The 68,531-nt window shown below is 50.8% G+C and overlaps 4 protein-coding genes, 1 long non-coding RNA gene and 1 other non-coding gene across 11 annotated transcripts in view; 4 read left to right on the forward strand and 2 right to left on the reverse strand.

The window, feature by feature from the left end:
• The window catches only part of SEPTIN12 (septin 12), a 19,413-nt gene extending 15,550 nt beyond the window's left edge, over positions 1 to 3,863 (forward strand). The window contains exons 10-12 of the mRNA XM_074381634.1: positions 2,064 to 2,160; positions 3,405 to 3,456; positions 3,544 to 3,863. Coding sequence (XP_074237735.1) covers positions 2,064 to 2,160; positions 3,405 to 3,456; positions 3,544 to 3,745 — 351 coding nt within the window. The 3' untranslated portion in view covers positions 3,746 to 3,863. The remainder of the gene's footprint in view (positions 1 to 2,063; positions 2,161 to 3,404; positions 3,457 to 3,543) is intronic.
• A 6,782-nt stretch (positions 3,864 to 10,645) lies between these two features.
• ZNF500 (zinc finger protein 500) lies at positions 10,646 to 27,276 on the forward strand. Of its 2 annotated transcripts, none has more exons than XM_010339156.3 (6): positions 10,646 to 10,814; positions 11,765 to 12,276; positions 16,891 to 17,074; positions 17,309 to 17,373; positions 20,059 to 20,158; positions 25,919 to 27,276. In XM_010339156.3, the coding sequence occupies exons 2-6, from the start codon at positions 11,863 to 11,865 to the stop codon at positions 26,599 to 26,601; spliced, it is 1,446 nt and encodes a 481-aa protein (XP_010337458.1). In that variant the 5' UTR covers positions 10,646 to 10,814; positions 11,765 to 11,862; the 3' UTR covers positions 26,602 to 27,276. The 2 variants fall into 2 exon arrangements, with proteins under 2 accessions (XP_010337458.1, XP_003928539.1); XM_003928490.3 differs by having other exon boundaries at positions 20,062 to 20,158.
• Positions 27,277 to 29,460: 2,184 nt separating this feature from the next.
• DNAAF8 (dynein axonemal assembly factor 8) lies at positions 29,461 to 45,455 on the reverse strand. The gene is made up of 9 exons (XM_010339151.3): positions 45,327 to 45,455; positions 44,092 to 44,229; positions 39,594 to 40,100; positions 35,070 to 35,187; positions 32,510 to 32,651; positions 31,333 to 31,470; positions 30,811 to 30,900; positions 30,206 to 30,497; positions 29,461 to 29,547 (listed from the first exon to the last, which is right to left on the reverse strand). The coding sequence occupies exons 1-8, from the start codon at positions 45,453 to 45,455 to the stop codon at positions 30,215 to 30,217; spliced, it is 1,545 nt and encodes a 514-aa protein (XP_010337453.1). The 3' UTR covers positions 29,461 to 29,547; positions 30,206 to 30,214.
• Positions 31,464 to 44,167, forward strand: LOC141580528 (uncharacterized). Its single transcript, XR_012512683.1, has 4 exons — positions 31,464 to 31,684; positions 39,270 to 39,333; positions 42,560 to 42,654; positions 44,090 to 44,167. It is a non-coding gene; the product is annotated as an uncharacterized LOC141580528 (long non-coding RNA).
• A 1,939-nt stretch (positions 45,456 to 47,394) lies between the features above and the next one.
• Positions 47,395 to 68,531, forward strand: part of ANKS3 (ankyrin repeat and sterile alpha motif domain containing 3) — a 40,954-nt gene continuing 19,817 nt past the window's right edge. Inside the window, exons 1-5 of one of the 5 annotated variants that reach the window (XM_074381639.1) lie at positions 47,395 to 48,030; positions 50,373 to 50,544; positions 54,415 to 54,613; positions 54,812 to 54,933; positions 55,984 to 56,065. In XM_074381639.1, the coding sequence (XP_074237740.1) occupies positions 47,451 to 48,030; positions 50,373 to 50,544; positions 54,415 to 54,613; positions 54,812 to 54,933; positions 55,984 to 56,065 (1,155 nt within the window). In that variant the 5' untranslated portion in view covers positions 47,395 to 47,450. Of the gene's footprint in view, positions 48,031 to 50,372; positions 50,545 to 54,414; positions 54,614 to 54,811; positions 54,934 to 55,983; positions 56,066 to 68,531 lie in introns of those variants that run through there. The other 4 variants (XM_010339149.3, XM_010339145.3, XM_010339147.3 and 1 more) reach the window with 4 other exon arrangements.
• Positions 67,062 to 67,168, reverse strand: LOC120367526 (U6 spliceosomal RNA). The gene has a single exon (XR_005581894.1). It is a non-coding gene; the product is annotated as a U6 spliceosomal RNA (small nuclear RNA).

Below are 68,531 nucleotides of genomic sequence, written 5' to 3' on the forward strand. Positions count from 1 at the left end.
TCCCAGAACTTTGGGAGGCTGAGGCGGGCGGATCACGAGGTCAAGAGATCGAGACCATCCTGGTCAACATGGTGATAACCCTGTCTCTACTAAAAATACAAAAAATTAGCTGGGCATGGTGGTGCGTGCCTGTAATCCCAGCTACTCAGGAGGCTGAGGCAGGAGAATTGCCTGAACCCAGGAGGCGGAGGTTGCGGTGAGCCGAGATCGCGTCATTGCACTCCAGCCTGGGTAACAAGAGCGAAACTCCGTCTCAAAAAAAAAAAAAAAAAAGAGTGACTAATGGGCCTGACTGTGTGCCCACAAAACTACATACAGGACCAGATGAGGTGGCTCACACCTGTAATCCCAGCACTTTTGAAGTCCAAGGCTGGCAGACCACCTGAGGTCGGGTGTTCAAGACCAGCCTGACCAACGTGGAGAAACCCAATCTCTACTAAAAATACAAAATTAGGCTGGGCGCGGTGGCTCACGCCTGTAATCCCAGCACTTTGGGAGGCCGAGGCGGGTGGATCACGAGGTCAAGAGATCAAGACCATCCTGGTCAACATGGTGAAACCCCGTCTCTACTAAAAATACAAAAATTAGCTGGGCATGGTGGCCCGTGCCTGTAATCCCAGCTGCTCAGGAGGCTGAGGCAGGAGAATTGCCTGAACCCAGGAGGCAGAGGTTGCAGTGAGCCGAGATCGCGCCATTGCACTCCAGCCTGGGTAACAAGAGCGAAACTCTGTCTCAAAAAAAAAAAAAAAATACAAAATTAGCCAGGTGTGGTGGCGCATAACTGTAATCCCAGCTAATGGGGAGGCTGAGGCAGGAGAATCACTTGAACCCAAGAGGTGGAAGTTGTGGTTAGCCAATATCAAACCATTCTGCTCCAGCCTGGGCAACAAAAGCAAAACTCCTTCACAGACACACACACACACACACACGGGAAAGAGGAAGGTGGAGGAAGAGGAGGAAGGAGGAGGAAAAGGAGAAAAGGAAGAGGAGAAGGGAAGGGGAGGAGGAGGGGGAGGAGGGAGAGGAGGGGGGGAGGGGGGAGGGGGGAGGGAGAGGAAGGGGAGGAGGGGAGGGGGAGGAGGAGGAGGGGGAGGGAGAGGAGGAGGGAGATGGGGAGGAGGGGGAGGCAGAGAAGATGATGATGATTCAGGCTGTGCATAGTAGCTCACTCCTGTTATCCCAGCACTTTGGAAGGCAGAGGCAGGAAGATTACTTGAGCCCAGGAGTTAGACACCAGCCTGGGCAACAAAGAGAGAACTCATCTCTACGAAAAATTTAAAAACAGTAGCCAGAAAAAAAAAACATACACACACAAAACAGTAGCCAGGCATGGTGGTGTACACCTGTGGTCCACAGTCCTCAGGGGACTGAGGCGGGGGTTATCACTTGAGCCCAAGAGTTCAAGGCTGCAGTCAGCTATGATTACGCCTGTCTAAATTTTTACTTTTTGCAGAGATGGGGTCTTACCATGTTCCATAGGCTGGTCTCATACTCCTGGGGCTCAAGTGATTCTCCCACCTTGGCCTCCTAAAGTGCTGGGATTACAGGCATGAGCTACCTCACCCAGCCAGAGGCACCAATTAGACTTGATGTCTTTTTTTTTTTTTTTTTTTTTTTGAGATGGAGTTTCACTCTTCTTTCCCAGGCTGGAGTGCAATGGCACAATCTCCGCTCACCGCAACCTCAGCCTCCCAGGTTAAAGCAATTCTCCTGCCTCTGCCTCCTGGCTAGCTGCGATTACAGGCGTGCGCCACCAGGCCCAGCTAATTTTGTATTTTTAGTAAAAACAAGATTTCTCCTTGTTGGTCAGGCACGTCTCGAACTCCTGACCTCAGGTGATCCGGCCACCTTGGCCTTCCAAAGTGCTGGGATTACAAGCGTGAACCACCGCGCCCCACCCTCTGACTTTATGTCTTTGAACTTGGAAATTCTATGCACGTTCTACCATGTTCCCTCCCCGAAAAAGACAGGGCTCTCCTCTCCTGCCTGGGTGCCCTGATTTTTCTTCTCATCTCCCCAGCAAAGTCAATATCCTCCTGTCTCCGTCTCCTCTCCTCTCCCAGGACCGAATCCCCTTTGCTGTGGTAGGAGCTGATCGAGAGCACCTGGTGAATGGGAGGTGTGTCCTGGGCCGGAAGACCAAGTGGGGCATCATCGAAGGTCAGTGCGGGGCCCCTGGGTAGGATTCGGGTGAGGACAAGTTGGACGCCAGAGTAGCGCTGTGCCTCTGGCACCCTTAGCCCCCATCACAGGCCCCTGAAATGTTAAGCCCATGGGACAAACAGGCCTGGGGAATGGTCCTTCTTTCCAGTGGGGGGGACATGGGCAAGTTTCTGGACTCTCCGGGCCTCAGTTTCCTCCCAGTAGAATGGGCATCACAGTGGCATCAACTTTCTAGGGTGCTAGCGTGGAGACTGGCACCATTTGGCACAACGCCCGGTACCCAAAGGTGCCCTAGAGGCTGGCCAGAACTTACAATGGGCCTACTGTGTATCGGGCACCGCTATGTGCAGTTCCTGCGGTCCACGGTAAAGGCAGGACTGACAAGGTCCCTGTCCCCATAGAGCTGGCGAGACAAGGACAGGTCGGGGAAGCACAGTGAAGGGGATTGTGGAGGGAGGGAGAGGAGACCGCCTCAGGGAGCTGGAGAAAGTGAGACAGGAGAGGCAGCCAGGACATAACCCCTGATGCATTATTATAATTATTAGAAGTATACTATACTTTTTTTTTTTTTTTTGAGACAGAGTCTTTCTCTGTTGTCCAGGCTAGAGTGCAGTGGCGTGATCTTGGCTCACTGCAACCTCTGTCTCTAGGTTTAAGCGATTCTCCTGTCTCAGCCTCCCAAGTACCTGGGACTACAGATGTGCACCACCACACCCGGCTAATTTTTGTATTTTTAGTAGAGACGGGGTTTCATCATGTTGGCCAGGCTGGTCTCAAACTCCTGACATCAGGTGATTCACCCACCTTGGCCTCCCAAAGTGCTGGAATTACAGGCATGAACCACTGCACCCGGCCAGAAATATACTATACTATTATTCATAATATAGCACATAGTCATTCCACTCTATTTGCAGGGGGTGGTTCCAGGACCCCCAGGGATACCAAAATCTGCAGATGCTCAAGTCCCACAGTGGGCACCCATGGATACAGAGGCCGACTGTATATATAATACAATAATGATTTGTGGATTCATTCATTCAACGAATACTTGCAGGAGCCCCCTGTACCAGGCTCTGGGGACATAACAGTGAATGAATGAATGAACCAACAAAGAGAAGGTGGGATAGGATAAAGAGAAATGTGGGGAAAGGGCTAAGGGAAATGGTGTCAGGTCATGCATACAGTAGATGCTTACTCGGTGCACAGTAAGCAGAGCCCATACTGAGTCCTGTGTCTTGCAGTGGAGAACATGGCGCACTGTGAGTTTCCTCTCCTGAGAGACCTGCTCATCCGGTGAGGGTGTGGGGAGCCCGGGGCTGGAGGGCTGGTGAGGGGCCCTGGGGACACCATGGTTGAGGCTGACTGCCTCCGGTCTCCCAGCTCCCACCTCCAAGATCTGAAGGACATAACCCACAACGTGCACTACGAGAATTACCGTGTCATCAGACTCAATGAAAGCCACCTGCTGCCCCGAGGGCCAGGCTGGGTGAACCTGGCTCCGGCCTCCCCAGGACAGCTGACCTCCCCCCGGCCCTTGAAGGTCTGCAGGGGGGCCCACGATGATTCTGAGGATGAGTTCTGAGCACCAGCTGATCCTGGGCCCGCAGGGCTTCCTGAGTCCCCAGCGGCCCTCAACACACATCCGTGTATCCGAGCATCTATTAAATGTGGACCTTGCTTTTTATGAAAAGCTGGGCTTTGAAAACAAAAGGCATTTTGTAAATGACTTATTTGAGCTATCCACAAATAAAAGGCCGGGTCTCGCCGAGCACGGTGGCTCAAGCCTGTAATCCCAGCACTTTGGGAGGCCGAGGCGGGTGGATCACGAGGTCAAGAGATCGAGACCATCCTGGTCAACATAGTGAAACCCCATCTCTACTAAAAATACAAAAAATTAGCTGGGCATGGTGGTGCGTGACTGTAATCCCAGCTACTCAGGAGGCTGAGGCAGGAGAATTGCCTTAACCCAGGAGGCGGAGGTTGTGGTGAGCTGAGATCGCGCCATTGCACTCCAGCCTGGGTAACAAGAGGGAAACTCTGTCTCAAAAAAAAAAAAAAAAAAAAAAAAAGGCCGGGTCTCACTCTGTTACCCAGGCTGGAGTGGACTGCCGCGATCATAACTCATTGCAGCCTCGAATTCCTGGACTCAAGCAATCCTTCTCCCTTAGCCTCTGGAGTAGCCAAGACTACAGGCATGACACCATCTTGATTGGCTGATTTTTAAAATTTTTTGTAGCAAGCCGGGCACGGTGGCTCACGCCTGTAATCCCAGCACTTTGGGAGGCCAAGGCGGGTGGATCACAAGGTCAAGAGATCAAGACCATCCTGGTCAACATGTTGAAACCCCGTCTCTACTAAAAATACAAAAAATTAGCTGGGCATGGTGGTGCATGCCTGTAATCCCAGCTACTCAGGAGGCTGAGGCAGGAGAATTCCCTGAACCCAGGAAGCGGAGGTTGCAGTGAGCCGAGATCTCACCATTGCACTCCAGCCTGGGTAACGAGAGTGAAACTCCGTCTCAAAAAAAAAAAACAACTTTTTTTCACGAGGTCGAGAGATCGAGACCATCCTGGTCAACATGGTGAAACCCCGTCTCTACTAAAAGTGCAAAAAATTAGCTGGGCCTGGTGGCACGTGCCTGTAATCCCAGCAACTCAGGAGGCTGAGGCAGGAGAATTGCCTGAGCCCAGGAGGCGGAGGTTGCCGTGAGCCGAGATCGCCCATTGCACTCCAGCCTGGGTAACAAGGGCGAAACTCCGTCTCAAAAAAACAAAAAAAACAAAAAAAAACTTTTTTTTTGTAGCAATAAATCCTTGCTAGGTTGCCCAGGCTGATCGTTAACCAACCTCAAGCGATCCTTCCACCTGAGCCTCCCAAAAAACTGGGATTACCACTGCTCCCAACCAAGTATGTTTTTGTTGTTATTTTCGTTGTTGTTTCTGAGATGGAGTCTTTTTTTTTTTTAGATGCAGTCTCACTGTGTTGCCGGGCTGGAGTGCAATGGCGCAATCTCGGCTCAAGGCAGCCTCCACCTTCCAGGTTCAAGCAATTCTCCTGCCTCAGCCTCCAGAGTAGCTGGGACTACAGGCATGGGCCACCATGCCCAGCTAATTTTTGTATTTTTAGTAGAGATGGGGTTTTACCATGCTGGCCAGCATGGGCTCGATCTCTTGACCTCATGATCCATCCACCTCAGCCTCCAAAGTGCTGGGATTACAGACGTGAGTCACCACACCCAACCTCTGAGACAGATTTTCATTCTGTCACATCAGCTGTAGTGCAAGGATGCGATCTGGGCTCACTGCAACCTCTCTCTCTCAGGTTTAAGCAAATCTCCTGCCTCAGCCTCCCTATAGCTGGGATTATAGGTGCCTGCCACCAGGCCCAGCTAATATGTGTTTTTAGTGAAGACAGGGTTTGACCATGCTGGCCAGGCTAGTCTTGAACTCCTGACCTCAAGTGATCTATCTGCCTCAGCCTCCCGAAGTGCTGGGATTACAGGTGTGAGCCACAGCACTCAGCCTTCTTTTTCAAGTAATAATGTGAGACTCGTGGGGCATGGTGGTTCAGCCCTGTAATCCCAGTATTTTGGGAGGCCAAGGTGAGGTCAGGAGTTCAAGACCAGCCTGACCAACATGGTGAAACCCTGTCTGTACTAAAAATGCCAAAAAAAAAAAAAAATTAGAAGGGCATGGTGGTGTGTAATCCCAGCTACTCGGGAGGCTGAGGCAGGAGAATCACTTGAACCTGGGAGGTGGAGGTTGCAGTGAGCCGAGATGGTGCCACTGCACTCCAGCCTGGGCAACAGAGCAAGCCTCCATCTCTAAATAAATAAATAACTAATAATAATGTGAGACCCAAGGCCCTAGGAGTCTTGAAGGCCTGAGAAGGCATGCCTTGGACAACCAGCCTCCTGTGCCTGAGAGCCAGACCCAAGTTACAAATCCAGCTCTCTCGTCTGTCCCAGCCCCTTACTCCTGGCCCAGCGCTAGGCCCACAGGCCACCAAGAACACTTTCAAAATCCCCAGCTTTGTGGCCTGATCGCTGGCTGTCTTACCTGATCTCCGTGTTCCACCGTCCCCCACCTTCCTTATTTCCCTGCCCCAAGGACCAGCATGGCCGGATGACAGCTCCCACTGTGGAGCCTGGCAACGCCGATGTGAAAATCCCAGCAGGCAAGTCAGTTACTTATGCTTCCCTTGCTTCACTTTTCTCATCTGTAAAATGGGGATCATGGTACCAACCACATGGCACAGTTGTTCAGACAAAATGAAGTACTCCCTAGGATGTGCCGACCTCAACCTGGAGAAATGGCATGAAGACAGAAGCAGCCTGAACAAGACGGAGGAGCAGTCCAGGGCAGAGGACCTGCTGCAGAATGGGTGAGCTCCATGGCCCAGGAACTCTCCAGAAAGCTTGAAAAAACACTGGGAGCGGTGCTCATGCTTGAAATCGCAGCACTCTGGGAGGCTAAAGCAGGCGAATCACTTGAAGTCAGGAGTTTGAGACCACCCTGGCCAACATGGAGAAACTCTACTAAAAATACACAAATTAGCCGGGTGTGGTGGCAGGCCCCTATAATCCCAGCTACTTGGGAGGCCTAGGTAGGAGAATCCCTTGAACGTGGGAGGCTTGAATGCAAGAAGTTACAGTGAGCTGAGATCACACCATTGCACTCCAGCCTGGGCGACAAAGTGAGGCTCCATCTAAAAAAAAAAAAAGAAAAAAAAGAAAAAAAAAAGCTAGAAAATAAATGGACTTCACAGAATCCCACACTGTGGGGGCCAAAGCTATGTTAGTTTGGTAACAAAACAAAGGGTGGCACCTATAATCTAGGAAGCTGGGTACAAGGTGAGCCTTCAACAAATGACAACAGTAACAATTTGGTCCCAACTAAAAGTCACCTACTCCATGAAGCCCTCCTTGACTTCCCCAGGCAACCCACTCCCTGCCTTCTCTGGGTGTGTGTCACCTGGTTTGTTTTCTGGTCAGTTACCCCCATTACACTGGAAATTTAGGGAAGGACACAACTGCTGACTGAACAGACCCTGCATTATCTGCTCCATAGCAATCCGCTGGTCGAATTCACAAACCTACTTTTCCATCCACACCCCAGGCTGACTTCAGGACTGGGAAGGTTCCAGAGCCTGTGGGCATGCAAACCACCCGAGACCAACATCTCAGTTGGCTGAGATACTGGCCCAGGTCACAGCACATTCCCAGGTTTAAGATTAGCCCTGGGCAATATGGCAACATCTACGCATTTCAAAAGGACACACCCAGACCCACAGGGTGGCTCACGCCTGTAATCCCAGCACCTTGGGAAGCCAAGGTGGACGTATCGAAAGGTCAGGAGTTCAAGACCAGCCTGGCCAATGGTGAAACCCTGTCTCTGCTAAAGAAATACAAAAATTAGGCCGGATGTGGTGGCTCACACCTGTAATCCCAGCACTTTAGGAGGCCAAGGTGGGTGGATCACAAAGTTAGGAGTTCGAGACCAGCCTGGCCAATATGGTGAAACCCATCTCTACTAAAGATACAAAAATTAGCTGGGCATGGTGGTGCACACCTGTAATCCCAGCTAGTGGGGAGGCTGAGGCAGGAGAATCTCTTGAACTAGGGGAGCAGAGGTTGAAGTGAGCCGAGATCACGCCATTGCACTCCAGCCTGGGTAACAGAGCTAGACTTTGTCTCAAACACACACACACACCCCACAAACTCTAGCTTGGGCAACAGAGCTAGACTGTGTCTCAAATACACACACACACACACTCACACCCCGAACTCTAGCCTGGGCAACAGAGCTAGGCTGTGTCATGCACACACACACACACACACCCCCCAAACTCTAGCCTAGGCAACAGAGCTAGACTCTGCCTCAAACACACACACACACACCCGAAACTCTACTGACTCCTAGGATAAAATCCTTAATCTTCACCAGAGTCTCCAAGTATGATCGGGTCCTGCCCATCCCTCCAGCCACATCTCCCAATTTCTGGTTTCGGAGAATCTCAAAGGAGATTCTTTCTGTCTCTCAAACGCAGCATGTTCTCTCTGGCCCCAGGACCTTTGCACCTGCCACTCCATCAGTCTGGAATCCTCTCCCTCAATCCCCCAGGTTAACCCAACGCTGCTCAACCGTCATTTCCACCCTGAAGGTATCAGGTCCCCTCTTTTACATCCCTTGGTAACATTTGCCTAAGATGTGATTAAACAATTCTTCGTGCAATTATTTTGTCAACTGTATGCCTCTCTTAGTAGAATGCAAGCTTCGTGAAAGCAGCACCTGCCAGCACTCGGTCACCAGAGCGCCTAGTAATGAAGGCAGATGAGAGGACTCAACAAGCATTTAATATGCCTGGATGAATGGTTTTAAATGAGTTACAACCTTGAGAGTTAACCTTCTGCATTAACAGATGTGGAAACTGAGGCTCAAAGCGCGCAAGGGAGTGGCCCGCCATCTCGACAAGGACGGTGCCGCGGGGAGACTGCAGCCGCTTCCTCCAAGCCCCTGGCATTGCGGCAGCTGGGGAGAACCTCCAGGCCGCCAATGCACTGCAATGGGGCTCGCAGGAAACGGCCTCCGGGGAGGGCGCGGGGCGCTCTGGGAAATGTAGTCCCACCAGCTCCCCGAATCCAGCGTCCCCAACTTTCGCTTCCGGAGGACTCAGTTCTCGCGCGATGCTTTGGGAAAGACGCGCGGAATTCCAGGAGGTCTCTATGTCTCCCCACAGTTCGGGAGGCCAAGGCAGGCGGATTGCTTGAGCTCAGGAGTTCAAGACCAGCATGACCAAAACCCCTTCTCTACGAAAAGTGCAAAAATTAGCCAGGTGGGCCAGGCGCAGGGGCTCACACCTGTAATCCCAGTACTTTGGGAGGCCGAGGCAGGCGGATCACGAGGTCAGGAGTTTGAGACCAGCCTGGCCAACATGGTGAAACCCAATACAAAAAATAGCCGGGCGTGGTGGTGCGTGCCAGTTTTCCCAGCTACTTGGGAGGCTGAGGCAGGAGAATAACTTGAACCTGGGAGATGGAGGTTTGCAATGAGCCAAGATCTCATCATTGCACTCCAGTCTGGGCAATAGAGTGAGACTCTGTCTCAAAAAAAAAAAAAAAAAAAAAAAATTAGCCGGGTGTGGTGGTGTAGGCCTGTAGTTCCAGCTACTCAGGAAGCTGAGGTGGGAGGATCGATTGAGCCCAGCAGGTGGAGGCTACAGTGAACTGTGACTGTACCGCTGCCCTCCAGCCTAGGCAACAGAGCAAAACACTGTCTCAGAAGAAAATAAATTTAAAAAGCCACTTCATTCCAACAGTGATATTCACGCAGGATCGTCTGTGTGGCGTCTGTTAATTTAATCCAGTGTTGCTCATGCTGTGCAGTGCTCGAGGCCATCCCTTTCTGTTTTTTTTTTTTGTTTTTTTTTTTTTTTTTTGTGACAGGGTCTTGCTCTGTTGCCCAGGTTGGAGTGCAGTGGCGTGATCTCGGCTCACTGCAACCTTTGCCTCCTGGGTTCAAGCGATTCTCTTGCCTCAGTCTCCCAAGTAGCTGGGATTACAAGGTGCATGCCGCCACACCAGGCTATTTTTTATATTTTTAGTAGAGACGGGGGTTTCAGCATCTTGGCTAGGCTGGCCTTGAACTCCTGACCTCCTGATCCACCTCTCTCAGCTTTCCAAAGTGTTGGGATTACAGAACCACCGTGCCTGGCCGGCCCTCTTTTCGATCTTAAGAAAAATTGCAGCCGGGCGCGGTGGCTCAAGCCTGTAATCCCAGCACTTTGGGAGGCCGAGGCGGGTGGATCACGAGGTCAAGAGATCGAGACCATCCAGGTCAACATAGTAAAACGCCATCTCTACTAAAATACAAAAAATTAGCTGGGCATGGTGGCGCGTGCCTGTAATCCCAGCTACTCAGGAGGCTGAGGCAGGAGAATTGCCTGAACCCAGGAGGCGGAGGTTGCGGTGAGCCGAGATTGCGCCATTGCACTCCAGCCTGGGTAACAAGAGCGAAACTCCGTCTCAAAAAAAAAAAAGAAAAAGAAAAATTGCTTCTCCTGAATTTGAGCCTTAGTGGTTAGCAGCCTGGACTGAGACACGGACTCAAGTTTTGTTACGATGCGGATCCTCGCCTCAAGCTATCCTCCCCGCCTTGGCCTGCCAAAGTGCTGGGATTACAGGCATGAGCCACCGTGCCCGACCGAGTTTGCTGGCTTTGAACAGGGAAGAGGCGGACTTTATCTGTGAACTTTTTCACAACAGAGGAGGGCAGGTGTGGAATAGTAACTGGAAGAGTAGCCCAGAGACTCCGAGGGCTGCACGCTCGCGCATGTTTACTGAGATGCTGGACTACGTTACCCACAATGCATCCCTTTGAGGACCACATTAACCACAATGCGCATCGCGGACCCGCCCACGCGGGCTTGTTGCCACGCCCAAACAGCCGGCTCAGCCAATGATTCGAAGGCTGTGTTACCCACAATGCCGCCCGCTGGCCTGGCCACACGGCCTGGTTCCCATGCCTCGTTTGGGGGTCTTCGGCCTGGCTCTGGCGTCCGGGGCTGCGAAACTTGCGGTCCGCGGTCTCACTCCGGCTCATATCCGCCGCTCCGACTCTGGCCCGAACTTTCCACGGCCCGCAGCGCTGCCAGTGAGTGCGGGGGGCGCAGGGACGCGGGTCCCGGCCGCGGGTCCCGGCGAAGCTTCGATGCCGGGGTCTGTGCTGCGGCCTCGGGCAGCGCTCAACCTCCACCTGAGGGGTGAGACGGGAAAGCAGCCCGGCCTGGGGGTCGCAGCCCTCCCAGGACCCTGGAATTGGGGGGCCGTTGTGACCACCCACTTGGGGGTGTCTGACGGGGTCTCGTTGGACTTCACGGTTTGCCAGACCCGGATACCGAGGGTCAAGTTGAGGCAGAGTCTGTACCTTGCTTGGCAGAAGGGCTCCAGTTTTCATCAGATTTCCAAAGGAACCCTTTCCATATAGGACCCTCTGTAGTCATGGAAAATGACGATTCTCGAGCTCTGACAGCAAACATCCGTTTTAGGTTGTTTTTGTTTTTGTTTTGGGACGGAGTTTATCGCCCAGGCTGGAGTGCGGTGGCGTGGTCTCAGCTCGCTGCAACTTTCGCTTCCCGGGTTCAAGCGATTCTTCTGTCTCAGCTTCCCGAGTTGCTGGGATTACAGATGTGCTACCACCATGTCGGGCTAATTTTTGAATTTTTAGTAGAGACGGGGTCTCACCACGTTGACCAGGCTGGTCTCAAACTCCTGACCTCACGCGATCTACCCGCCTCAGCCTCCCAAAATGCTGAGATTACAGGCGTGAGCCACTGCACCTGGCCCATCCCTTTTCTTTCTGTCAGCAACCTATGTGTGTAGGCCCTGTTATCTCTGTTTGCCCATTGAGGAAGCAAAGCCCTTCAGTAAATGACGTCAGAATTAGCAGGGGTTTAGTAGCAAAGATGGCATTGATCTACTTCATCCTTTTCCTTTTTTCAGGGCGAGTGAGCTGGTCTTGGAACCAGGGCAAGGGCTTCCTAGTACAGAGGGCTTATCCAGCCCCAACGCTGCCCTTCAAATGGTTTTATTGTCTCTCCACAGGGCCCTGAAAAAAACTCTTCCTGTGTCTGTCCAGAGGTATACAGAGAGAGACAGGTTCAATTCTAAGGCCTAAAAAGGAACAAGTCCCACTGGGAACAATGGCCACCATCCCTGGCCTCCAGCCCCTGACATCCTTGGAGCAGGATCTGGAACAGGATGAGATCCTGATTGTGAAGGTGGAGGAGGACTTCGGCTGGGAAGAGGAGCCCTCCGTGGAGACGGAGGACCCCAGCCCCGAGACTTTCCGCCAGCTCTTCCGGCTCTTCTGCTACCAGGAGGTGGCTGGGCCCCGGGAGGCCCTGAGCCGCCTATGGGAGCTGTGCTGCCGCTGGCTGCGGCCAGAGCTGCGCACTAAGGAGCAGATCCTGGAGCTGCTGGTGCTCGAGCAGTTCCTGACGGTGCTGCCGGGGGAGATCCAGGCTCGAGTGCGCGAGCAGCAGCCGGAGAGCGGTGAGGAGGCCGTGGTCCTCGTGGAAGGGCTGCAGCGGGAGCCCAGGAAACACAGGCAGCGGGTGAGGTGGGGGGCATTTTGACCCTCAGGTGAGAAAACGGGGCCCTGCTGCTGGGGTTTGCAGCTGGAGATTCCTTGGTCATTGGGTGACCAAGGGTGGCTTCCTGGACACTGTGAATTGAAGAAGGCACCTGCAAAAGGTTTCTCAGCCGTGGCCAATGGGTGTCCACCCTTTGATTAACCACATCCTACCCTGATAGCCCTTTATTAGCTGCAGCAGATGGTTTGTGAACACTGTCCTAGGATAGGCCGAACAGGTTTTTGGGTTGTTTTTTTTTTTTTTGAGACGGAGTTTCGCTCTTGTTAAGCAGGCTGGAGTGCAATGGCGCGATCTCGGCTCACCGCAACCTCCGCCTCCTGGTCTCAGGCAATTCTCCTGCCTCAGCCTCCTGAGTAGCTGGGATTACAGGCACGTGCCACCATGCCCAGCTAATTTTTTGTATTTTTAGTAGAGACGGGGTTTCACCATGTTGACCAGGATGGTCTCGATCTCTCGACCTTGTGATCCACCCGCCTCGGCCTCCCAAAGTGCTGGGATTACAGGCTTGAGCCACCGCGCCCGGCTGGGTTGTTTTTTTTTAAGACATGGTCTCGCTCTGTTGCCCAGGCTGTAGTACAGGGGTATGATCACGGCTCATTGCAGCCTCAACCTCCTGGCTTCAAGTGATTCTCCCACCTCAACCTACTAAGTAGCTGAGACTACGCATGCACCACCACACCTGTCTAATTTTGTGTTTTTTTTGTAGAGACAAGGTTTCGCCATGTTCCCCAGACTAGCCTCAAACTCCTGGCCTCAAGTGATTCTCCCACCTTGACCTCCCAAAGTGCTGGGATTACAGGCATGAACCACTGCGCCTGGCCCAAACACAGGTTTTGGTGGGAGAGATGTCCGGCATACCTTCGAAGACAAAGAGTTGAAACTACCCCCAAAGTGGGAGAACACTGGGAGGAAAGACCAGGGGCATGGGGGGCACTTGGGTTAGAGTCCCCAGAGGTTCTAGAGTTGTGCCATGCAAAACAGTAGCTGCTAGCTACATGTACCTCTTTTTTTTTTTTTTTTTGAGACGGAGTTTCGCTCTTGTTACCCAGGCTGGAGTGCAATGGCGCGATCTCGGCTCACCGCAACCTCCGCCTCCTGGGTTCAGGCAATTCTCCTGCCTCAGCCTCCTGAGTAGCTGGGATTACAGGCACATGCCACCATGCCCAGTTAATTTTTTTGTATTTTTTTAGTAGAGACGGGGTTTCACCATGTTGACCAGGATGGTCTCGATCTCTTGACCTCGTGATCCACCCACCTCAGCCTCCCAAAGTGCTGGGATTACAGGCTTGAGCCACCGAGCCCGGCCACATGTAGCTTTTAAAATTATAGTTATATACTTTTGTGTGTGTGCGTGTGAGACAGAGTCTGTTTCTCTCTCACCCTGACAGGAGTGCAGTGGTGCGATCTCAGCTCACTGCAACCTCCACTTCCCAGGTTCAAGTGATTTTCATGCCTCGGCCTCCCAAGTAGCTGGCATTACAGGCATGTGCCATCATGCCAGGCTGATTTTTGTATTTTTGGTAGAGAAAGGGTTTTTGCTGTGTTGGCTAGGCTGGTCTCAAACTCCTGGCCTCAAGTGAACTGCCTGCCTTGGCCTCCCAAAGTGCTGGAGTTACAGGTGTGAGCCACCACACCTGGCCACTATGTGGAATGTTAAATTAATTCCTCAGTCATACTGGTCACCTCTCAAGGGCTTAGTCCTCGCACATGACCAGTGGCTCCTGTACTGGATGGCACCGACAGGACCCTTCTGATGGCCTGAAATCTCTAAAGACTGTCCCTCTCCACCTCTTAGCCACATTTGGAGGAGCAGGGGAAGCCTCTTACTCATTCCTCCTGCTTCAGTTTCAGTCACTGAACTTCTTGAGATTAAAATAGAAAAGTCCTGCCACCTGCTGTTTCAGTGCTTTTTTCAGGGCCTTTCATGGATGGGGCACATGGACGGTGCTTACCAGCTGCCTTTCTCCCTATGGCAGTGCCACTGGCTGCACACTGCTGGTCTTTTACAGCCAACAGAGGAGACATATCCCCTAACGCTTGACCAGATGGTGAGCTGACTGCAGTCAGAAAATCCTCCCATAGGCCAACGTGGTGGCTCACGGCTATAATCCCAGCACTTTGAGAGGCTAAGGGGGGAGGATCATGAGGTCAGGAGATCAGGACCATCCTGGGTAACACGGTGAAACTCTGTCTCTACTAAAATACAAATTAGCCGGGAATGGTGGTGGGCACCTGCAGTCCCAGCTACTCCGGAGGCTAAGGCAGGAGAATCGTTTGAACCTGGGAGGCGGACGTTGCAGTGAGCCGAGATTATGCCACTGCACTCCAGCCTGGTAACAAGAGAGTCTGTCTCAGAAAAAAAAAAAAAAAAAAAAAAAAAAGCCAGGCGTAGTTGCTCGTGCCTGTAATCCCAGCACTTTGGGAGTCTGAGGCAGGTGGATTACCTGAGGTCAGGAGTTTGAGACCAGCCTGGCCAACTACTGAGAATACAAACATTAGCCGGACGTCATGGTAAGTGCCTGTAATCTCAGCTACTCGGAAGGCTGAGGCAGGAGAATCGCTTGAACTCGGGAGGCGGAGGTTGCAGTGAGCCAAGACTGCGCCATCGCACTCCAGCTTGGGCAACAGAGCGAGACTTTGTTTCAAAAGAAAAAAAAAGAAAAAATTGGGCCGGGCGCGGTGGCTCAAGCCTGTAATCCCAGCACTTTGGGAGGCCGAGGCGGGTGGATCACGAGGTCAAGAGATCGAGACCATCCTGGTCAACATGGTGAAACCCCGTCTCTACTAAAAATACTAAAAATTAGCTGGGCATGGTGGTGTGTGCCTGTAATCCCAGCTACTCAGGAGGCTGAGGCAGGAGAATTGCCTGAACCCAGGCGGCGGAGGTTGCGGTGAGCCGAGATTGCGCCATTGCACTCCAGCCTGGGCAACAAGAGCGAAACTCCGTCTCAAAAAAAAAAAAAAAAAAAAGAAAAGAAAAATTGTGCCGTCGTGGTGGCCAAGAACTCAGGACTTCTTCCTGGCCGGCCAGCCTCTTTCCTGGCCCCTGCAGCTTCAGTGTTTGGGGTTCCTAGCATGGCTTCCGTTACTGCCCCGGCATCTCTGCACACATGCCACAGCGCCATCATTGAGCAGAGAGGGGCAGGCTCTGCTCCCCAAGGGGACTACCCTCCTTAGAGGTGTGGAGTGTTGGACAAGAGGAAGCCCAAGATGGGGTCCCTGACACTGACTTTGCAGTTGTCTGGGGATGTCTCTTGTCCAACTGCTATTGCAGAGCTCAATTCTAAGATCCAATTTCATCCAAGTCACCTTTTCTGGAATTAGGAAATAGAGTATCTGAGAGCACCTGTTGATAATTTCTTCCCCCTCTCACCACCCTGAGACAGAGTCTTGCTCTGTCACCCAGGCTGGAATATAATGGCATGATCTCTGCCCACTGCAACCTGCACCTCCTGGGTTCAAACGATTCTCCTGCCTCAGCCTCCCAAGTACTGGGATTACAGGCATGTGCTACCATGCCCAGCTAACTTTTTTTTTTTTTTTTTTTTTTTGAGATGGAGTTTCGCTCTTGTTACCCAGGCTGGAGTGCAATGGCGCGATCTCGGCTCACCGCAACCTCCGCCTCCTGGGTTCAGGCAATTCTCCTGCCTCAGCCTCCTGAGTAGCTGGGATTACAGGCACGTGCCACCATGCCCAGCTAATTTTTTGTATTTTTAGTAGAGACGAGGTTTCACCATGTTGACCAGGATGGTCTCGATCTCTCGACCTCGTGATCCACCCGCCTCGGCCTCCCAAAGTGCTGGGATTACAGGTGTGAGCCACTGTGCTTGGCCAGGTAATTTCCAAAAAATCCAGCAAATGCAGTAATGTGAAGTTCTGAAATGAGGCCAGGGCTGACTCAGGGCCCTTCTGGCCCAGGGTCTATCAGGAGGACCAAGGAATGGAGGGTAAGCATGTGAAGGGGGTTGGTGTGATGGCTCACGCCTGTAATCCCAGCACTTTGGGAGGATCGGGCAGGCAGATCATGAGATCAAGAGATCGAGACCATCCTGGCCAACATGGTGAAACCCCGTCTCTATTAAAAATACAAAAATTAGGCCAGGTGCAGTAGCTGACACCTGTAATCCCAGCACTTTGGGAGGCCAAGGCGAGTAGATTATGAGGTCAGGAGTTTGAAACTAACCTGACTAAGATGGTGAAACCCCGTCTCTATTAAAAATGCAAAAATTAGCCGGGCGCAGTGGTGGGCGCCTGTAATCACAGGTACTCAGGAGGCTGAGGCAGGAGAATCACTTGAACCCAGGAGTCAGAGGTTTCGGTTAGCCAAGATCGGGCCACTGCACTCCAGCCTGGTGACAGAGCAAGACTCCATCTCAAAAAAAAAAAAAAAAAGAATGTGATGGAACACAATTGCAGTGACAGGAGAGACCCTGAAGTAGAGCAGACTGGGAGTTGGCTGCAGGGAGCCCAAGGGTGGGCAGCAGCTGGGGTGCCTGAGATAAGGGTGTGGGGCCCTGCGGGGATTTTCCTTTTACCCTTCTGGGAGCCGGTGGGCAGATCTCTGTCTGTGTGCAGGGCTCAGAGCTGCTTTCTGATGATGAGATGCCCCTCGGGATAGGGGGACAGTCCTTAAAATGCCAGGCGGAGGCTCAGACGGAGGAGCTGTTTCTGGAGGAAGAGGCTCGATGCTCCAGCCAGCAGCCCCCAGCCCAGCTAAGCCACAGGCCACAGAGGGGTCCGCTGCTGTGGCCAGAGAGGGGTGAGCAGCACCCCTTTGGAGGAATGGGAAGTGGTGCAGGGAAGGAAGGTGAAGGTGAATGGGGCATGGGGTGTGGCCAGAACAGGGCCTGCCTGGCTGTGGGGTGCACAGACTCTCCAGCAAGGAGTGGGTCTTGGGTGGGCAACCACCGGACTGCTGGGGCCTTTGACTGCAGGGGCGGTGGGGTGGTGCTGGATGAGCTGTGTGACTGGTGGTGACTCTGCTCCTTTCCAGGCGCTCCGGCCCCCCAGCAGCAGGAGATGGCGTCAGCCTCACCCCTCCTTTCGGCCTGGTCCCAGGTGAGTAGGGTGCTCCTGGTCTGCAGCGTCCCCGGGTCTGGCCCGACCTCCTGTGTGTTACACTTCCTTGTTGAGGGGAGACTTCTCTTCCGGTGGCCAGGGTTTTGGATGTCAGAGGAGCTCCTTCCTAGAGTATCCTCCCTTCGGTCCAACCCTGGAGTTGCTTCCTCTGGCCTCCCTGAGAGTCTTTTCTTCTCTCCAGGGGCCATTTAAGTACTCGGTGATGCCCAGAAGATTCTGGGGTCCAACAGTGAGACAGAGTGGTGACTCCTGTCCTGCTGGGCACAGGGGCCTTTTGGGACTTGGGAAAATACAGGTTCCTCTTACACCCTTGGTGTGGAATAGGAGTCTCCTTTGTTTGCTCACTTGTTTGTTTGATTTTTTTTTTTTTTTTTTTTGAGCCAAAGTCTGGCACTGTGCTCACGCTAGAGTGCAGTAGTGTGGTCACGGCTCACTGCAGTCTTGACCTCCTGGGCTTAAGAGATCCTCCTGCCTCAGCCTCCTCAGTTAGCTGGGACTACAGGTGTGCACCGCCACACCTGACTAGTCGTTCTTTTATTTTTTTATAGAGAGAGAGTCTTCCTGTGCTGCCTACGCTGGTCTTGAACTCCTGGGCTCAAGCGATACTCTTGCCTCAGCCTCCCAAAGCACTGGGATTACAGGCATGAGCCACCATGCCTGGCCTGTTTGATTTTTATTTTCTTTTTTTTTTAATTTTTTAATTTTTTTATTTTTTGAGACGGAGTTTCGCTCTGGTTACCCAGGCTGGAGTGCAATGGCGCGATCTCGGCTCACCGCAACCTCCGCCTCCTGGGTTCAGGCAATTCTCCTGCCTCAGCCTCCTGAGTAGCTGGGATTACAGGCACGCGCCACCATGCCCAGCTAATTTTTTGTATTTTTAGTAGAGACGGGGTTTCACTATGTTGACCAGGATGGTCTTGATCTCTTGACCTCGTGATCCACCCGCCTCAGCCTCCCAAAGTGCTGGGATTACAGGCTTGAGCCACCGCGCCCGGCGTGATTTTTATTTTCATATTTATTTTTGTATTTATTTTGAGATGGAGTCTCGCTCTGTCACCCAGGCTGGAGTACAGTGAAGAGATCTCGGCTCACTGCAACCTCCACCTCCTGGGTTCAAGCAATTCTCTTGCCTCAGCCTCCCGAGTAGCTGGCGTTACAGGAGTCCACCATGACGCCCAATTTAGTTTTGTATTTTTAGTAGAGACATAGTTGTACTGTGTTGGCCAGAATGGTCTAGAACTCCTGACCCCAGGTGATCCACCCATCTTGGCCTCCCAAAGTGTTGGGATTACAGGCATGAGCTACTGTGCCCAGCCCTGATCATTTTTAAACAGCAGCTTGATTGGGTTATAATTTACATACTACACAATTCACCCATTTAAAATGGGCCAGGTGTGGTGGCTCATGCCTATATTCCCAGCACTTTGGGAGGCTGAGGCGGGTGGATCACTTGAGGTTAGGAGTTCCAGACCAGCCTGGCCAACATGGTGAAAATTCCGTCTCTACTGAAAATAAAACATTTAGCCGGATGTGCTTGCCTTGGACCCAGGAGGCGGAGGTTGCAGTGAGCCCAGGTCACACCGCTGCGCTAGGCCATGGCAACAGAGCAAGATTCTGTCTCAAAAAAAAGAACAGTACTGTTTATGTCCAGAAAAGTGCAGCCATCACCATAGTTTGAAAACCCTTTAGCCCTTCCCCCAAAGGCTCCTTTGACTCATTAGCAGAGTCTCTCCCTTTTTCTCCCTCAGCACCTGGCAACCACAAAGCTCCTTTTTGTCTTTGTGGATTTGCCTGTTCTGGAAAGGGTTGGCTTTTTTTTTTTTTTTTGAGACAGAGTCTTGCTCTGTTGCCCAGGATGGAGTGCAGCAGCGCAATTTCAGCTCACTACAACCTTCACCTCCCAGGTTCAAGTTGTTCTCCTAAGTAGCTGGGATTACAGGCTTGTGCCACCATACTGGCTAATTTTTTTTTTTTTTGAGACAGCGCCTTGCTCTGTTGCCCAGGCTGGAGTGCAATGGCTCACTGCAGCCTCCGCCTCCCAGGTTCAAGTGATTCTTCTGCCTTAGCCTCCTGAGTAGTTGGGATTACAGGTGCCCACCACCACGCCCAGCTAATTTTTCTGTTTTTAGTTGAGACAGGGTTTTGCCATGTTGGCCAGGCTGGTCTCGATCTCCTGACTTCAGGTGATCCGCCCACCTCAGCCTCCCAAAGTGCTGGGATTACAGATGTGAGCCACTGCACCTGGTCACTTGTTTTTTAATCATGCTTCTGGGTTAGTCTGGTGCTACATCTGGGAGCTACTGGCCCAGAGGTGTCCTCAGGTCCCTTGTCTGCCGCTGTCACATCAGGGTCCCAGGCTGGCTGGCTGCAGAGCCAGGGGATGCTCTCATCTCGCTGTGGAGCATGGGAGACTGCAGTGAGTCCACCGCTTCTCATGGCGAATCTGTCCCTTCCCAGTGGTGTCCCAACTCTGCAGCAGTGGCACAGGGGAGCAGTAGGCAGAGGCACCAGGACTCACCACTGTAACAAGAATGGAGAGGATCAGCTGCACCACCACGCTCGGCCCCAGCCTCGAGGGGCAGTGGGGGTGCAGCTCCCTGGGCCAGTGGCCCACAAGGAGCAGGCAGCTTGCTTGGGGCCTGGACTGAGCAGGGTGCATTCCAGCAGGCGCCTGTGAACTTGGAGGACGTAGATGTATACCTTTCTGGGGAGGAGCCAGGACACCTGGACCCAGCTCAGCAAGATGTGCCGCTGGAAAATGAAGGTAACTTGCAAGGGACTCTGTCCTCTAGGGGCCTTGCTAAAAATAGGAACTGTCGGGTGCCAGCTCATGGGCTTGGTTACATTGGGCCAGTTGGCCTGGGGCGGTCTCATGTGCCCAGGGCTGCCCGAATCCCTTCAGGGTCCCAGCTGCAGGGGCTGTACAGCCACTTGGCCAAGGCAGGTGCCCAGAGCTGCCTTGCGATTCCGTTCTTCCATCCCTGCCGCCTACACGTTGGTCCTGCTTCACTTCAGCTGCCCTATGCCCTCCTCTCAAGGGCACAGCTGCTCCCACAGGGCCTGACTCTTCAGCCTCTCCCCATCGCACTGAGCGCCACCCTGGCCCATACGCAGCACTGTCTCCTCAGTTCTTTCTCTGCCCGTTTGTGTCTTTCTGCCTCTCCTGATGCTGCTGGAGCCTTTTCTGGTTTTTATTTTTTGGTTTTTTTTTTTTGAGATGGAATCTTGCTCTGTCATCCAGGCTGGAGTACAGAGGTGTGATCTTGCTTCAAGTGATTCTCCTGCCTCAGCCTCCCAAGTAGCTAGGATTATAGGTACCCGTCATCATGTCTGGCTAATTTTTGTATTTTTTAGTAGAGATGGGGTTTCACCATGTTGGCCAGGCAGGTCTCGAACTCCTGACCTTAGGTGATCTGCCCACCTCAGCTTCCCGGAGTGCTGGGATTACAGACGTGAGCCACCACTCCTGGCCATGCTGAAGTCTTTTCTGTCGACAGTGAGAGGTTGCTTTGTATTAGGGTTCTTCTCCAGAGAAACAGAACCAACAAAAGGTACACACACACATGGATTTATTTTATGGCATGGACACTCAAACAGCTCCCTTGGCTGCTTACAGAAGTTGACAAGTCTGAAATCTGCAGGCCAGACCGGCAGGCTGGAATCTTTGGATTTCTGTGCCATGGTCTCGAGGCAGAGTTCCTTCTTTGGGAAACCTCCAGGATTTTCTTCCTTTTTATGGCTGAAGAATATTCCCTTATGAATAATGCTGCAGTGAATGTGGGTATGCATCTCTGATAAACCCTGCTTTCAGTTCTTGGGGTAGATGTTTCCAGCAGTCAGACGGCTGGCGTGCACATGGTCATTCTGTGTGTAACTTTTTGAGGAATGATTATGCTGTTTTCCATAGCATCCGTATCATCTCACGTACCCACCAAGAGTACACAGGGGTTCCATTTTCTCCACATCCTCACCAGCGCTTGTTATTTTCTGGGGTTTTTTGTGTGTTTTTTCTTTTTTCTTTCTTTTTTTTTTTTTTTTTTTGAGATGGAGTTTCACTCTTGTTACCCAGGCTGGAGTGCAATGGCGCGATCTCGGCTCACCGCAACCTCCGCCTCCTGGGTTCAGACAATTCTCCTGCCTCAGCCTCCTGAGTAGCTGGGATTACAGGCACGCACCACCATGCCCAGCTAATATTTTGTATTTTTAGTAGAGACGGGGTTTCACCATGTCGACCAGGATGGTCTCAATCTCTCGACCTCGTGATCCACCCGCCTCGGCCTCCCAAAGTGCTGGGATTACAGGCGTGAGCCACCGCGCCCGGCCTGTTTTTTCTTTTGAGTCGGGGTCTTGCTCTGTCACCAGGCTGTAGTGCAGTGACGTGAGCTTGACTTGCTGCAACCTCCACCTCCCGGGTTCAGGCGATTCTGTCTGAGGCTCCCGAGTAGCTGGGATTACAGGCATGCACCACCACATCTAGCTAATTGTTGTAGTTTTAGTAGAGGTGGGTTTTGCCATGTTGGCCAGGCCGGTCTCAAATTCCTCACCTTAGGTGATCTGCTAACCTCAGCCTCTCAAATTGCTGGGATTACAGGCGTGAGCTACCGTGCCCAGCCTGATTTGCAAATGTTTTCTCCCATTTTGTGCGTTTTCACTTTGTTGGTAGTGTCCTTTGACGAACAAAGGTTTTTGGTTCTAGTGGCCCTTGTATCATTTTTTTCTTGTGTTGCCTGTGAGCAGGTAGATTTAGATGATGTTGTATGAGACTCTGGTTGGTCATCAGCAGCTTTGGTGATGTGCATCCAGACCAGCAGTCTTGCCCTCTAGGGGACGTCTGTCCATGAGTGGAGACATTTTTGGCTGTTACGATATTTGTCAGCTATCTTTGATGAATGGAGGGCAGGGATGCCACCCCCCCTCCTGCAGTTCATAGGCTGGCCCCTTCAGCAACTCAGCCCGCTCTAGGCCCCATGGATGTCACCGTTACCATGATTGAGGAACCCTGATCTGAAGGTTTCTGAGAGTGTCTTACCTGTGGGCCACTTCATTCCCCGTACCAAAGGCAGGTGGCAAAAGGGAAAGAATTGGCCAGCCCGCCCAACTCCCAAGCGGCCACATGGAATCCTCAGAAGGGAAGGAATGAGGTTCTGCCCAGCTCTGTCACCAGTTCCCGGAGCCCAGACACAGCTTCCCTCCCAGGGTCACAGTCATGAGGTTGGATTTTACTTACCCTGTGCCAGAGCCCATGATAAAAAGGGCCGGTGGGGCCAACAAAAGTTGAATTTATTTGATCGTGCTTTAAAAAAAAAAAAAAAAAAATCCAGATGCGATGCCTCACACCTGTAATTCCAGCACTTTGGGAGGCCAAGGTGGGTGATCACCTGAGGTCAGGAGTTCAACACCAGCCTGGCCAACATGGCAAAACTCTGTCTCTGTTAAAAATACAAAAAAATAGCTAGGTGTGATGGTGAGCGCCTGTAATCCCAGCTACTAGAGAGATGGAGGCAGGAGAATTGCTTGAAACCAGGAGGTAGAGGTCACAGTGAGCTGAGATCGCACCATGGCACTCCAGCCTGGGTGACAGGAGCGAAACTCAGTCTCAAAAAGAAAAAACAAAAATAGGCCGGGTGCGCTGGCTCATACCTGTAATCCTAGCACCTTGAGAGGTCAAGGCAGGTGGATCGCTTGAGTCCAGGAGTTTAAGACCAGTCTGGGTAACATGGAGAAACCTTGTCTCTACAAAAAATGCAAAAATTGCTGGGCATGATGGTGCACACCTGTAGTCACATGTACTTGACAGGCTGATGTGGGAGATCGCTTGAGCCTGGGTTAAGGCAGCAGTGAGCTGTGATTGTACCACTGCACTCTAGCCTGGGCAACAGAGTGAGACTCTGAAAAAAAAAAACAAAATTAACAAATTAGGTTGGTATGTGGTCTCCAAATTTTTACATTTTTTCATGAGATGAAATCCACATAACATAAAATTAGCCATTTTTCAGTGAACAGTTCAGTGGCGTTTAGTATATTCGCAATGTACAATCGTCACCTTTTATTCCAAAACCTTTTATTTGAGACGGGGTCTCACTCTGTCACCCAGGTTGGAATGCAATGGCACAGTGTTGACTCACTGCAGCTTCAACCTCCCAGGCTCAGGTGATTCTCCCACCTCAGCCTCCCAAGTAGCTGGGACTATAGGCCTATGCCACCATGCCCAGCTAATTTGGAAAATTTTTTGGTAGAGATAGAGTCTCACTATGTTATCCAGGCTCAAAAACTTTTTTTTTTTTTTTTTTTTTGAGATGGAGTCTCACTCTATCACCCAGGCTGGAGTGCAGTGGCATGACCTTGACTCACTGCAACCTGTCTCCCGGGTTCAAGCGATTCTCCTGCTTGAGCCTCCCAGGTAGCTGGGATTACAGGCACCCACCACCATGCCCAGCTAATTTTTCTATTTTTAGTAGAGATGGTGTTTTGCCATGTTGGCCAGACTTGGTCTCGAGCTCCTGGCCTGAGGTGATCCGCCCGCCTCAGCCTCCCAAAGTGCTGGTATCACAGGCGTGAGCCACCACGCCCAGCTTCCTCTATTTTATAGATGTAGAATTTGAGGCTCAGTAAGTGCCAAACCCATCTTTGGCTTTCCGGAAGTTGGGGCTGGAGATGGGAGGGGAGGGCAAGGAGGATTTGCCCAGGAGCTCTGGGTGTGGAAGTGTCTTAAAGTGGACATTTCCAAAGGCAGTGGGTGGTTCTGTCCCTCCCCTGTGGGGTCAGCGTGTGCCTGCCATGCACAGAGCTTCTCTCCGGACTAGTGTGAAGATGGCTGTTCCCCCACACCACCAAGCATCATGGTGTACTTTGTGCTACCAGGTCCCCTGTCACCCTCATGCTGCAGACGAGCAGAAAAGTCAAGGGCTTTTTCCTGAAAGGGGCAAAGCCTGGATCACTACAGGCCCCCTCTTCCTGTTCTCCTGTACTGATGGTGTCGGCTCTAGAACTTGGATCTGCAGAGGGGCATCAGTGGCTGCACCAAGTATATGACAAGAGAGGGCCAATGGCTGGGACCCATGACTGCCCTGCTCAGCCAGAGCAGCCCAGAGCAGGGCTTCTCGACGTTGGTGCTGTTGGCGTTCGGGCCGGATGGCTCTCCACGTGGGGCTGCCTGTGCTGGCAGGAGCTTTTCCAGCTGCCCAGGCCCCTGCCCACTAGAGGCCACTTATAACCCCCTCCCCAGACTTGACAAAAATGTTTCCAGACCTTGCCACCAGGTGGGAACCCCTGGCTTAGAGCATACAGCAGAGTCCAGAGCTTGATGGCCCTCGCTCTGTAACTTACCAGCCCAGTGATTCTGGGTAAGTTCCTTAACACTTTTGTGCCTCAGTTTCCCCATCTGCAAGATGGAGATAGTAACAGCACTGACCTACTGGTTATTGTGATGGTTAAATAAGTTCCTGTGTGTTTGTTTTATTGATTTAGTTTTTGAAACAGGGTATCACTCTGTCACCCAGGCTGGTGTGCAGTGGCATGATCATGGCTCACTGCGGCCTTGACCTCCTGGATGCAAGTGATCCTCCCACCTCAGCCTCTTGAGTAGCTAGGACTCAATGCCTAGGACTCAATAGCTAGGACTCACCACCATGCCCAGCTAATTTTGTTTACTTTCTTTTGAGACAAAATCTCACTGTCTTGCCCATGCTGGTCTTGAACTCCTGGGCTCAAACAATCCTCTTGCCTCAGCCTCCCAAAGTGCTGGGATTACAGGCATGGGCCACCGTGCCGGGTCCCTGCTAGATGTTTCATAGGGGAACTTTAGGAGCCCCATAAAGCCTTCATCTTCCTTTCTATTAGAAGTATTTCCTAGCTGGGCACGGTGGCTCACTCCCGTAATCCCAGCACTTTGGGGGGCCGAGGCGGGCAGATCATCTGAGGTTAGGAGTTTGAGACCAGCCTGGCCAACATGGTGAAACTCCATCTCTACTAAAAATACAAAAATTAGCCCAGCGTGGTGACAGGCGCCTATAATCCCAGCTACTTGGGAGGCTGAGGTAGGAGAAGTACTTAAACCTGGGAGGTAGAGGTTGCAGTGAGCCGAGATCATGCCATTGCACTTCAGCCTGGCAGACAAGAGCAAGACAATCTCAAGAAAAACAAATCATTTCCGCCGGGCGCGGTGGCTCAAGCCTGTAATCCCAGCACTTTGGGAGGCCGAGGCGGGTGGATCACGAGGTCAAGAGATCGAGACCATCCTGATCAACATGGTGAAACCCCGTCTCTACTAAAAATACAAAAAACAGCTGGGCATGGTGGCGCGTGCCTGTAATCCCAGCTACTTAGGAGGCTGAGGCAGGAGAATTGCCTGAGCCCAGGAGGCGGAGGTTGCGGTGAGCCGAGATCGCGCCATTGCACTCCAGCCTGGGCAACAAGAGCGAAACTCCGTCTCAAAAAAAAAAAAAAAAAAAAAAAAAAGAAAAACAAATCATTTCCCTTGCTCTCTTGCCATGAATTCCTAGAGACTATGCTTTCTTTGTCTCAGGACCTGTGATCCAGTTGGTGGACGGTGGTGACGGCAGAGAGGACGCCCCGGTGAGGATGGAGTGGTACCAAGTGTTCTCAGCGCGATGCCAGGGCCCTGGCCACCCGCTCCCAAGTCAGAGGCCAGCCCCAGTCAGGGGCTTGGCCAGGCCTGAACAACCAAGAGGTGGCCCCCCACCAGGAAGAGGGGTTTCTCATGGGGCTGACAAGCCATACACCTGCCCCCAGTGTGGCAAAGGCTTCAGCAAAACGTCCCACCTGACCAAGCACCAGCGCACACACACGGGTGAGCGGCCTTACAAGTGCCTGGTGTGTGGGAAGGGCTTCAGCGACCGCTCCAACTTCAGCACACACCAGAGGGTGCACACGGGCGAGAAGCCCTACCCGTGCCCCGAGTGCGGGAAGCGCTTCAGCCAGAGCTCCAGCCTGGTCATCCACCGCAGGACGCACAGCGGGGAGCGGCCCTACGCCTGCACCCAGTGCGGGAAACGCTTCAACAACAGCTCCCACTTCAGCGCTCACCGCCGGACGCACACAGGTGAGAAGCCCTACACCTGCCCGGCCTGTGGCAAGGGCTTCCGCCGGGGCACCGACCTGCACAAGCACCAGCGGACCCACACAGGGGCAGGCTCCCTGCTAACGCTCCCACCAGTGGCTCCTGGAGGCTCTGGGGCCAAGGCCTGATCACCCAGTGCCTGAAGCTGCCTTTCCAGGACTCTCATCCCTGGGCACAGAATTCAGGAAGCTGCCAGAGACCCTGGTCCGAAAGCATTGCCTGTTGCCTCCCGTGGCCCAGTATGAGGGCAGCAGGAGACATTTGGGATGCTCAGACCGAGGAGGAAGCTGGGCACTGGGCACAGAGCAAGGGCAAGGACAGGCTGTGTGAGTGTCCAGTGGCGGCCAGAACAGACGAGACAGAGCGAGGGCTTCAGACACAGCGACACACTCAGGAAGCCAGAAGCTCGCACCCAAGGCGTTGGTGGGGCTGGCTCCTGGAGGGCCTGGGAGCTCCATCAGCCTCCCACAGCGTCCGGTAGCTGCTGGCATGTACCCTCATCACTGCGTCCCTACCCATCCCCTGTGTGTCTGTGACCTTGTGCACCATCTTTGTGTCCTCCCCTGCCCTTCTTTTTTTTTAAAGACAGGGCCTTGCTCTAGAGTGAAGTGCCATGATCATAGCTTACTGCAGCCTCGAACCCCTGGGCTCAAGTGATCCTCCTGCCTTGGCCTCCTGAGTAGCTGGGTTGCAGATGTGTGCTGCCATGCCCAACCTCTGTTTGGTGGGGCCACCACCCACTTGGTTTAGGTTCCCCTAATTGCCTGTAACCTCATCTTAACTAATTATATCATCAAAACCCGTGTTTGCAAACAAGGTCACATTCTGAGGTCTGGACATGAATTTGAGGGGCCCCTCTCTGGCCTGCCATAAGGAGACCTGATGTACCTCAGCCTTCCCAGGACCTGGTCTCCAGCTTCTCCTCCATTCTGCCAGGGTTTCCAAATGAAGCCTGGGGCTGGCCAGCATTCCAGTCCCTTTTGCAGATCCGTATCTGCTCTGCCGGCTGGCAGACACCTGGGGCGGGAACACAACCCTAAGTTCCATCTTCCTGACCTGTCACCAGGGATGTGATGGGCCTGACACCTCTCCAGGGATGGGGCTCAGGGCTGCCTTTGCTTCTGGCTCATTAGTGTCTGGGACATGGCCTTCCATGGTCGCCCCACTTTGTCTTTCTAAGTTAAGAAGCCTTCACCTTCCAGCTTCTGTCTGGCCTGTGCTGTGTGGGAGCGTCTGGTCTGTACACATTGTCTCAGCCTGTGAGTGGCAGAGGCAAGTGGTGTAATAGAGTCCTTGGTGTGTGTAGTTGTCTCAGAAGTCATAGGACAGCTGTGGATACCACTGGGTTCTGGAATGTTCCAGCCAGGCAGTGGTGGTTCCTCATGGATAGGTAGCCTTGGCCCTTGTCCCAGCCTGGGATGCTCCGTTCCATTTGGCACCCGGTCACTGTATATACATGCACAGTTTGATCTTGTGGCACAGCCCATGTTCCAGCTGCATGACCTGCCCTTTCCTTGTTCCTTAACTAACGTAAGTAGTCAGTGCTCCTGGCCCCTGTGTACTCTGTCCTGTGTCTGCAGAGTGGGGCTGCCTGGTTTAAGAACGGCTTTTACCTTCTAGATCAGCTCTGGGAGCTCTCATGGGGCATACGGTACCCAGCCAGATGTGGCCAGGTCACCTTCCCACCAGTTAGCAAAGCACCTGGTGTTGCTGACACCCATCTGCCCGTTGCAGCCTGAGCCCCCAGGACTCTTGCATGAAGTCCTGTGCTGGAGGTGGCAGCCTGAGGGGAAGTGTGATTGGGGTCTGCCCACTTCCTTTGCTCTGCTGTGGCCATGGCCTCCCGCTGGCTTATTAGAGGGTCCCTTCCCGTGTAGGTGTCATCCTCAGTACTCACGTGATGGAGTGTCACAGGAGCTGTGAGGCCCAGGTGCGTGCATGCTGTGATGTTCTCTCATGCATTCCAGTGGAGGGGGGCTCCCATGATTGCTTTTTTTTTTTTTTTTTTTTTTTTTTTTTTTTGAGATGGAGTTTTTCTCTGTTGCCAGGCTTGGAGTGCAGTGGTGCGATCTAGGCTCACTGCAACCTCTGCCTCCTGGGTTCAAGCAATTTTCCTGCCTCAGCCTCCAGAGAACTTGGGACTACAGGCACCTGCCACCACACCCAGATAATTTTTCTATTTTTAGTAGAGACGGGGTTTCATCATGTCGGCCGGGATGGTCTTGATCTCTTGACGTCGTATCTGCCTGCCTCAGCCTCCCAAAGTGCTAGGATTACAGGCGTGAGCCACCGCGCCTGGCCATGATTCTCTGGGTAGAGGAACTGGGGCACTGGGAGCGTGAAAACCTTGCCTAGGTGGTGGAGCCAACTTAGGACCCAGGTCTGACTTCCCACCCCTTTGCCCTTGCCTTGACAGACACTTAATTCACAGAGTTGAACTTGGAACAGTTTATTTTCCATCACTGTAGGACATTCTCAGTGAGCTTACTGGCATTAAAGGGGCAGGGGATGATGGAAGAAAATGCGGTTAAAGAATAAAAACAGCTTTGGCTTTTTACAACTAGGCAGCCACAGCAGAGGCTGCCAGGCTGTGAGGGCAGAGTATGGGGTTATAGCCCGGTTCTGGCTGCCTGTAGGGTCTCTGCAGATGGGAGAGGGCCTGGGAGCTGGGAGGCCGCCTGGCCTTGTGCCCTGCAGAAGGGGCCTCCCGGGAGGCCCCTTGTGGTATCCTGTCTTGCCTTTGGCTTGTAAGGAAAACACCACTCCATTGTGAGGTCAGGTGTGGGGTCCCCATTGCTAGATCACATGGGGTCTAGAGAGCAGAGGTCTGTGGCCCCAGTCTTGGCAGCCTGTGGCCATGGCCAGGCAGGGCCTGTCTTTTGCCTGGTACAGGGCTTGATGCGGAGACCCTTGCCTATCCTTGGTGGCATGGCAGAGGGGGGTGAGCCACAGGGGAAGCTGGGACACTTGACCAAAGGCCAGGTGCCCTGCTGTGCTGCCTGAGCCCAAGGTGCAGTGGGGCCCGAGGTGGTAATTTCTCTGTTCTTCCCACAGAGCAGGCAGCAGGACACATCCTGGAGACAAGGTAGGGGAGAGAACAGGTGCCGAGGTCAGGGCTGATCACAGCAGTTAGAAAAGCTTCCTGTGAAGATGGGGCTGTAGGATGGTGCTGGTAAAGAAGCAGGACCCAGAAAGACCAGACATGTCCTGTCGGTGGGCTGGGTCTCGGCAGGGGGCAAGCAGCTGTCCCCAGCTCTTGGTGGTGATAAGCAACTGAGGCCACTGCTCCACGCTACACAGGACAGCGTTTCCAGGGGTTTCCTGTATTCTGTCTAGATTCATAAAGGTCAAAGGCCTTGAGAGCCTATGTGTGCCTATCTTAGGTAAAGAAGAGAAAGAGAAAGCCAATTCTCATCGTTACCCCTCTTTCAAAAAGTTCATTAAGAGCCAGGCATGGCATTTCACCCCTGTCGTGCTGTCCCTGCCCATCTCTTAGAGGACCAGACCCCTTTATCCCAAGCTATTGTGTGTTAGGTACAGATTTGTGTCTGCATCCTTGCTCTAAAGGCATGCATCTATGACAGCTCTAACAGGTTTGGCGACAGACCAGTCTGAGGGTCCCTGCCTCTGGAAGGCCCCTGCTAGTGGAAATGCAGGGATAGCAAAGGGACAGCAGGGCCCAGGGTCCATGACAAGTCAGCCCGCCCCTGCCCACTCCTGGGATCCCACTACCTGGGGTGTCTACAGTTGGTCCAGAGGAGGTACCAGGGCCTCCCTGGCTGCCTCTGGCTCTACAGTGTGCCCTAGGGCTCTGGGTCTGCCTCCTGGGAGTCGGGCCTGGGCATTCTGCCTCTTGGCGCAGAGCTTCATGTGTTGCTTCCTCCAAGTTTCTGATCCATCAGCATCTTCAGGGAGCTGAACACCCCCACCACCAGGCCCCTTGCTGGCAGGCAGCTCAGGCTGGGCTGTCCTGTTCCGAAAGGCCCTGATCTGCTGGAGAAGCTGGCTCTTCCCGGTACAGCTCCTGTGACACGAGACCAAACTCACTCAACCCTGTGGGGTCCGCACCTCCCAGCACTCGCCACTGAAACGGGAGAAAAGCAGGTGGGCCCAGCTCCCATTTCAGTGTAAGAATGCCATTCAGGTGGCCAATTGCCGCTGCCAGTGCTGGGACCCAGTGGACATGGGTGAGATGATGGAAGCTGTGCCGCCCCCTTGCCCTATGCAATAGGTGCAGCAGGACCTCATCACAGGCGGTAAATATGCCAGGTGGAGGGCTTCCTGTGGGAAGCAGAGGTGGGATATCCGCAGGTGGCGGAAAGCCCCTTGGTGGTTACCGTAGCCCCAGGGAGGAAGCAGATGCCCCCTCTGCGTCTCCCACAGCTGCCATCTCCTCTTCCTCCTCCTCCTCCTCGCTATCAGAGGAGCTGTGGGGGAGAGAAATGGGTTTCCAGATGTGCCCATTCCACCCAGCATTCCGACTCCTGTTGGGGCTTAAGGCACTCGGGCTTCCCTGGTGACCCAATACAAGAGGGCAATGGCCACATTGGAGGCTGGCGGGCGTCCTGCCAGGAGGCGGGGCAGGTGTGGGTAATGCCCTGCAGCTTAATGTGTTGGGCTCCAGCCCAGCTTGAGGGGGTGTGCCCAGTGCCCCTCTTCCCTCCCTCCCTCCAGGGACCCAGGGGGACTCTACGCCAGGCCCAGTTCACCCATGCTAAAAGCACTTGTCAATTGAGCAACGATCCAAAGCCTTTTGAAATCCCTGGTCCTTCCCAGTGGGATCCACCAGAAGCTCTGTGAGGTCAACAGACAGCTTTGCAAAGTGGAGGCTGCCATGGGGTAGTCACTGCCCTCCGGACCTTTCCGGGAACAGGCGGCCTGGTGGCTCCGTCTGCCGCAGGTCAATGAAGATGGTGGGGGGCTCCATGTTAAGCCTCATAGGCTCGGCCAGCTGCAGGCCTGGCACAGCCTGGGAGCCTGGCTTCCTTGAAGCACATCTGAGATGAGAGAAGCAGGCATTGTGGAGTCACTTGTCTGTGATGACTGTTTGTCCAGTCACAGTGCTCATGGCTGCCACCCAGTGAGTGTCCACTCTCTGCCAACGGGCACATCAAACATATTTGCTTTTTTACTCTTCAGAACAGCCCTCAAGATTTAGGCCAGCGCTGGCCAACAGAACTTCCCTGATGATGGAGATGCTCTCTATCTGTGGTAAGTATAGCCATTTGCCACAAATGGCTAAGTTTACATTTAAGCCAATTATAATCAAAGGAATAAAAAATTTAGTTCCTCAGTCACACTCGCCATGTTAGGTGTTTAACAGCCACACATGGCTAATGGCTGTCATGGTCAATAGTGCAGGTCTCACCATTTCTTTTTACATTTTTTTTTTTTGAGGAGGAGTCTTGCTCTGTTGCCCAGGCTGGACTGCAGTGACGAGACCTTGGTCACTGCAACCTCCGCCTCCTGGGTTCTAGCAATTCTCTCCCCTTACCGTCCTGAGTAACTGGGATTACAGGCATGCACTACCAAGCCCAGATTATTTTTACGTATTTTTAGTAGAGATGGGATTTCGGCATGTTGGCAAGGCTGGTCTCGATCTCCTGACCTCAGGCAAACCACCCACCTTGGTCTCCCAAAGTGCTGGTATTATAGGTGTGAGCCACCATGCCCAGCCAGGCCTAGGCATCTCTGTTAGGTACTTTTAGTTTCCAGGCACAGAAATCCACTGCTGCTCAGGTGAAAAGGGATTCACTGGCTGTCAGATTCCTAAAGTGTGCGACAATTAAACTGTGGGGAGAGCACGTATATCATAGGGCCTTAAGGGACCCTGGGGCTCTGCGTCCACCTCTGCCTCTCCCAGCTTCACTGCAGCTTGCCTTTCTCCCTGTGGGGAGCAACTGCCTGATCAGATGTTTGAGGGTGACTGAGAAAATGCACATCGAGCACCCCACCCTTAGTAGGCCGAGTCAGTGCTGCCAAACCATGGGGCCCTTCTAAAGGACGACAGGAGCCGCGCCTGGCTACAAGTCCCACCTGTTTCGGGCCTTTGCCTCCTCGGTGTCCTGGGGGGTGTTGGCAGGCATCTTCTGGGCACAAGCAGAGGCCCCAGACTGCGTGGTGCACAGGAGGGCCAGCTGTTCCATGAGCCTGTCTTGAGCGCTTGGCAACGTGCGGTCTGAGAATGGCCAAAGGAGGCCGATTACTGAGGACTTGGCCCCAAGCATGGCTTACAGCAGCTCGAGCCTCAGGATCCCTGGGGTCTCCGTGTATGAACGGACCTCAGACTCCTCCACTGCCCCGCCCAGCCCTCTCACTACTCAACCCTCTGAGGACTCCACCTCTGACTCAGCAGAGCTGGCAGGGGTGGAATCTTTACGAGCAGGGCCTGTGGCACATGAGCTTTGTAAAGCAGGAGTGACATTTTTTTTTTTTTTTTTTTTTTTTGAGGCGGAGTTTCACTCTTGTTACCCAGGCTGGAGTGCAATGGCGCGATCTCGGCTCACCGCAACCTCCGCCTCCTGGGTTCAGGCAATTCTCCTGCCTCAGCCTCCTGAGTAGTTGGGATTACAGGCACGTGCCACCATGCCCAGCTAATTTTTTGTATTTTTAGTAGAGACGGGGTTTCACCATGTCGATCAGGATGGTCTTGATCTCTTGACCTTGTGATCCACCCGCCTCGGCCTCCCAAAGTGCTGGGATTACAGGCTTGAGCCACCGCGCCCGGCTTAGGAGTGACATATTTTTAAAAGTTTATCCCACTTCCTCATGCCCAGGTCCCACTTGTCACAGGTGATCATAATGAACAGTTCTGTGTGCTGATGTAAAATAAAGAAAATAGGATCATCCTCTATAGGTTTTTTCAACTTAACTTTTTTCCCTTTCTACATTATATCCTTCCAAGTTAACCTACAGAGATCCCCTCACTGAGCTGCAGCGTTTTCTGTGCTAGAATGATCTAGCTGGACTCCTACTGAATATGGGTTGCTTCCAGCTTTTCAGATTTTTTTTTTTTTTTTTTTTTTTTTTTTGAGATGTTGTCAGGCTGGAGTGTAATGAGCATTCTCGGCTCACTGCAACCTCCGCCTCCCTGGTTCAAATGATTCTCCTGCCTCAGTCTCCCGAGTAGCTGGGATTACAGCATGTGCCACCACGTCCAGCTAATTTTTGTATTTTTAGTAGAGACCGTTTCACCATGTTGGCCAGGATGGTCTCGATCTCCTGACCTCATGATCCATCTGCCTCAGCCTCCCAAAGTCCTGGGATTACAGGCATGAGCTACCACGCCCGGCCAGCTTTTCAGATTTTTTTTAAAGACAGGGTTTCACCGTGTTGCTCAGGCTGGTCTTGAACTCCCGACCTCAGGTAATCCACCCGCCTTGGCCTCCAAAGTGCTTGGATTACAGGCATGAGCCACCACACCTGGCCGCTTTTCAGATTTTTAAACAACACTGCAGCAAACATCTTTGAACCCACATCTTTACCTACTAGAGTAAGAGTGTAGGACAAATTTTCCAAGCGAGATAGCTTGATCAAAGGGTATGTGCCTTTAAAATAGAGAATACAGTCTGGCCATGGTGGCGCACATCTGTAATCCCAGCACTTTGGGAGGCTGAGGTGGGTGGATCACCTGAGGTCAGAGTTCAAAGGCCAGCCTAACCAACATGGAGAAACCCTGTCTCTACTAAACACAAAATTAGTGGGGCGAGGTGGCCCATGCCTGTAATCCCACTACTCTGGAGGCTGAGGCAGGAGAATTGCTTGAACCCAGGAGGCAGACGCTACAGTGAGCCCAGATCGTACCACTGCACTAGAGCCTGGGCAACAAGAGTGAAACTCCGTCTCAAAAAGAAAAAAAGGAATACATTCTGCCCCACTCTCCGCCTCAAAGGGAGTGCCAGTCACACTCACACGCACACAAACAAACACACACACGCTCTCCATAAGGGTCGACCTCTCTACCTCCCGCCATAAGGGGTGTGAATTACAAACAAAATGATATTTAGGACAACTCAGGGGCTGTCTGTCACAGGGGAGTCTTTGCCTTGGGACAAGAGGAGAGGCGGAAGCTCCACACCTGCCGTGGCTCCTCTGCCTCAGACCTACCTCCCCTCGCCTTTGCAGCCCCAGTGGGTGGGGAGGGGTTACAGAGCTTTCGTTTTACTTGCAGGACTTCCCAGAGCAAAGCCAACAGTGTAGTGACAATGGTGACATCATTTGCCTCCCTTTTTAAATGGAGAGGCCGGGGAAGCAGGAGTGTGTTTAGGAGCTGACTGCACAGAAGGTGGGGCTGAGGAAGGGGAAGGGGAAGGCAGGAAGGCCCAGCGAGGTGGGGAGGAGGGCGTATGGGTCCTGCGGTTGGGATGTGTGTTGGCAGGCCTCTTCTTTGTCCCTGGGACCTGGCCCAGGCCTAGCACATAACAGGTGGTCACAATATATGTTGAATGAATGAAGTCTTTCAAGGACTGGCAGCATGAGTGTTCAGGGCTAGGCCTGCAGGGAAGACACCTGTGGGCTGCAAGGCTGTCTGTGCCTGAGGGTCTCAGGGAGGAGCTGCTTGTGGGGTTCACTTGGGCTCTAGTGTTCAAGGTCAGACCTTGAACTTGGCGGCGGTCAGCTGCCCACCACGCAGTTCCAGGTGCACGATTTCCCTGGTTGTCTTCTTGCCCCTCCAGACTCTGAAGGATGTAATCCAAATCCCACGCTTCAAGTTGCTGAAATCATTAAAACCAGTGATTATGAGGATGCCAAGGGGTCCCAGAGGCATGAGTACCTGCTTCACAGCTGCTGAAACCCATGGAGATGGTCATTGGATGTTGGGGGTAGAAATCAGGAATGAAATGTATGACAGAGTTGATTACAGTTTGAATACCCATTAAGGTGGCACCTGCACTTTGCCACCTCCTTCCTATGCTTTTTGGGGGATCAGTACTTTTGTTTCTTGCACAAGGACATTGTTTGACCTGAAGGAAACCCTGTGTTGTTGTTTAGTTTTGTTTTGTTTTTGAGACAGAGTCTTGCTCTGTCACCCAGGCTGGAGTGCAGTGACGTGATCTTGGCTCACAGCAACCTCTGTCTCCCAGTGAAAGGCGTATACCACCACATCTGGCTAACTTTATTATTTTTTTTTGTATTTTTAGTATTTTTGTGTGTGTGTATATATATATATATATATATATATATATATATATATATATGTATTTATTGAGACAGAGTTTCGCTCTTGTTACCCAGGCTGGAGTACAATGGCGCGATCTCGTCTCACCACAACCTCCGCCTCCTGGGTTCAGGCAATTCTCCTGCCTCAGCCTCCTGAGTAGCTGGGATTACAGGCACGTGCCACCATGCCCAGCTAATTTTTTATATTTTTAGTAGAGACGGGGTTTCACCATGTTGACCAGGATGGTCTCGATCTCTTGACCTCGTGATCCACCCGCCTTGGCCTCCCAAAGTGCTGGGATTACAGGCTTGAGCCACCCCGCCCAGCCTATATATTTATTTTTGTATTTTTAGTAGCGATTTTACCATGTTGGCCAGGCTGGTCTCAAACAAACTCCTGACCTCAGGTGATCCACCAGCCGCAGCCTCCCACAGTGTTGGGATTACAGGCATTAGCCACCACGCCCAGCCTAATTTTTGTATAGTAGAAACACGGTTTCACCATGTTGGCCAGGCTGGTCTTGAATGCCTGACTGCAAGTGATCCATCCTCCTTGGCCTCCCAAAGTGCTGGGATTACAGGCGTGAGCCACTGTGCCCAGCCAAACCCTGTGTTGTTTTAAGAAAAACTAGGTTCACTGGGCATGGTGGCTCACGCCTGTAATCCCAGCACTTTGAGAGGCCCAGGTGGGTAGATCACGAGGTCGGGAGTTCAAGACCAGCCTGGCCAAGATGGTAAAATCCCGTCTCTACTACAAATATAAAAATTAGCTGGGCGTGGTGGTGCGTGTCTGTAATCCCAGCTACTAGGGAGGCTGAGGCAGGAGAATCACTTGAACCTGGAAGGTGGAGGTTGCGGTGAGCCAAGATCGCACCATTGCACGCCAGCCTGGGTAACAAGAGCGAGACTCCATCTCCAAAAAAAAAAAAAAAGAAAAGAGGCCAGGCGCGGTGGCTCAAGCCTGTAATCCCAGCACTTTGGGAGGCCGAGGCGGGTGGATCACAAGGTCAAGAGATCGAGACCATCCTGGTCAACATGGTGAAACCCCGTCTCTATTAAAAATACAAAAAAAATAGCTGGGCATGGTGGTGCGTGCCTGTAATCCCAGCTACTTAGGAGGCTGAGGCAGGAGAATTGCCTGAACCCAGGAGGCGGAGGTTGCGGTGAGCCGAGATCGCGCCATTGCACTCCAGCCTGGGTAACAAGAGCGAAACTCCGTCTCAAAAAAAAAAAAAAAAAAAAGAAAAGAAAAACTATTTGGGTTCATACAGGTTCAGAATATTTGGAGGTTAAAAAGTTTTGTTAAGAATCAAGTTGTTCCAGGCAGGAGCTAAAACTGGAAGACTTGGCAGTGAGTGATTGGGGGCAGAGTGAGTGTGAGGAGGAAGGAGGAAATTAATCAAGAATTCATGCTTATCATATGACCTTTCAACTCTCTCCGGCCCTCTAAGTGGAGAAAAACAAGTTTTTAGGTGAGAAGAAAGAACAGTTGATTTAAACAGTAATGAAGATGACTTCTTTGTATACCTGGTGCCAGTTTTCTCTAAGCTGTTAAGAAAAATTATCCAAAATTTGTAAAACCAGGAGGTGTGATGGTTACTTTTCTTTTTTTTTCTTTCTTTTTTTTTTTTTTTTTGAGACAGAGTTTCGCTCTTGTTACCCAGGCTGGAGTGCAATGGCACGATCTCGGCTCCCTGCAACCTCCGCCTCCTGGGTTCAGGCAATTCTCCTGCCTCAGCCTCCTGAGTAGCTGGGATTACAGGCACACGCCACTATGCCCAGCTAATTTTTTGTATTTTTAGTAGAGACAGGGTTTCACCATGTTGACCAGGTTGGTCTCGATCTCTCAACCTTGTGATCCACCCGCCTCGGCCTCCCAAAGTGCTGGGATTATAGGCTTGAGCCACCGCGCCCGGCGATGGTTACTTTTCTGTTTAGTAGACAAGATAACTCCTCTAGGACACTGAATGTAGCAAGCCTATCTCATTCCTCATTTTTTCCCCAGTGTTTTTACAAAATCCCAATTTCTTTCTTTCTTTTTTTTTTTTTTAGATGGAGTTTCACTTTGTCACCCAAATTGGAGTGCAGTGGTGTGATCTTGGCTCACTGCAAATTCCATCTCCTGGGTTAAAGGGATTCTCCTGCCTCAGCCTCCCAAGTAGCTGGGACTACAGGCGTGCACCACCACACTTGCCTAATTTTTAGTAGAGTTGGGGTTTTCCCATGTTGGCCAGGCTGGTCTCGAACCCCTGATCTCAGGTAATCCTCCTGCCTTGGCTTCCCAAAGTGCTGGGATTACAGGCATGAACCACCATGCCCGGCAAAAATCCCAATTTCTCATGATTTCATTAAGCCAGCTCTGTCATCCTGCTGGTTCCCTCATTAAAGCACTAAATACAACTTTTTTTTTTTTTTTTGAGATGGAGTTTCGCTGTTGTTACCCAGGCTGGAGTGCAATGGCGCGATATCGGCTCACCGCAACCTCCGCCTCCTGGGTTCAGGCAATTCTCCTGCCTCAGCCTCCTGAGTAGCTGGGATTACAGGCACGTGCCACCATGCCCAGCTAATTTTTTGTATTTTTAGTAGAGACGGGGTTTCACCATGTTGACCAGGATGGTCTCGATCTCTTGACCTTGTGATCCACCCGCCTCGGCCTCCCAGAGTGCTGGGATTACAGGCGTGAGCCACCGCGCCCAGCTGCACTAAATACAACTTTTTACCGGGTGCTCACTAGTTTATGAGAATGAGGACTTTCATAATTTGAGATCAGGCTTTGACAGAACCGGTTTCTATATTTTAGATATGGTTATATATGTATCTATAAAAATGCTTGGGAGTAGAATTCCTTTTCTCTCTCTCTCTCTCTTTTTTCTGCTTTTACTTTATTTTTATTGCATTTTAGGTTTTGGGGTACATGTGAAGAACATGCAAGATTGTTGCATAGGTACACACACACGGCAGTGTGATTTGCTGCCTTCCTCCCCTTCTCTCTCTTTTTTTGAGACAGTTTTCCTGTCACTAGGCTGGAGTGCAGTGGCGTGATCTCGGCTCACTGCAACCTCCATCTCCAGGTTCAAGCAATTCTCCTGCCTCAGCCTCACAAGTAGCTGGGACTACAGGCATGCGCCACCAAGCCTGGCTAATTTTTCTGTATCTTTAGTAGAGATGGGGTTTCAACCATGTTGGCTAGGGTGGTCTTGATCTCCTAACCTTGTGCTCTGCCCGCCTTGGCTTCCCGAAGTGCTGGGATTACAGGTGTGAGCCACCGCACCTGGCCCTTTTTCTCTCTCTCTCTTTTTTTTTTTTTTGAGATTGAGTTTCGCTCTTGTTACCCAGGCTGGAGTGCAATGGCACGATCTCGGCTCACCGCAACCTCCGTCTCCTGGGTTCAGGCAATTCTCCTGCCTCAGCCTCCTGAGTAGCTGGGATTACAGGCACGTGCCACCATGCCCAGCTAATTTTTTGTATTTTTAGTAGAGACAGGGTTTCCCCATGTTGACCAGGATGGTCTCTATCTCTTGACCTCATGATCCACCCGCCTCGGCCTCCCAAAGTGCTGGGATTACAGGCTTGAGCCACCGCGCCCGGCCTTCTCTTTTTAAATTTATATATTATTTCTTTTTTTTTTTTTTTTTAGGGATGAGGGGCTGTCTCAAACTTCTGGATTCTCCCCTTGGCCTCCCAAAGTGCTGGGATTACAGGTATGAGCTGCTGTGCCTGGCCTTCTTTTCTCTTCTTTAAAGAAGGCAGGCCCTGCTTGTTCTGTTCTTGTTAACCCTTCCCAGGATGTGCTCTGCTGGGACCGCCCCAATCCCCTGCTAAGTCAGGTACACAGAATGGTGGATCATGGGCCTAAGGTCCTAGCGGGCAGCCCTCAAGCTGCTTCTAGCCCCAGCCCATGGGGACAGTGGCCATGCAACAGGTGAGGCCTGAGAACAGCCAGGCATGGGGAGGCACCTACCTGAAACGAGAGTACTGGTGGTCCCTCCTGAGGCTCTGCAAGGGGTATTCTGGGCCTGGGAGCTGACTCCATAGCAGGACAGGGCGCCTCCTTCACCCGGCCTTGGTCACTGCTGGCTGGGTTGCAGGCATCCCAGGTGACTTTCTGGAGGATGTCCCTCTCTATCATCTTCCTTCTTTCCCGTCGGAGGGCCCGACAGTTCACAGATTCTCGTGAGTCAGTCCTGGGGGACTCTGCCTTCAGGTCTCCTTCATGGCAGGAGACAGCGGCTTTGGCCTGTGTGTCCCATGGAGGACCCTGGGATCCTTTGGTGTTGAAAGACAGGCTTCCAAGGTCACCTTCCAGCCACCTGGGCGTCTCCTTGGCCATCCCAAGAGGAGAGATGACCTCACAAGAGCATTCAAAAGGCCTGCCAGGGTCTTTTCCTTTCTTAGAAGACACATCCTTTGTCCTTGTGTTCTGAGTGCTCCCAGGTTCTGCGGCGAATTCCGCAGGCACCAGAACTGGCTGTCAAGAATACAGGTGTGTTCAGTTAGCATCCTCAAAAACATGCTTCAGGGAATTTTTTTAATAGCAAAATATGTACATAATTTTTTTTTTTTTTTTTTTTTTAAGATGGGGTTTCACCATGTTGGCCAGGCTGGTCTTGAACTCCTGACCTCAGGTGATCCACCCGTCTCAGCCTCCCAAAGTGCTGAGATTACAGGTGTGAGCCACCACACCTGGCCAATTTTGGTTTTTTTTGAGGTGAAGTCTCGCTCTGTCGCCCAGGCTGGAGTACAGTGGTGCAATCACAGTTCACTGCAGCCTCGACTTCCCTGGCTCAGGCGATCTTCCAACCTCAGCCTCCCAAGTACCTAGGATGACAGATAGATACTACCACACCCAGTTATTTTTTTTTCCCTCTCATGAGGTTTCATTTTTTAAAATATTATTTTGTAGTGACAGAGTCTCTGCAAAATAATTTTTTTTTTGAGATGCAGTTTTGCTCTTGTTGCCCAGGCTAGAGTGCAATGGCACAGTCTTGGCTTACCTCAACCTTTGCCTCCCGGGTTCAAGCAGTTCTCCTGCCTCAGCCTCCCAAGTAGCTGGGATTACAGGCAATGTGCCACCACACCCGGCTAATTTTCTATTTTTAGTAAAGATGGGTTTCTCCATGTTGGTCAGGATGGTCTCAAACTCCTGACCACAGGTGATCTGCCCACCTTAGCCTCCCAAAGTGCTGGGATTACAGGTGTGAGCCACTGCACCCGGCTGCAAAATAATTTTTTTTGTTGTTGCAAAATGTTTTAAGTATATACTTTACTTAAAATACAAAAATTAGGCCGGGCACGGTGGCTCAAGCCTGTAATCCCAGCACTTTGGGAGGCCGAGGCGGGTGGATCATGAGAAGAGATTGAGACCATCCTGGTCAACATGGTGAAACCCCGTCTCTACTAAAAATACAAAAAATTAGCTGGGCGTGGTGGCGCATGCCTGTAGTCCCAGCTACTCGGGAGGCTGAGGCAGGAGAATTGCTTGAACCCAGGAGGCGGAGGTTGCAGTGAGCCGAGCTCGCTCCATTGCACTCCAGCCTGGGTAACAAGAGCGAAACTCCGTCTAAAAAAAAAAAAAAAAAATTAGCCAGTATGGTCGCTCACATGTAATCCCAGCTACTCAAGAGGCTGAAGTAGGAGGATTGCTTCAGCTCAAGAGGTGGAGGCTGCGTTGAGCCAGGAGGGCACCACTGTACTCCAGCCTGGGTGACATGAGACCCTGTCTCAAAAAAAATAAATAAATAAATAAATAAGGACAGTTGGAAAGCTACTGTTAAACATGGGTTGGCTAGAGACATCACAACTGAGGCATCCCACTATTTAAATACAAGGCTAGAGTGGAATGTATTGTTACAGCAATGGGACAGTATTTAAATTATCAACGACAATGTTGGGGCTGAGAAATTGATACCCAGGCTGGAGTACAAGCCAACCTTCCACCCCAGCCTCCTGCGTAGCTGGGACCACAGGCATGCCACCACACCCAGCTAATTTTTTGGAGCCCAGATTACCGGGGGGAAAAAAAAAAAAAAAAAAAAGGAAAAAGGAAATCATCCGGAAGAGTTCCTCAAGTAACTGACTGTAGAAATGAGGAAGCAAATTAAATCACATGGAAATTGTTCTACCTGAACCCGCCCTGGAGATCTCTTGCGTGGGGATGTTTCAGAGCTAGTTCTAGGCATGGCCGGGCTGATGGGGGATTTCCTTTAAGGTGATGGGTGGGGGCATGTCCTGGTTCTGTGAGATGATCTGGTTCAGTGCCCGTGCACCCCATTCAGTTTGTTAAGGATTCTCAGCAGAACACTTGAGAGACGTGAAGCTGGACCTAGGCCCCTCCCCCATTTTGGAAGTGGGCTAGAGCCTCTACACTGCTTGCTTTCTTCCCCTTTTTCTTTCCTCTTTCCTTTCTTTCCCCTTCTTTCCTTCCTTCCCCTTTCTTTTTCTCTCTCTCTCTGACAGAGTCTTACTCTGTCACCCAGGCTGGAGTACAGTGGCCCGGTCTCTACTCACTGCATCCTCTGTCTCCCAGGTTCAAGTGATTCTTCTGCCTTAGCCTCCTGAGTAGCTGGGATTACAGGTGTATGCCACCAAGCCCAGCTAATTTTTTGGGTATTTTCAGTAGAGATGGGGTTTCACCATGTTGGCCAGGCTGGTCTCAAACTCCTGACCTCAGGTATTCCACCTCCCTCTGCCTCCCAAAGTGCTGGAATCACAGGCGTGAGTCACTGTGTCTGGCCTTCTACACTATTTTAATTGGAAACAGGACAATGAACCACAACTCATCAGCATGAGCTGAACAGGTGGTCAGTCAGGGCCTGCCCAGATGAAAGCTAATGGATAGGCTCTATTTATAAAGGCAGCAATTAATTTTAAGCATCAAGCTATTAACTTTATTTATTTATGAGACTGAGTCTTGCTCTTCTTGCCCAGGCGGGAGCGCAATGGTGCAGTCTTGGTTCACTGAAACCGCCTCCTGGGTTCAAGTGATTCTCCTGCCTCAGCCTTCCAAGTAGCTGGGATTACAGGTGGGTGCCACCATGCCTGACTAATTTTGTATTTTTAGTAGAGACAGGGTTTCACCGTGTTAGCCAGGATGGTCTTGAACTCCCGAGCTCAGGTCATCCACCCACCTCCAGCTCCCAAAGTGCTGGGATTATAGGAGTGGGCCACTGAGCCCAGCCACTTGTTAGTTTTCTAAGAGGCAGAGTCTCGCTCTTTCGCCCAGGCTGCAGTGCAGTGGCATGACCTTGGCACACTGCAGCCTTCACCTCCTGGGTTCAAACAATTCTCCTGCTTCAGCCTCCGGAGTAGCTGGGATTACAGGCACCTGCCATGACACCAGCTAATTTTTGTATTTTTAGTAGAGATAGTGTTTTACCATGTTGGCTAAGCTGGCCTCAAATTCCTGACTTCAAGTGATCCACCCACCTTGGCCTCCCAAAATACTGGGATTACAAGGCGTTAGCCACTGTGCCTGGCCAGAAATGGGGTCTTGCTGCGTTCCCCAGGCCGGTCTCAAACTCCTAGCCTCAAGGGAACCTATATCTCAGCCTCCAACATTGGTACCACAGGCCTGTACCAGTGCGCTCAGTCCACATTTGCTCATTGTCTCCTGGGTTGTCCCTCCCACGGGGTCTAGCTTGTGCGCTTGTTTAGGCACTCACAGGCCATCTTCCTCCCTCCCACTCCCCACTGTAGCCTGTAGCAGTTTAGTTTAGCAGTTTAGTAAACTGCAGTTCCTGTTTACTTGCCAGGTGCTGGGATGAGCCAGGTAGCCATGAAGCCAGCTGGGTTAAGGGAGAGACATTTAGGACAAGTGGTTGTGACAATGGCCAGGAGCTATTCAGGATGCTATGATAGAAAACAGAATAGGAGCCATCAACAGGAAGGGGGGGGGGTCAATATCAGATGGAAAATCAAGCCCCCATGCTGGCCCTAAGGTGCCAGGCTCCCTGGGAGAGGGAGGTGCTTGGAGGTTAGATGTTGGGCATCTTGATTACCTTGGGTTGTACATGGGGAAAAAAAGGCCTGGGTATCGTGGAAATGCTAGACCAGTGGTTTAGACCAGTCAGTTTATTTTATTTTATTTTATTTTTGAGATGCAGTCTTGCCCTGTCATCCAGGCTGGAGTGCAATGGTGCAATCTTAGCTCACTGCAACCTCCACCTCTTGGGTTCAAGTGATTCTCCTGCCTCATCTTCCCAAGTAGCTGGAATTACAGGGGCGCACTTCCATGCCTGGCTAATTTTTTGTATCTTTAGTAGAGACAGGGATTCACCATGTTGGCCAGGCTGGTTTCAAACTCCTGACCTCGTGATTTCCATCTGCCTCAGCCTCCCAAAGTGCTGAGATTACAGGTGTGAGCCACCATGCCTGGCCAGTCAGTTTAGACTTTTGTTGCATGCGTGCACACACACACACACACACACACACACACACGCTCTCTTCCGTGTCCCACAGACCTCAGGAAGGACATCTTCAGCCGCAGCAGCCCAGGTCCTGGACTCGGCAGGATCTTCAGCCAGCTCCTCCGACAGGTCTGGAATCAGGATGGTTTGGTTTCGCTGGAAGATGAACACCTCCTCTTCCCCACAGTCCGACTGTGGACAAATGAGAGCGCTTTTTGGAGGACATGGCAGCAGGCAGAGCCCTTTACAGCCCAGCCTGCCCAGCCCTGCTGCTCAGGAGCCTCGGAGAGATCCGGTTCTCTCCCAGTCATTTTTTGCTACGCCTGGCTTCTTGCTACTGCTTAGAAATTGGCCCGGCAGCACCACCTCGTGGAGATTGGGGCTCCTGGTTCTGTAACTGTCTCACATACAGCAGGTGCTTCATTAATGCCTTGTGTGACATGAACAGGGCAGTGAGGTGGTAGCTGAAAGAGCCGAGTACAGCCCTCCCTGTCCCCTATGATGCTGAGCCATCACATACAGCTTGGTTTGTGCTCTTAAAGGGGGTGGGGCTCATACTCTCAAATGAGACTGAAGATGTGAAAACACCCTGAGCACTGAGGCGTGGGATGTCCTTAGGTACTCCTTAGCCTCACCATGCACTGGATGACGTCCGAGGTCCCAGAAGCTCTGCTGCTGGTGCCCAGGTAGGACCCAAACCAGCCTATTCCTTCTAAAACCCTTGCACTGTCTCTCAATGCCCAGTGCCACCCTGTGCACTGAGGAGCCCCTGCCTGGAGCATCTTCAGCAGGGTCTTAAACCTGCACTCATGGCTACTGGTCTGAGCATCTTTGAGGGCCATTTCAGGGACCCCATCCCACAATTGCAGAATCCCTTGAAGGCTTATCATAATGCATTGGAACGGTACCCATTCTCGGTGGGTTTTCTGGCCCTGTCCGGGCCAAAGAAGAGAGTGGAGAATAGTAGAATGGAAAAGACAGAGCCTCTGCATCAAGCCAATCTGTGTTCCAGGTCAGGGCCAGAAACCCCCTGAAAGGGTCTCCCAAGATGCCGAGCACCAATACTTGTGCTCAGAGATGATGATTAAGGCAGAGGAAAGGGTATAGAAGGAAATAGGCACCCAGAAAACAAACAATGAGTGTGGCCATGTAATTCAAAGTAAAATGACAACAAACTCCACAGGTCGGCGGGAGAAGTCTTCCGAGAAGCACTCCAAAGCTGTCCTGGTCAGTGTCATGTCTGCTCTGTTAGGAAGGACAAGGCGTCCAGGGAGAAAGCTTTTGCTTACCAAGGAGGAGTCGGAGTCCAGAGATGGGAGCTGGTCTTTGACAGCCTTGAGGATGGCATCCCAGGGCTCCATCTGGGAGTCCCAGGGAGAGCCCAGCGAGGGTGCCATACCTTCGTTGTTGGATGCCATGAGGGCCCAGGCTTCCGGAGGCCTTCTCAGTGCACCATCATCCGAGGAGCTTGTGCAGCACGTGGAGTGATAGAAGAGGGTCTGGGCCACTGAAGGTCAGAAGAGTGGGGGCTGCCTACCAGCTGTAGGAGACCAAACAGGCTGGCAGGCATCACCTCCTGCCAGTTTCTTTCTGGTTATGCAAGCTCCTGTTACTGGCACTGTGTGTGTGTGTGTGTGTGTGTGTGTGCGTGCGTGTGTGCGTGCATGTCCACTCATGCATGCAGGTATGTGTGAAACCTGCAGGTGTATCATGTATGTAGTGATATATACATAATATACAGATATATGTATTGATAAATGTGTATATGTAGATATATATAAAAGGTCATGTGTATGATATATAGGTATATTTTATATATACTCCATATAGCATAACTATTATCTTCATTTCATAGGCTTAGGGTGGTTAGTAAATAGCAGCAGTGGACTCTGAATTGGGAAATGTCAATTTCTACTACCCTATACTACCTTTTACCAAGGAACAGAAGAGAGACACCTTGTGTTTTTTGTTTATTTTGGAGGTAGGGTCTGGCTTTGTTGCCCAGGCTGGAGTGGAGTGGTATAATGATAGCTCACTGAAGACTAGACCTCCTGAGCTCAAGTGATCCTCCCACCTCAGCCTCTTGAATAGCTGGGACTACAGGTGTGCACCACCGCAAGTGGCTAGTATTTTTATTTTCTGTAGAGATGGAGTTTCCCTGTTGCCCTGGCTGGTCTCAAACTCCTGGCCTCAAGTGATCCTCTTGCCTCAGCATCCCAAAGTGCTGGGATTACAGGCATATGCCACCGTGCCTGGCTGACACTTTGGAGTCACCGATTTTTTTTTTTTCCAGTCACCACTCTGACCAGACCCTGCGTTTGTATCTTTTATTTATTTTTATTTTTAAGAGACGGGGTCTCGCTCTGTTGCCCAGGCTGGAGTGCAGTGGCTATTCACAGCCGCGATCCCACTACTGATCAGCACGGGAGTTTTGACCTGCTCCGTTTCTGACCTGGGCTGGTTCACCCCTCCTTAGGCAACCTGGTGGTCCCGCGCTCCTGGGAGGTCACCATATTGATGCCAAACTTAGAGCGGATACCCGATCGGCATAGCGCACTACAGCCCAGAACTCCTGGGTTCAAGCGATCCTCCCGCCTCAGCCCCCCGAGTAGCTGGGACTACAGGCACGCGCCACCGTGCCCGGCTGTATCTTAAGAGTCTAAAAGGAGGCGCTCCTGTTTTTCAGGAGGCTGGAGAGCTTGGGAGCTGGGGGATGAGCGTCCTCTAGAGCCAGTGTCAGGAGAACCCTAAAGCCCAAGAGGCTGCTCTGGCTTTGGCCCTGCAGTCAGTGCCCCAATCCCCAATCAAGGCAGCGGCAGGAGGTGTGAACTGGGGGCCGCTTGCTTCCTCTGTGCTTCTGGGACAAGGGCAGGTGCTCTGAACTGGGAGCAGCAGGTTGGGGGACGCAGCTGGTGCACACCCAGCGGGTGTTTTTTGTAACTAGAGCTCTGTTCGGCAATTCAGAGCACAGTATTTCTTAGGGCCACAGAAATGCCGAAGAGAGCCTCCAGAGACTCCGATAAACTCTTCAGGCAGACCCAACAAGAGGGGAGGGAACGGCATTACCGTCCAACAGGTTTGTGGGAATTAAGTGTCAGTTGCTGGAATCTGCGGTGAAAACGGACCAGACAATGCAGGGCCATGAACGCCAAGTTGAGGAGCTCAGCGCATTCAGTAAACATCACCTCTGAATAGCTGCCTTTCCGCTCCGTCTCGGAGTTGGTTTCTCAGCTTCAGCCTGTTAGCCCCGCCCCGTCCCCAGAGCCCCGCCCTGGCCCGCCTGCCACGAGGCTGCCGGTTGTTATGGCAACTAGACGCCAACGGCCTCCCGGGTCGAGATTTTAAATTTTAAAGCTGTGGAAGTAGAAAGTTCATCGCTCCGCGTCTCACCCACCCCCAGCCCGTGTTTCCCCATGTTTTGTTCAACTCCCTGTAGCCGCAGCAGGTTCGAGGCCCCTCACCTCAGGCCTCTCACTCCACTCCTTGCGAGGTCCTGGCACGGCCGTAAACAGCCTTCAGCGCGTCACTCCGGTCGCCTCCGCCCCACGAGTCGTGCCGCAATTACAGCGGCTGTTCCGTTCATCGGAAGTCTTGGTCTCAGCAGAGCATTACATTATTGGAGTGTCCCCAAGTTCCCCCCACCCCTCTTTCCGGCCTTTGCGCGTCCAGCCTCTCCTGCAACGGGATTGGTTTCCTTGGCCAGGGCAGGGGCGGGGCAGGACAAACACACCTTGCTCATTGGCTGCCGCGGGCATCGTATAACGAGCCGGGAGCAGACCGGAAGGTCCGGATGCGGAACGTGCTCATTCCACTGGGCCCGCGAGCTGCCCCGGCGTGGACCAGCGAGCTTCCTGACGTGCTCCGCGCCCTCCCGCAACTACTTCCGGGGCGGGCTACGGGGGTGGCGGCCCAGCCAGGGAGCTTGGCGGCAAGCGGCTCGCGGGTCTGGCGGCTGTGGCCCGAGGGCGGCGCGAGGCCTGAGGCCCAGCACAGGTAGGTTCCGCGGCGGCCCGGCTCCACCGCTTGCCAGCACCTGCAGCCCGCGTAGGCCCGGCGCTCCAGCGTCCAGAGCTGCACTTGCTCGCCGCGTGACTGGAGAACCGAGCCCCGCGCCGCGTGACTGGAGCATCGAGCCCCACATTTTCTTTATGTTGCTGTGGAATGGGGACGATAGTGCCCAGTGCCCCGTAAGGCTCCTGTGGGTATGCGGCCGGGGGGCGTCGGGAAGCGTCACAGCTGTGAGTTCTGGGGCTGTCGGCCAGGGAGCCGACCCAGGGCCAGTCAGTGAGCTTTGGGATGCGCCGGTGCCCGCTGCGGTTCCACCGGGCGAGACAGGGTGCCCAGGGGCTTTCACAGACCTCCTCTGTGGGCGTGACACCTAACCCCCAGCGTCACATTTGTTACGATTTTTTATTTAGAATTTTTGTGGGTCCGTAGTAGGTGTATACCTTCATGGTGTGAGAAGTTTTGTTATAGGCCTGTGGTTGGTAGGAATCACATTATGTAAAATGGGGTCTCCACCCTTCAAGCATTTATCCTTTGTGTTGCAAACAATCTCTATACTTTTTCAGTTACTTTTTTTTTTTTTTTTTTTTTGAGGCGGAGTCTCGCTCTGTCTCCGAGGCTGGAGTGAAGTGGTGCGATCTCGGCTCACTGCAACCTCCGCTTCCCAGGTTCAAACGATTCTCCTGCTTAAGCCTCCCGAGTGGCTGGGACTACAGGCGTGTGCCAGCACGCCCAGGTAATTTGTTTTGTATTTTTTCGTAGAGACGGGGTTTCATCGTGTTAGCCAGGATGATCTCGATCTCCTGATCTCGTGATCCGCCCGCCTCGGCCTCCCAAAGTGCTGGGATTACAGGTGTAAGCTACCACGCCCGGCCTAGAAAAATTAATTGATATTTAAAATTTACAGGTCAGATGAGGTGGCTTATGCCTGTAATTTCAGCGCTTTGAGATGCTGAGGCACGCTGATCACTTGAGGTCAGGAGTTCAAGACCAGCCTGGCCAACATGGTGAAACCCTGTTTCTACTAAAAATACAAAAATTAGCCTGGCATGATCGTGTACACCTGTAATCCCAGCTATTCAGGTGTCTGAGGCGCAAGAAGCACTTGAACCCAGGAGGCAGAGGTTGCAATGAGCTGAAATCACATTATTGCACTCCATCCTTGGCAACAGAGCGAGATTGTCTCAAAAAAATAAGTAAAATTTACCTACAGTAAAATTTATTTTGGTGTTCAGTTCTGTGGGTTTTCATAAAGGCATATAGTCACAGATCCACCGTTACAACCATGCAGAAGAGGTCTGTGATCCCCCAAATTCTCTCTTTGCCCCAACCCTCAACCCTTTAATTTTGCCTTTTCCAGAATGTCACCTAAGTGAAATTATGTGGTAAGCAGGCTTTCATTTAGCGTAAAGTGTGAAATCTGTTCATGTGTTGCTTGTCAACTGTTGGATCCTTGTGCTTAATGCTGAGTAGCATCCATTATACGGATGTGCCACAGTTTATCCATTTTTCCGTGTGTTGTAATAGCAGCTTTTTTAGATATCATGACCTCGTTAGACAGTGAGGCACTAGGGATTGGAGTGCTAAGGAGCAGAGCTGTTTTTTTTTTTTTTTTAGATGAAGTCTTGCTCTGTTGCCCAGGCTGAAGTGCAATGGTGCAATCTCCGCTCACTGCAACCTCCGCCTCCCTTGTTCTAGTGATTCTTCTGCCTCAGCCTCCCTAGTAGCTGGGAATACAGGCGTGTGCCACCACACCCAGCTAATTTTTGTATTTTTAGGAGAGGCGGGGTTTCATAATGTTGGCCAGGCTGGTCTTGTACTCCTGATGTCAGGTGATCCGCCCGCCTTGGCCTTCCAAAGTGCTCGGTTTATAGGCATGAGCCACTGCACCTGGCTCGAGCTGAATTTTGATCTACCTCCAAATTCAGGGTTCTTCCCCACCACATCAAGGAGCTGATTTGGTTAAATAACCCAATTAGTATTTCTTTACTGCCTATCTAAGAGGTTGTCAGCTTCCTAGAGTTGATGGAAAATTCTCTTTTACCTGGTGCCTGCGGATGGAAGGAGGAGAACGTACTCTACAGTTAATGCCTCACCATATGTACCCCTCTTTTCTTTTGTGTGGTAACAAGCTCACCAGATTTAGCATTGATGGGACTACCTAAACCATACACTGTTTAAGCAAAGAAACTTGACTAAGTTACTCCCAGGATTGACTGCGTTGGGTTATCAGTCTGCTAGGGTAGTGGCATAGCAGGGGCAGGACCAGCCTGTTGCATGCCGTGGAACAGCCAGCCAGGAAAGATCTAACCCTTGGCCTTCCTCCACAGTGATGTCCGAGCTCAGTGATGAAGCCAGCGAGCCTGAACTCCTGAACCGCAGCTTGTCCATGTGGCATGGGCTAGGGGCGCAGGTTAGCCAGGAGGAGCTGGACGTCCCCCTGGATCTTCACACAGCTGCCTCCATTGGCCAGTATGAAGTGGTTAAGGATTGCGTGCAGCGGTAAGAGATCTAGGGGAACTTCTCTCTCACATTTTGAGTAGCCCAGTGATGGCTTCGAATCTCGTGTGATGGAGCTTTGCACACATTTGTGGATGTTTAACGCTTGTGGAGTAGGTTAAGCTGGTTATCTCAGGCAGCTGTCAGTAATTATGCTGGGGACTGACAAAGAGGCAGTTTTTATTCCTAGGAGGAAAACGAGGGTATAAACTTGTATCAGAAGCTTGTAGATAGTCATTCTTTAGCCAGAGTAATTTTATTCACTGGTTGCAGAAATGCTCAAACAAGCAAAATAAAGATAAAAGATGGAAAGTGATGGCCGGGCTCTGTGGCTCATGCCTGTAATCCCAACACTTTGGGACGCCAAGGTGGGTGGGTCACTTGAGGTTAGGAGTTTGAGACCAGCCTGGACAACATAGTGAAACCCCATTGCTACTAAAAATACAAAAATTAGGGCCGGGCACGGTGGCTCAAGCCTGTAATCCCAGCACTTTGGGAGGCCGAGGCGGATGGATCACGAGGTCAAGAGATCGAGACCATCCTGGTCAACATGGTGAAACCCTGTCTCTACTAAAAATACAGAAAATTAGCTGGGCACAGTGGCGCGTACCTGTAATCCCAGCTACTCAGGAGGCTGAGGCAGGAGAATCGCTTGAACCCAGGAGGCGGAGGTTGCTGTGAGCTGAGATCGCGCCATTGCACTCCAGCCTGGGTAACGAGTGGAACTCCGTCTCGAAAAAAAAAAAAAAATACAAAAATTAGCTGGGTGTGGTGGCAGGCACCCGTAATCAGCTACTCGTGAGGCTGAGGCAGGAGCATCACTTGAACCAGGGAGGCAGAAGTTGCAGTGAGCCAAGATTGTGCCACTGCACTTCAGCCTGGGCAAGAGAGTGAGACTCCATCTCAAAAAAAGAAAAAAGAAAGTGATGCCTCCCTGGCCTTCTTTTCCTGGACTGTTCATTCCATCACTGTTCCCCTCTAGCTTCTGCCATGAAGGAGGAGAGAGGCCGAACTTTTAGCACTTCGGGGGAATGGCCTCCTGACCTCACTGCCTACCTGCCGTTTACTAATCTGTACATAATAATTAGAGACAAAAAGCCCCTGGGAGGGCCCACAGTTGCATCTTGCCTGTAGTAGGATGTGATCATCTTGTTTTTGGAAAAGGGTCTCCTGCCCTCCACCCCCTTATGTTCTACACATACTGTGCTTCCTCTTTCTGTCGGTTCTCATTTGATACTGTGGTGCAACAACCTCTCTCCCTATCTCCACCTGCCTCTTCCAGTTCCTGGTGAGCCAAAGCAAAGCATTGCTACAGCCCCAGGTCTCCGGTACCCAAGTTGTGGCCCTCACTTAGACATACCCAGCCCATGGAGCGCTGGGGCACCTTGATACAGGGTGGTCTGTAGTGGCCCCTCCACAGGAGGCTCTAGGCACACGCAGCTGGATATGTAGTCAGTGTGACCCCTCACAGGGCCACATTTGGAATTCTCGGGCTCTTAAGTCTTCGGGTGTCCTGTTAAGATGCGGAGTCCAGAACAGCTCCACAGAAGAGCAGGGGGAGGTGTTTGTGTTCTAATGGGATTTCGACAGTACCTGAAGCAGAGGCTCGCCGACAGTAAGCACAGGATGGGGCATGAGGGGAGCTGGGGGCATCAGAAGAGGGGGTAGGGCTGAATGGGGAGTAGTGAGAGAGCCCCAGAGAGATGCTGTGCTGCTGTGTAAAGGAAGACAGTGTTAGGACGAGCTGGGTGTGTTCCAGCCCTGCTGCAGAAGCATCTCCACATGGCTCCACTGGCCAGGAGCTGCCCCTGCACCCTGGTATCAGGACCTTCTGGAATGGCTCCCTGGGCATGCATCCTAGAGTCACTGGGGCATGTCAGGAAAGTAGTTGCCTTGTGTGGTCTAATAAGAGAATCCCACTAGAGGCACAAATCCTGGGGTTTGATCACCAGTTGTTACCCCCACTGCGGGCAACAATTGGAGAAGGGAAAAAAGGCCTGTGGGTGTTAACTGTGCAGGATGCCAAGTAACTATGCAAGTAGGTTTTTTTTTTTTTTTTTGAGAATGCAGTCTTGCTCTGTTGCCAGGCTGGAATACAGTGGCTCAATCTCGACTCACTGCACCCTCCACCTCCCAGGTTCAAGCAATTCTCCTGCCTCAGCCTCCTGAGTAGCTGGGATTACAGGTGCATGCCACCACGCCCAGCTAATTTTTGGATTTTTAGTAGAGACAGGGTTTCACCATGTTGGCCAGGATGGTCTCAATCTCCTGAGCCCTTGATCTACCTGCCTTGGCCTCCCAAAGTGCTGGGATTACAGGCATGAGCCACCGTGCCCAGCCACAAATGGGTATTACTTTAAAATGTAACTCCCTTGTCCCAACCCCAAAGTCAGAGCTGGGAACCCCACAGTTTTTTTTTTCCACAGGAACATACATTTTCAGAATTTTAATGGAATCAGTGAGAAAGATGGGATTCTTTGATCACAGATTTTTCTATTATTTTTTAATTTTTAATTTTTTTTTATCTTTTTTTTTTTTTAAAAGATGGGGTTTCACCATGACGGCCAGGCTGGTCTTGAACTCCTGACCTCAGGTGATCCACCCACCTTGGCCTCCCAAAGTGCTAGGATTACAGGCGTGCACCACCACGCCCAGCCCGATCACAGATTTTTCTAGAATATTTCTTCTTTCTTTCTTTTTTTTTTTTTTTTGAGACGGAGTTTCGCTCTTGTTACCCAGGCTGGAGTGCAATGGCGCGATCTCGGCTCACCGCAACCTCCGCCTCCTGGGTTCAGGCAATTCTCCTGCCTCAGCCTCCTGAGTAGCTGAGATTACAGGCACGTGCCACCATGCCCAGCTGATGTTTTGTATTTTTAGTAGAGACGGGGTTTCACCATGTTGACCAGGATGGTCTCGATCTCTTGACCTCGTGATCCACCCGCCTCGGCCTCCCAAAGTGCTGGGATTACAGGCTTGAGCCACCGCGCCCGGCCTTCTTTTTTTTTTTGAAACCGTTTCACTCTTGTTGCTCAGGATTGAGTGCAGTGGCATAATCTCAGCTCACTGCAACCTTTGCCTCCTGGGTTCAAGTCATTCTCTTGGCTCAGCCTCCCAAGTAGCTGGTATTACAGGCATGTGCCATCATTCCCAGGTAATTTTGTATTTTTAGTAGAGGCAAGGTTTCTCCATTTTGGCCAGGCTGGTCTCGAACTCCTGACCTCAGGTGATCTGCCCGCCTCCGCCTCCCAAAGTGCTGGGACTACAGGCGTGAGCCACTGAGCCCAGCCTCAAGAATGTTTCTTCAGGGTGAGGTGACAAGGGATGACTCAGTGGCAGTGGAGTCCCATCTGCTCCTGTCCAGCCAGCGCTGGGCTGGTAGATGCGTGTCCTGTGGTGGTCGGGGTTTTTCAACTGGGCTGTGTTGACAATCCATCGTGGATCATTCTTTGCTGTGAGGGCTGTCCTGGGCACTGTAGGATGTTTAACGATAGCCTTGGCCTCCACCTGCTAAACGCCAACAGCTCTTTCCTGCCCAGTTGTGAGAACCAAAAATGTTACCAGATGTTGCCTGATATCCCCTGCTTGAGTGCCATCTGTCTATCTGGTGGTGTGAAAGAAAAGCATAGCTGGTCTTGGGCTAGGAGGATGTGAAAGCAGAGCAGGGAGCTGAAGGCTCAGGGCCTCACGAGGCAGTGTCGGAGCAACTGTCAGCATTTCTCTGCCTACCTGCCCCCAACCCCCACAACATCCAGGATGGCAGGTAACTTCTGTTTCCTGTCAGCTCATTCTGTCTGGCCTAGCCTCGCCACCAGCTTTGGTAAACCACACATGCGAGGCGGCTGGGCTTGTCTAGCGTATCTTGCGTTTGTTTAGGAGAGAGTTAGATTTGAATAAGAAGAATGGTGGTGGCTGGACCCCGCTGATGTATGCCTCCTACATTGGCCACGACACCATCGTGCACCTGCTGCTGGAGGCGGGGGTGAGTGTGAATGTGCCGACCCCAGAAGGGCAGACTCCACTGATGCTGGCCTCCAGCTGTGGCAACGAGAGCATCGCCTACTTTCTTCTCCAGGTGAGCTACGAGGGAACTCAGGTCCAGAAACCTGAGGGGCTCCCTGGACGCCCTGACAGAGATGCGAAGCACTGCAGGCCATGGTGTGCGTGTGTGCTCGTGTAATCACTTCTGATTCTTGCAGCATGGCCGCCTGGAGGGCGCCCACCCCACACAGAGGAGATGAGGCCGTAACGCATATTCTGTGTTCTCTTGAAGCAAGGTGCAGAGCTGGAAATGAAAGACATCCAGGGCTGGACAGCCCTGTTCCACTGCACCAGCGCCGGGCACCAGCACATGGTCAGGTTCCTCTTGGACAGTGGAGCCAATGCCAACGTGAGGTGATTGCCATGTCTTTAGTGGCCTAGCTGTTGTCTGACTCTAAGGAGAGCGGCTCTAGAAGCAGCTGATGATAGTCTAGGGCCGCTCTGCTTCAGCACGAGAGGCTCAAGATGAGGAATAGAATGAGAGTCCTGCCAGGCGGGTCTTTCCCACATCTGTGAGGTGACGCTGTTTGCATCTCTTCAGGCCCTCTGAGCTTCCATTTCCTTATCTGAAACCCACTTGGGTCATAGAGTTGTAAGAATCACATGTTTTATTGTATGCCAGGGGCCTAACACAGTGAATGGCATTTTAAATGTGATATTTACATGGAAATTGCTTCTGCTTTCTTCTTTTTTGTATGGATGAGGTGAGATGATGCTTTAAAAACAGTCATGAGTTTTATAAGTTGGAAGTGGGATTGTTGTCTGAAGCTTGTCGTGATAGTAATTACCTTTGAACAAATGCCGCGGGGACCAGTGCAGTGCCCACTCTGGCTGTGATCCACCCTAAGACGCCCTATAATTTTGTACGCCACTAAGAAAGAAAAAATATGCTACTAATGAACATTAAACTTGCCTGTTGATTTAAAGACATGTTCTGACTTCAGAGATGTTAAAATGTGAACATGGTGTGTCTTAGAATGGATGAAAACCAGTGTTTCCCATGCATGGTTTCGCGGAGGACTTGAAGCTAGGATTTGGATGAATGGATGGGAGATGTTGGCTTTCTGTGAGGAGTGAAGAGTCAGAACTGCTTTTCAAATATGATTGAGGTGGAGATTTCAGAGGTCGCAGGTGGGAATAGACAAGAGGAGGGATGATAGGCAGACTCTGTCTTTTAAGACAAAGACCAGCCCTCAGGACAGACACCAGAAGAGTAAATGGAGGTGATGTGTTATAGTTAGTTACCTTTCTCATCTCACCTGTTAATCCTTGAGAGGGAGAGAGAGTATTCTACACCTAGGGACTGGTGACTCGTGCACTAACCTGGGTTTATCTTCAGCAGTAAGTTTTTGCCTGTCGGAACTGGGCTCTGCCAATCATCTGACTGTGGCCCGCATCTTGCAGGGAGCCGATATATGGATTTACTCCTTTGATGGAAGCAGCTGCGGCTGGCCATGAGATAATCGTGCAGTATTTTCTGAATCATGTAAGTTACCCTGTTTATTAGCCTGTAATGTAGTCACAGCAAATGAGGAATATTACTGAAGTGTAAGCAATTACAGAATTTTCTTTTGCACGGAAATAACTGCCCTTCATTAATCTATTCAACACATTTTCATTGAATATCTGTTGACTCCCAGTGCTGATCAGTGCTTGGACATTAAGGGTACAGTGGTAAGTAAAAATAGACACCTCTTCCTATAATTATTTTGAAAATACTATTTGAAAAGTATAGAAAAATACTTTAAAAGTAAATAGCACTCATAATCCTGTCACTTGGAAAAATTATACAGAATAAGAAGGCAGAGTTCTTCCTCCCTTTTTCTGCCTCCTTAAGATACCCACTTGGTTTGAGAAAGCCGCGCTAGGATTCTCCTCTGCTGTGGAAAGGTGTGTCTGTAGGCAAGTGTGCGCACATTGCTTTGTGTTTGAACAAAGTGGGATTCTGTGTATATTCTGTAACTTACATCTCATACACATTTTTACAGCATTCCATATACAGTCTACCTCAGGTAATTTAATGAGCTTATTAGTAAAAACTTAGTTTTAACATTTTGCAGTTATAAACAGTGCTCTGAGAATATCCTTTTACACAAAGCTTTAACACACTTGCAGTTATTTCTGTATATTGTATTTCTATTTTATTAATTTATTTTTTTGAGACAGGGTCTTGCCCTTTGACCTAGGCTGGAATTCAGTGGTGAGATCATGGCTCACTGCAGCTTCAACCTCCCAGGCTCAAGTGATCCTCCCACCTCAGCCCCCAAGAAGCTGGGACCACAGGTGCATGCCACTATACCCAGCTATTTATTTATTTATTTATTTGTAGATATGGGAGTCTCAGTATGTTGTGCAGGCTAATCTTGAATTCCTGAGCTCAAGTGATCCTTCCACCTCAACCTCCCAGAGTGCAGGGATTACAGGTACAAGCCTGTTCGCACAGAACCTTGTACATGAATGTTCATAGCAGTATTATTCATAATTGCTAAAAAGTAGAAACAACCCAAATGTCCATCTACTGAGGAATTGATAAAATATGTATCTATATAACAGGATATTATTCTGCCACACAAAGTAGTGAAATACTGACACGTGCTATGCCATGGATGAACCTTGAAGCATTAGGCTTGGCCAGGTGCAGTTGCTCACACCTGTAATCCCAGGACTTTGGGAGGCTGAGGCCACAGGATCGCTTGAGCCCTGGAGTTAGAGGTTTCACTGAGTTAGGATTGTACCACTGCACTCCAGCCTGGGTCACAGAGTGAGATCCTGTCTTAAAAAGAAAGAGAAAGAAAGATCCTGTCTTAAAAAATGAGGCTCAGTGAAAGAAGCCAGACACAAAAGGCCACTGTATAATTTCATTCTTATGAAATGTCCAGAAGAAGCAAATAGACAGAAAATAGATTAGTGGTTTCCTGGGTCTCGGGGGATGGGAAGATATGGGTGATAAAAATGTCCTGAAATTTTGTAGTGATGGTTGAATAACTGAATACACTAGAAGCCATTGAATTGTACATTGTAATGGGTGAATTGTTGGTATGTGGATTATATCTTCATAAGGCTATTAAACCCAGTACACAGGAGTTCAGGTGGTCCTAATGAATTCCCTCCTCCAAGGTCCCTGTCTTGCCCACTAGTCATTTACAAAGGCACCCTTTTTCTCAGGTCCTCACCAGCCCTGATGTCAGTCAGCTTTTTAAGTTTTTGTCACTTTAGGAGAATTGTGGCATCTAATTTTAGTTGGTCTTTGTTAATGTAATTGAACTTTTTTTTTTTTTTTTTTTTTTGAGACAGCGTCTTACTCTCTTGCCCAGGCTGTAGTGCAGTGGTGCCATCTTGGCTCACTGCAACCTCTGCCTCCTGGGTTCAAGCAATTCTCCTGCCTCAGCCTCCTGAGTAGCTGGGACTACAGGTACATGCCGCCATGCCCAGCTAATTTTTTGTATTTTAGTAGAGATAGGGTTTCACCGTGTTACCCTGGCTGCTCTCGAACTCCTGAGCTCAGGCAGTCACCTGCCTTGGCTTCCCAAAGTGATAGGATTACAGACATAAGCCATCATGCCCAGCCAGTTGAACATTTTTAAATACATCTGTTGGTCATTTGTATTTCTCTTAAGAATTGTCTCTTTATAGCCCAATTTTCTATTGGCTAGTTTGTTTTTTTCCTCACTTACTGATGGGAATATCTTAAATAATGAAATTTTCACGATACCTCTTTTTAACAAAGAATTTTGGGACAGAACATGCATGTGCTACACATGCAGACCAGAAGGTGGGTACACCGCAGGCCTGCCCCCATCCTGCCTACCTCTCCTTTGTACCTTCCCCACGAGCATCTGTGAGTACACCTGTACACGCGCATGGTCCTGCCTAATGCACAGCTGCTCTCATCTCGGGTTTTTAAATTTTTTATAGAGATGGGGTTTCATCATGTTGGTCAGGCTGGTCTCAAACTCCTGACCTGGTAATCCACCCGCCTCGGCCTCCCAAAGTGCTGGGATGACAGGCATGAGCCACCACGCCTGACTCATCTTGTGTTTTTTAAAACGTAATCATGGAGATTGTTCTGTATTGGTATATAAAGAGACGGGTTCAGGTGCAGTGGCTCACACCTGTAATCCCAGCGCTTTGAGAGGCTAAGGCAGATGGATCACTTCAGGTCAGGAGTTCAAGACCAGCCTGGCCTACATGGTGAAACCCTGTCTCTACTAAAAATACAGAAAATTAACCGGGCATGGTGGCAGGTGCCTGTAATCCCAGCTACTTGGGAGACTGATACAGGAGAATCACTTGAGCCTGGGAGGTGGAGGTTGTAATGAGCCTAGATGGTACCACTGCACTCCAGTCTGTCTCAAAAATAAATAAATAAATAGATGGGATCTTGCTCTGTCACGCAGGCTGGAATGCAGTGGTACAATCTCAGCTCACCACGGCTTTGATCGCTTGGACTCAAGTGATCCTCCTGCCTAAGCCTCCCAAGTAACTGGGACTACAGATGGGTGCCATCAGGCCCAGCCAATTTTTTTATTTTTTTATTTTTTTTGTAGGGACAGGGTTTTGCAACATTGCCCGGGCTGGTCTAGAACTCCTGAACTCCTGAGCTCCGGAAGTTCACCTGCCTCAGTCTCCCAAAGCACTCAGATTACAGGCGTGAGCCAATGCGCCTAGCCCCCCCCCCCTTTTTTTTTTTTTTCCGAGATGGGGTTTCGCTCTTGTTACCCAGGCTGGAGTACAATGGCGTGATCTCGGCTCACCGCAGCCTCTGCCTCCTGGGTTCAAGCAATTCTCCTGCCTCAGCCTCCTGAGTAGCTGGGATTATAGGCACACGCCACCATGCCCAGCTAATTTTTTGTATTTTTAGTAGAGACGGGGGTTTCACCATGTTGACCAGGATGGTCTCGATCTCTTGACCTTGTGATCCACCCGCCTCAGCCTCCCAAAGTGCTGGGATTACAGGCTTGAGCCACCGCACCCAATCCTTTTTTTTTTTTTTTTTTAAATGGTGGCATGGTATTTCCTGTAGGGATGAATCAGTTTCTATAACAATAATCTGCGGCTAGAATTAGGTCACTCCCAACCATTTGCTGTTATGCACAGCACTATGCAGAATATCTTTGCATATGTGTCTGTAAACCTGTGTGACCACATCTGTATGGTCCAGTACAAAGGCAGAAGTTTTGGGTGAAATGTAAATACAGTCTTTTTTTTTTTTTTTTTTTTTGAGACGAAGTTTTGCTCTTGTTACCCAGGCTGGAGTGCAATGGCGCGATCTCGGCTCACTGCAACCTCCGCCTCCTGGGTTCAAGCAATTCTCCTGCCTCAGCCTCCTAAGTAGCTGGGATTACAGGCATGCACCACCACGCCCAGCTAGTTTTTTTGTATTTTTAGTAGAGACGGGGTTTCACCATGTTGACCAGGATGGTCTCGATCTTTCGACCTCATGATCCACCCGCCTCGGCCTCCCAAAGTGCTGGGATTACAGGTTTCAGCCACCGCGCCCGGCCTGTAAATACAGTCTTAATGCGGATGCCAAAGTGCCATCTTACACTCCCACCACAGTAAGAATCATGCATCCTAAACTATGAAGTGCTGAAAAGAGTATAGTGGTAAGATAGCCAGCCACATAAAGCCAGTACCTGCGTATGATACACGTTAACCTCTTGCCTCATCTTCCTCAGCTTTCTCCCATTGTGTTTGTAAAGGACACAACTAAAGTCCCCTTTATGTGCCTTTCTGTCCCATCTACCTTTCTCTTTCTCCAGAGGGAACCACTCTCCAGCTGCTGTCGTGTACCTCTCCTGTCCCTAATTGTTACTTTCATCACATACTGTGTGTTCTTGTGCTATGTGCAGACTTGTTTTGAATCTTTAAAGATAGATGCAAATAGCATATCAGGTTGTGTGTGTCATTCAGCAACGTGTTGGCTTGTGCAGCAAAATGCACTCTTAACAGCTCTGTGTGCGGAGGGATGCATCCAGTCACCTTCATCCTTTCCTTTATTAGTGTGCTCTTAAGTTGGGTTCCACTTTCCTCTCCTGACAGTGCTGCCATTGACATTTCTTTCTTTCTTTTCTTTCCCTTCCTTCCTTCCCTCCTTCTGTCTGTCCTTCCATCTGTCCTTCCGTCCGTCCGTCCTTCCGTCCTGCTCTGTCCCCAGGCTGGAGTGCAGTAGCGCCATCTTGTCTCACTGCAACTTCTGCCTCCTGGGTTCAAGCGATTTTTCTGCCTGAGCCTCCTGAGTAGCTGGGACTACAGGAGCATGCCACCATGCTTGACTAATTTTTTGTATTTTTAGTAGAGATGGGGTTTTGACGTGTTAGCCAGGATGGTCTTAATCTCCTGACCTTGTCATCCACCTACCTCGACCTCCCAAAGTGCTGGGATTATAGGCGTGAGCCACTGTGCCCAGCCCAGTACTTCATTGTGTATTTCCTAAAAGCAAGATAAAATTTGCTTTGCCAGTCACACGAAATTATCAAACTCAGGAACTCAATAGTGAGTTCTTCCTCCAGCACCTTAATCAAAAATCAAGGTGTTGGTCAATTCCAGGTGATTGCTTGGTGGGATTGGGGAGGATTGGCAGCAGGTGGCCCGATGGCCTGGAGGCTGGTGGGCAAGCCCTGCCTGGAAGCTCCTCTCCCCGACATTCTTCCTGCCGCCTAGTTGTTAGACTACCTGGAGCCCGAGGAGGGGTCCCACCCAGTTTCCCGACCTGTCCCTTCAGAGCTGGGCTCCATTTCTGGAGGTGGAGAACAGGGCTAGGCTGGGCATCCCATGCTCTTTGCCAGGGGAAGAAAGGCCTGGGGCTGCTTTCCTTGTCCCCTGTTTCCCTTCTGCCAGTGGGGCCAAGCTCCAGCAGCTCAGTCAGGAGAAGATGGTCTGGATCTGTTTGGGCTTCTCTCTTTAAGAGAAAGTTGATTTCTACTTTCCAGATAGTCTGGTTCCAGAGTTTCTAAACTTTCTGATCCCACCTTCATGTTAAAATAAATTACCTGGGCCGAGGCGGGTGGATTACGAGGTCAAGAGATCGAGACCGTCCTGGTCAACATGGTGAAACCCCGTCTCTACTAAAAATACAAAAAAATTAGCTGGGCATGGTGGCGCGTGCCTGTAATCCCAGCTACTCAGGAGGCTGAGGCAGGAGAATTGCTTGAACCCAGGAGGCGGAGGTTGCGGTGAGCCGAGGTCAAGCCATTGCACTCCAGCCTCGGTAACGAGTGAAACTCTGTCTCAAAAAAATAAAAATTAAAAAAAATTAAAAAAAATTACTATGTGTCTCTCTATTAATATAGACATTAAAATAGGAAAAAACATTATTTTAAAGCCTAAGTAGATAAAAATGTATTTTCATGTCAGGCACAGTGGCTCATGCAGGTAATCCCAGCACTTTTGGAGGCCGAAGTGGGAGGATCATTTGAGGTTGGGAGTTGGAGACCACTCAGGATAATACAGGGAGACTTTGTCTCTTCATTTAAAAACAAAACAAAACAAAAAAAAACGGCTGGGAGTGGTGGCTCAGGCCTGTAATTCCAGCACTTTGGGAGGCCAAGGCCGGCGGATCACCTGAGTCAGGAGTTCAAGACGAGCCTGGCCAACATGGTAAAACCCTGTCTCTACTAAAAGTACAAAAATTAGCTGGGCACGATGGCGGGTACCAGTAATCCCAGCTGCTCTGGGGGCTGAGGCGGGAGAATCACTTGAACCTGCGAGGCAGAGGTTGAAGTGAGCCAAGGTCAGGCCATCGTACTGCAGCCTGAGAGACAGAGCAAGACTCTATCTCAAAAAAAAATTAGCCAGTTGTGGTGTGTGTTTGTAATGCCAGGGGGCTGTGATGGGGGGGATCACTTGAGCTGGGAAAGTCAGCACTAAAGTGAGCCACGATGGTGCCAGTGTACTCCAGCCTGGGCCACAGAGTGAGATTCTGCCTCAAAAAAAATCCAAAACCACAAATAGGTAAGAAGTAAAAATCCTACAGTAAAGAGGCTACTTTTTTTTCTGGTTAAAACCTTGGGGTTCATTCTATCAAATGTAAACTGGAAATTTGTTGTTGTTGAGATGGGTCTCCCTCTGTTGACCAGTCTGGAGTGCAGTGGCTCACTGCAACCTCCGCCTCCCAGGTTCAAGTGGTTCTCCTGCCTCAGCCTCCCGAGTAGCTGGGATTACAGGTGCGTGCCATCATTCCTCACTAATTTTTTGTGTTTTTAGTAGATTTTGGGTTTCACCATGTTGTCTGGGCTGGTCTCAAACTCCTGACCTCAAGTGATCTGCCCTTCCAAAGTGCTGGATTACATGTATGAGCCACCGTACCCAGTCAAAATTTTTTATTTTATTTTATTATTTTTTTTTTGAGACGGAATTTCGCTCTTGTTACCCAGAGTGAAAGTGCAATGGCACGATCTCGGCTCACCGCAACCTCTGCCTCCTGGGTTCAGGCAATTCTCCTGCCTCAGCCTCCTGAGTAGCTGGGATTACAGGCACGCGCCACCATGCCCAGCTAATTTTTTGTATTTTTAGTAGAGACAGGGTTTCACCATGTTGACCAGGATGGTCTCGATCTCTTGACCTCGTGATCCACCCGCCTCGGCCTCCCAAAGTGCTGGGATTAGAGGCTTGAGCCACCGCGCCCGGCTGTTTTTGATTTTTGAGATGAGTATTGCTCTATCGCCCAGGCTGGAGCGTGGTGGCATGATCCTGGCTCACCGCAATCTTCACCTCCTGGGCTCAAGTGATTCTCCTGCCTCAGCTTCCCAAGTAACTGGGACTACAGGTATGCACCACCACGCCCGGCTGCTTTTGTATTTTTAGTAGAGATGGGGTTCCACCATGTTGGCCAGGCTGGTCTTGAACTCCTGATGTCAGGTGATCTACTTGTCTTAGCCTCCCATAGTGCTGGGATTACAGGCTTTAGCTCCTTACCCAGCCTATAAATTACTATTATTATTTTTTAGAGATGGGGTCTCGCTACGTTGCCCAGGGTGGAGTGCAGTGACTCTTCACAGGCTCGATCCCACTATTGATTAACACCGGAGTTTTGACCTGCTCTGTTTCCGACCTAGGCTGGTTCACCCCCACTTAGGCAACATGGTGTTCCCCCTCTCCCGGAAGGTCACCATATTGATGCTGAACTCAGTGCGGACACCCAATCAGCATAGTGCACTACAGCCCACAACTCCTAGGCTCAAGTGATCCTTCACCCTTGGCCTTCTGGTTAGCTGGGACTACAGGCATGTGCCACCGCTCTCAGCTATAAATTATATTGCTGTTTTTGGGATGGAGTCTTACTCTGTCACCCAGGCTGGAGCACAGTGGCGTGACCTCAGTTCACTATCTCAGCCTCCCAAAGTGCTCCTTTGAGTGCCCAGCCTCCCAAAGATTACGGGTATGAGCCACTGGGCCTGGCCTATAAATTATTTTGTAAGGCTGGAAGTTTCATAGTTAATTTTTTATCATAGTTGAAAGTAGGGAGGGGTGTAGGGCTGAGGGCCCCACAGGGTTGTGGAGTGTGCCTTATGCTGTGCTGAGGCGCAGGATCCGAGAAATAAAGAGACAGGACACAGAAGTACAAGGAAAACGCAGATGGGCTCAGGGCCACGCCACCTGTAACTGGAGTCAGGCGAGGCCCCGAATGTCCAGAAGCATGAGTGTTTATTGTGTATAGGTTAGGGGGCAGGGCAGTGAGTGAAGTCATCTTTAAGGATAGTGATAGGGTCGTAAGCAATAAAACATGGGGTCTACCCCCATTAGGTCACCTAGGCTGGGAGGTGGACAGTGCGAAGCAAGGGGCCTGTTCCCATGAAGGCAAGGGCCGTGTGCAGTAAGGGGTCCACCCCCATTAGGTCACCGAGGCTTGAAGTTGGGCCGTGCGCAGTGAAGAGGGTGCAGTGTGCAATACCTCTATCTATAGGCAAACTACTTCTAAGAAGATTTATAGGAGGATGCTTTAAGTCACATAGCAGTGACAGAGCTGTCAAGGTTACTGCCACCTTCTGGCAGCTTCCAATGAGTTCTATGGGAAGATGCTTTTCAAGCAGCACAGTAGCAAGAGCTGATAAAGTTCACAGTCACCGAGGTGGATTACTGTTCTGAGGCAGCCTTCCACAAGAACTGGAGCAAAGTCCCACAACTCCTTTATCAGGAGGAGTGGCTCTGGCCCCAAGCCTGCCATACAGTGGGTATCTTTACGATACTGAATGCTGCCGCCTGGGCCATATATTCTTGTCCTGGTATAACTGTTTTCCCTTAAATCATGCTCTACACTGTGTCTGCACTAGGCATTCCTCCAATTATAAGCTGCTTATTCCTTAATTCATGCTCTGTACTGTGTCCACTCTAGGTATCCCTCCGATTATGAATTAAGATATAATTATAGGTATGTATGTAGGGAACTATTCTTTAGGCACTCATACTATCAACTATTATATGATTATATAGAGAGGATTATATAAAGGGATCCATCAAGTCTTATTTCTATAAACTAATATATGATTATGTAAAGGATTATATAAAAGGAAATAGCTGAGTAGTAACACTATAAAGTGAGATATTCTTCAAGCCCTAACTGTGCCAGAGTTCTGCTTAGCTCTCATTCCTTGGTGCCCATATCAAGGGTTACCCACAGTGGGGGGCAGTATAGAAAGTAAAACTCCTTAGGCTTTGTGAAAACACACTTTTTTCACGTATCCTTGCCCAGAGACCACCTCTGCCTCCCCCACTGACTCCCATGTGGGTGTCAGGGTTGAGGTTCCCTGGTCTCACGGGAGAGCTAGTTGCAGTATGGATGATAGCAGAATTACTTAAGGGTTGTAATTCTTTTGTTTTTTTTTTTTTTTTTGAGACAGAGTCTTGCTCTGTCGCCCAGGCTCGAGCGCAGTGACGTGATCTCTGCTCACTGCAACCTCTACCTCCTGGGTTCAAGTGATTTTCCTGCCTCAGCCTCCCCAGTAGCTGGGATTATAGGTGTGTGCCACTATGCCTGACTAATTTTTGTATTTTTAGTAGAGACAGGGTTTCACCATGTTTGTTAGGCTTTTTTTGAACTCCTGACCTCAGGTGATCTGCCAACCACGGCCTCCCAAAGTGCTAGGAATTACTGGTGTGAGCCACTGTGCTTATTTTTTTTTTATTTTTTTTTTTTGAGATGAAGTCTCCCTCTGTCACCCAGGTTAGAATGCAGTGGTGTGATCTTGGCTCACTGCAACCTCCGCCTCCTGAGTTCAAGTGATTCTCTTACCTCAGTCTCTCCGAGTAGCTGGAACCAGAGGTGTGGGCCACCACGCCCAGCTAATTTTTTGTGTTTTTAGAAGAGATGAGGTTTCACCACATTGGCCAGGCTGGTCTTGAACTCTTGACCTCAGGTGATCCACCTGACTCGACCGCCAAAAGTGCTGGTATTATAGGTGTGAGCCACTGCACAGAACCTGTGATTCCCCCTCTACCTTTTTTTTTTTTTTTTTTTTTTTTTTTTTTGAGATGGAGTCTTGTTCTGTCACCAGGTGCCAGGCTGGAGTGCAGTGGCACAATCTTGGCTCACTGCAGCCTCCACCTCCCAGGTTCAAGTGAGTCTCCTGCCTCAGTCTCCCAAGTCGCTGGGACTACAGGTGTGTGCCACCATGCTTAGCTCATTTTTATATTTTAGTAGAGATGGGGTTTCACCATGTTGGCAGGGATGGTCTCCATCTCTTGGCCTCGTGGCTCACCGGCCTTGGCCTTGGGATTACATGTGTGAGCCATCGCCCTGCTGATTCTTAAGAGATGTGTAGTGATCACTTTCTGTACTAGGCCCAAGACCATAAGTTGATCCTAGTTTTTTAGAATGGAGAGGGCGGAAGTACATACATAAATGTTTATTATAGAGTTGATACATACTTGTTATTAATGAATTGGAAAATACAGTAGATCAAAAGGAAAATGAAAGTTACTCATGATCATTCAGAGACAGCATGTGTTAATGCATAGACAATTGACCTGGGTTTTTCTTCCTTTTTTTTTCTTAATCTTTTATTTTTTAATTTTTTAAAATTTTTTCTTTTGTTTTTTGGTAGAGATGAGGTTTCACCATTTTGACCAGGATGTCTCGATCTCTTGATCTGGTGATCCACCCACTTCGGCCTCCCAAAGTGCTGGGATTGTAGGTGTGAGCCACCGCGCCCGGCCGTGACCTGGGTTTTCTTTCTTTTTTTTTTTGAGACGGAGTTTCACTCTTGTTACCCAGGCTGGAGTGCAATGGCACGATCTCGGCTCACTGCAACCTCTGCCTCCTGGGTTCAAGCAATTCTCCTGCCTCAGACTCCTGAGTAGCTGGGATTACAGGCACGTGCCACCATGCCCACCTAATTTTTTGTATTTTTAGTAGAGATGGGGTTTCACCATGTTGACCAGGATGGTCTCGATCTCTCGACCTCGTGATCCACCCGCCTCGGCCTCCCAAAGTGCTGGGATTACAGGCTTGAGCCACCGCACCCGGCCTTCTTTCCTTTTTTTTAAAAAATATGGAACACTTCATTAATTTGCGTGTCATCCTTGTGCAGGGGCCATGCTAATCTTCTCTGTATCGTTCCAGTTTGAGTATATGTGCTGCCAAAGTGAGCACTCCTTTTTTTGTGTGTGTTTTGTTTTGAGATGGAGTCTTGCTCTGTCACCCAGGCTGGAGTGCAGTGGTGCGATCTTGGCTCACTGCAACCTCTGCCTCCCAGATTCAAGCAATTCTCCTGTGTCAGCCTCTCCAGTAGCTGGGACTACAGGCGCACACCACCACCCTCGTAATTTTTGTACTTTTAGTAGAGACAGGGTTTTGCCATGTCGGCCAGGCTGGTCTCGAACTCCTGACCTCAAATGATCTGCCCACCTCAGCCTCCCAAAATGCTGGGATTATAGGCGTGAGCCACTGCACCTGGCCTGGCTTTTTTTTTTTTTCTGTTGATGGTATTTTGTGCACCCTAGTCTGTGTCACTGCAGGTACTCCCACCCACCACATAAATGGATGGGAGGCGCTCTGTTTTCTGGATATGCTCTCACGTAGCTTACTAATCTCTTAATTTAGGTTCTTTCTAATTCTCACTATGCTAAATGCTGCAGTGAAAATTCTAAATTTCAGTGAATGTCCTGCATTATTTTCTTTGGGGACACTGCAGTTCAGCCTGTGTGACAGAATAAGATCCTATCTTGAAGAAAAAAAAAAAAAGGAAACATGCTTATGGTAGTACATTTTAAAAACATAGAAGATTGGAAAATTGGAAAAATCCTCATCAAAAATAATAAATAACTTAATAATTTGGGGCTGGGCGCGGTGGCTCAAGCCTGTAATCCCAGCACTTTGGGAGACTGAGGCGGGTGGATCACGAGGTCAAGAGATCGAGACCATCCTGGTTAACGTGGTGAAACCCCGTCTCTACTAAAAATACAAAAATTAGCTGGGCATGGTGGTGACTGCCTGTAGTCCCAGCTACTCAGGAGGCTGAGGCAGGAGAATTGCCTGAACCCAGGAGGCGGAGGTTGCAGTGAGCCGAGATCGCGCCACTGTACTCCAGCCTGGGTAATAAGAGTGAAACTCCGTCTCCAATAAAAAATATATATATATAATATTTTGGGCATGTTACCTTCCAGTATTGCTTTTTGTGTACTTACTTGTTTTGTCTCATTTTGCTGCAGTTGTAATGTATGCATAGTTTTGTATCATGTTCCTTTTTTAGTTTTTTGAGACAAAGTCCCACTCTATTGCCCACGCTGGAGTGCAGCTGTGCAATCTCAGCTTTCTGCAGCGTTGTCCTCTGGGGCTTAAGTGATCCTCCTGCCTCAGCCTCCTGAGTAGCTGGGACTATAGGCATGTGCCATCACACGCTGCTCATTTTTATTAAAGATGCTCCCCTTGCCTGGCTCCCAGATGCTCCTCTGAGTTTTGGCTCTTGCTTCCCTGCCTCCCCAGCTGCCTGGTCTAACAGTAGAGACAGACAGTC

This window comes from Saimiri boliviensis, chromosome 12, assembly GCF_048565385.1.
Source record: "Saimiri boliviensis isolate mSaiBol1 chromosome 12, mSaiBol1.pri, whole genome shotgun sequence".
NCBI classification, from domain to species: Eukaryota; Metazoa; Chordata; class Mammalia; order Primates; family Cebidae; genus Saimiri; species Saimiri boliviensis.

What these genes read in the sequence shown, in the direction of transcription:
- ZNF500 (XM_010339156.3), top strand. Translation starts at nt 11,863, where the DNA reads ATGGCCACCATCCCTGGCCTCCAGCCCCTGACATCCTTGGAGCAGGAT. An exon ending in CCAGGAAACACAGGCAGCGG is followed by an intron (nt 12,277 to 16,890) that starts GTGAGGTGGGGG and finishes GTCTGTGTGCAG; the next exon opens with GGCTCAGAGCTGCTTTCTGA. An exon ending in GCTGCTGTGGCCAGAGAGGG is followed by an intron (nt 17,075 to 17,308) that starts GTGAGCAGCACC and finishes GCTCCTTTCCAG; the next exon opens with GCGCTCCGGCCCCCCAGCAG.
- DNAAF8 (XM_010339151.3), bottom strand. Translation starts at nt 45,455, where the DNA reads ATGGCATCCAACAACGAAGGTATGGCACCCTCGCTGGGCTCTCCCTGG. An exon ending in GAGGCAAAGGCCCGAAACAG is followed by an intron (nt 31,471 to 32,509) that starts GTGGGACTTGTA and finishes CTCTCATCTCAG; the next exon opens with ATGTGCTTCAAGGAAGCCAG. An exon ending in GGCCGCCTGTTCCCGGAAAG is followed by an intron (nt 30,901 to 31,332) that starts GTCCGGAGGGCA and finishes TCTCCCCCACAG; the next exon opens with CTCCTCTGATAGCGAGGAGG.